This window comes from Acipenser ruthenus, chromosome 16 (genome assembly GCF_902713425.1).
Source record: "Acipenser ruthenus chromosome 16, fAciRut3.2 maternal haplotype, whole genome shotgun sequence".
Taxonomy (NCBI): Eukaryota; Metazoa; Chordata; class Actinopteri; order Acipenseriformes; family Acipenseridae; genus Acipenser; species Acipenser ruthenus.
In genome coordinates this window covers 26,803,360-26,863,460 of record NC_081204.1, presented here as the reverse complement: position 1 = coordinate 26,863,460, position 60,101 = coordinate 26,803,360, and the positions used below count along the sequence as shown (strand labels likewise).

Genomic DNA, 60,101 nt, shown 5'->3' with positions numbered 1-60,101 from the left:
TAAGATGGAGTGGAGTGGGACATTGAGCTTATAAAAAGAAAACCAAAAATAATAACATTTTAAACTTCAAATGAACTTTTCTGTAAACTTATGTGATAATTTTTAATATTAGTGTTTGCAGCCAGCTTCTACCTAACCTAGAATCATCTGGGAATGTAAATAACCTGTCAAACTTCCCCAAATAAGTCTTTCCTCACCTAACAAAATAGTTATCTCCCCAGAAATCTCCCCAATTCCGGGTGTGGTTTATCCCTGAGGGATAGAGGTTGATTAGCTAAGAGTTGGAGCTCCAATTGAGCTGGTGCTGTAATTTGTGTCTAGCGGGTGAAACAGACGAATGCAGGGTATGCATTGACATGCATTCAGCAACAAATGATGTTATTATTGTATGATTTAAATGTATTGTTTGTGTTGATTTAGAACGGGTGAATGTTTGTTAATGTAAAAAACCCATCCCCATAAACTCGTGCAAACTCGTCATCTCCAGATTGATTAAGTGTTTGCTAATCCGGAGATGACCACATCTATAAAAACCTGCAGCATTTGCTGACCTGGGTGGGTGCGCAGGAAGGAGGAGCGTGAGCGAGCTACTAAGCAAGCAAGTAAGCGAAGGAGAAAGTATCAAAAGAAAAGAGACAATTGTTACTTCTTTGGTGGAGGTATTTGTGTTTATTTGGCTCTGTGAGCAGTGTTTTTTGTTGGCTTTTTTATTTATTTGTGTAATAAATACACGCACCAGCGCTTCAACCTGCAGTACCTGTTTTTGTGTGTCAACTTCATGATCTGGGGACATCACTTATTGCACATTTAGAAACACAATCTTCTGTCAAATATAAACCACAAATGTCACTGACCTCTTCCAACCGAAAGAGCTGCTATGACACTGCCCTGGCTGCCACACGATATGACATAAAAGTTGAGTAACGTTAATAGAAATTACTGGAGGGGAAACAAATGCAATTCCCATAATGTATAAATAGACACTTCCTTCTAGATAACGTGGGTGTGGGTAAGCTGTGCCACATTAGTTTAAACACTTGAATGAATTCCAGTGAAGATAAATAGTTTCTGTTGAAATAACAGTTTCTTCCTGATTCAAGCTTATACTATTCTGTCAACTAGTCTTAAACGTGACGCACCCCCAGCAAAGACTAACAACAGCCAGGCTGTGATTTTTAAAAATATATATATATTTAACAATATCAGCAACAAACATCCCGGCTACAGCTGTAAAATCTAAATTGGATAACTGGATAAGCGGTAAGACCTAGAAGTCATTCGGCAAGAAAATGAGGTGTTAGTATCTTGGTAATGTATAATAAATTGTATGTGGAAAAACATCTTGTCTTCTCAAGATGTTAGGCAGATATACAGACAGAGAGCTCATGTTTTCAGATATATGCAGAACTGTAAATGTGATACCCATGGGCATGGACAGACAGACAGACACCCATGTATATCCCCAGTCCAATTCTCCCATACAACACACATTGATGTTTCATACCCATTTTCTTGTCATGTCAATAGAATTCCTCCCCTGTCTGAACCCCCTCTCATAAAGAAAGATTGACTTCATTTAACATTTCCACACACCTTTACCTGGTTAACCTGGGTGCAGGTGCATTGCAGAGAGATGTAATCCTACACTTCCTCATATAGGGATATATATATGTAAATGATAAGATGCATTCAGGGGAAGGACACCCACCCAGTGAAGGTATGCAGGACTCTCCATTACTCTTCCTTTACAGTATTTCCTCAAACACCCTTCTAGTATGACATACGTGCTGCCCTTCTACAATCTGTGCCTCATTTAAAAATCCCCTTTCTAGACCCTTGCCATTTCCTGAACTGGACCAACAGTGGTGCTAATTTTTTCTTAAGTAAAGAGTTTGTTAACCATTTGAAAAACAAACAAACAAAAATATCCCCAGAGACATTTCCCTTACCCCCCTTTCTCTCATTTTCACCTCTTCATTACACTGGTGTTTATTTGTCATTCTTCCTTTTCTTTCACTTTGCTTCATCAATGTGTTATTTATTTACTTATTTTAGTTTTTGTTTCCTTTAAATTTTATGCACTTCACAAACTGGACGCCCCTCTTAGATAATTTGTACACTTAGTCTGGGGAGGGCTTGTTTAAACTTCTTTTTTAAAAAGCCACCAGGATATAATGACTGAAATTATTTAATTTGCAAAGTGAATCTAAGCAACAAGGAGAATACATGATTAACGCTCTCTTTTATATTGTATTATGGGGTCTATTTTAAAAATGTAAATCTAGATTTTTCACGACTTTGTCACACTGTATTTGTAATGTTAATACTGTAAGTAAATCCCAGCTGGGTTAACACTGAGTTAAAGAGCAGGGGTATTTACATATGCCACTCTTTAGATCATTGAAATAGACTCCTGGGTGTGTTTTGTCTCATTCGTGATTGCTTTTTCTGCTTTGATCATTATGTATTTATCAGGTTTACTAACTAACGTTTCTCAAAAAGCTCAGAAAAACCTGAATTTCTGAACTGAGGTTTAACCTATGGACTAGAGAGATCTTTATTTGACTTTAATGCCCTTTTTGAATAGTTTTAAAGAAAGACCACAAAACTTCTATTTTAAATCTAACAGGCCAGCATATGTGTTGCCAGAGACCCAGATACCATCATTACATAAGCACACAATGTAACCTATATTACCAGGAAGAAAAACTGGGTTTTCTGTAACTGCATAAAGTTTCCCTTTTGTCATACAAAATATGTACATCATAATAGCATCACTAAAAAAAAAACTCAAAGCAAATTGAATTAGGTGTGAATAGGTGAAGATGATGTCATATAAACAGCATAGCTAGTGGCACACTTATTATCTCATAAGCATGTTAGTGCTTTTCTTTTGTTTTCTATTTTTAAATTTAAATGGTAGGTAGATTAAAGTAATCAGACAGGTGTTATGCAACGGATAACCATAAATCAAAATTACAAACACCAACATACTAGTTTTTTTAAAGCAGTAATACTTTAGTTTCTTGGTGAGCAACCCTCTAAGATATCCAAGTTCCTAAACCATGAGGCTTTTTTTTTTTGACTGATCGATCATACAGCTTAGTGCTAGTATTATTATTATTTATTTCTTAGCAGGTGCCCTTATCCAGGGCGACTTACAATTGTTACAAGATATCACATTATTTTTACATACAATTACCCATTTATACAGTTGGGTTTTTCACTGGAGCAATCTAGGTAAAGTACCTTGCTCAAGGGTACAGCAGCAGTGTCCCCCCACCTGGGATTGAACCCACAACCCTCCGGTCAAGAGTCCAGAGCCCTAAACACTACTCCACACTGCTGCACACTGCTGCCCTACTATGATGTTACAGAATCAAGAGGTTCTGGATGCAAGGGAAATGTTAAATCTGCAACAAAACTGCTAATGTGAATGTCCTACACATCAGATATAAAGTTGCTTTAATCGGTACACATGTAAATTCTGGTCAAATTATATAAAAACATGTAATTGTAACAGTAGCAACGTGTGCATCAAAAGAAAAAGTATTGACCGCAATAATCTATAACAATGTAATTGGCTTCCTCCACTTTCTTGACACAAGGAAGTTGACTAGCTGGAAAAAAGCACCTGTACCCAGAAGTTATAAATGAATTACTCATATGTTTAATGTAATGCAGATATTCATCTGTTAAAGCAAATTCAGGTGTTGTCTTTTTATTATCAAATAAAACACTTGTAAATAGTAAAAGGTTGTCAGTAAAATGGCATTGTGTTACATTGCCTCGGGAAGCTTATGAGTAAATGATGAGATGCATTCAGGGGAAGGACACCCACCCAGTGAAGGTATGCAGGACTCTCCATTACACTATTTCCTCAAACACCCTTCTAGTATGTCATGCGTGCTGCCCTGCTACAATCTGTGCCTGATTTAAAAAAAAAATCCCCTTTCTATAGCCTTGCCATTTCCTGATCTGGAACAACAAGTCTGACAGAGATTGTTGCATGCTGACTTATCTCATCATGCAAAGTTTTTCTTAAGTAAAGAGTCTGTTGACCATTTGGAAAACAAACACACACAAAAGAATTCCCCACAGACATTTCCCTTACCCACCCTTTCTCGCATTTTCACCACTTCTTTACACTTGTGTTTATTCATCATCCTTCTTTTTCTTTCACTTTGCTTCATCAGTGTGTCATTTACTTATTTTAGTTTTTGTTTCCTTTAAACTTTATGCCCTTCACACTTTGCTCCACAAACTAGACGCCCCTCTTAGATAATATGTGCAACTAGTTTGGAGAGCTAGGTGCACATATTATAATTTATTAGATCATCATTATAGATCAATATTTTTGCACATGGCTGACAGCTATGCCACTAACCTAGACTTAAGGGCTATACACACAGGGAGCGAAGCAAACTACACAAATACAGCACGAGTACATAAAAAAAAAAAAAAAAACACACACACACACACACACCACACACACAACTGTAACAAGTCATGAAAGGAAAATACTGTCTGCTTTTGCTCCTTTTGTGGAGATGAAATAAAATAACTAAAGAAATAGTCTGGGTACACCACACACTAAAACAAATGACATTTAACAGTTGTAACAAATAATACATTTACACATTTCTTTGTAAATACAGAGGAAATTAGTTTTTTAAATTGATTTTCAGTTTTTATAACATCTTCAGTTGTTTACTGTTTTTAAATTTAAATGGTAGATTAAACTAATCAGACAGGCGTTATGCAACAGTTAACCATAAATCAAAAATACAAACACCAACATATTCGTTTTTTTACTCCACTTTCCTGACACAAGGAAGTTGACTAGCTGGGAAAAAGCACTTTTACCCAGAATTTATAAATATTATCAATCTGCGGTACAAATGGCAGAACCTCAAAAAGACAAAGAAACAGCACTGAGGAGTCCAAGTTTCCAATAAAATAAGTAGCTGGAAAAGTAAACTCATAGCCACGAAGATAGTCTCACATACCAGAAACAGAAACCCCCAAAAAACAGCAAGGTCTGGCCACTACACATTTCAATTGGGCTCTTCAGTTCAGGGCACTCAAACTGTATGCATATGGCAATGTATTTTAGCACTTAAAACTACTTACAACAATTGAACACATCACAGTAAGTGTGCTATTGTCCATTAGTGTGAATTAAGGTCTGTGAAACCAACCAGTTTAGTATTTTTTTCATTAAAAAAATCTTTTCTATTGAATATAAACTAGTAAAATGTAATATAATGCAAATCAAATACATTGTTCATCCAATTGTTTTGCTACAACTGAGGCTTATGTTAGCTTAATCAATAAGTACATTAACAACTAGTTTAACATGTAAATTCCACATGGTACAGAAATCACTCTAGAGGAACTTATTTTATTATTTTTTTTAAATCGAAGTAATCAGATATTTCAGCAATTGTATTCTTCCTAATCAGACAAGGTATATATATATAATACAGTATGTAAATGGTGTTCCTGGCATTCAAAGTCTGATCGTTTCCATTGTTCTACTGCTGTATTCCCTAGGATTTATTTTTTGTTTTAGTTTTTTTGTTATGGCAGTGAATGTACCGAATGTACGGAATGTGGATAAAAAGATGGAGCTAATCCAAGCACATATGTTATAGCAGTAATTTCATGTAATTCATATTTTTTTTTTTTTTTTTTTTTACTGAGAAGTACCTTAGTCCTGCTTTGGTTTAATGGGATTACAAGAAATCAGATAACTCGACTGACAGTATACTCTACATAACTTCACACTATTCTGCACATAAAAAGACTGTTTTGCAATGATCTAATCCTTTACATACCTTAATACAATACATACAACTGTAATAGGTCTGCAGTATAGCAAACTGCAATTCTACCTCACATATTCAAATAAAATTATTACAATTCTGAAAAAAGTGACATTGATGCTAGATGCTAGACTTTAAATTAAACAAGAATCATTTTGTTGTCATCCACACACTATGAGTTGTACTCCACCTACAGGTCATGGTTGGGAATCCTGATTATCTACTTTCTGAAACACGAAGAAGCAATGAAGAATAGATCAGTTTCTAGGTTGTTGAAATGCCCAGTATTACATGTCTACAGCACCGAAATTACATATTCATATCTTTTTGGTTTCTTCTCAAGACACATTCTATGTTCTAAGCCCATAAATGTATACAGATTAAAATGCAAATGCAAATCCCTCACTGAAGCAAAATATACCCCAGACTGTTTTTACCATTATCTACGTTCTCTTAAGTGATTGGTATAACAGTTCAAGTTTTATTTTCCTTTCTGCAAATATGGTGTTTTTTAGTAAAGACATTTATTTATCTGGAACGTGCTTCACCTAATCTCATGGAACATCTTTCCTAAACTGTTTTCCAGAAAGATGGTATTTATAAAACTCATTGGTACATGGCGTTGACACACACCCACGCTTATCACAGGGGAAAAGCTGTTCTATTTTCTAATAGGTCATGTGTTAACGTTCATGTAAAATGTTATGATATTAAGGTTATGAATGTTGTCCATGCCTAGGTAATTATGTAACAGATCTGGAAACTCATTTCACCTGTGACCACATTTACAGATGCAGAGATTTGTTGGCAACTTCTGCAGTATTACGCCTCTGTGGCTGTCGTTTTCACACGAGTAAGCATCAGAATTTGAGAAAACAGTTCACGGGTAATTTGCACTTGGCACAGCTGTTTTGATCTTATCCTGAAAACTTTCAAACCCTTTCTTGTTCTGATGTGAAACTCCAGCCACCCCTTTCGTGACCCATCTGAGGACCATTTAGCCGAAACTCAATAACAACGGAACAGGGTTGGCCCATTTAATTAAGCACCATTTCCCTCCCTTACTGGGTCCACTGTACCAAGGCCTTCACCATCCTGTCTAAATATAATACACACACTGAAATGGGAGTAATCTCCTACCTTGCTTTAATAAGATTGTAAACCAGACAATTTCATTTTTAAATTGTTGCCATTATCGTTTTTGTTACGCTTTTATAGAAATTTCAGATTTCCTTTTTAAGTATATGTTTTGGGGGGATTTGTTTTTTAACCTTTTGCCTTGCTGTGCTTGCAATTTACTTTTAACACTATGAAAAACACAGCAATTAAATCGAAGCAAAATGACCCACAACTGTACAAAGTTAAAAGAGTAAAGACCTTCATCAATTTGGAACAATTACTGAAACTTTCCATGTGAACGTGCTTGGAAGCATCTCCTCGCAAATACCACAGCACTCCTCAAGGAAGTAAAATTGAAGTTAGGTAAGGATGTGTTACACAAGATTTCATCTTTCCAAAGAACGGCAATGGGGATGCCATTTACAGTTAAGGAAGAAAATATATGCAGCTGATAACAAAACAGAGCGCACATTAACCCTGTACACATGATTAGTTTAATATACCATGCTACTGTGTGGGCAGCAGTGTAGAGTAGTGGTTATGGCTCTGGACTCTTGACAGGAGGGTTGTGGGTTCAATCCCAGGTGGGGAACACTGCTGCTGTACCCTTGAGCAAGGTACTTTAACTAGATTACGCCAGTAAAAACGCAACTGTATAAATGGGAAATTGTATGTAAAAAAAAAAAAAATAATAATTTAAAAAAAATAATGTAATTGTATGTCAAAATAACGTAATATCTTGTAGCAATTGAAAGTCGCCCTGGATAAGGGCGTCTGCTAATAAATAATAATACTAAATGTTTAACGACTCTCTTAATTTGGGGATAGCTAATAAAATAATTCCATGAATCTTACTTCCATTCACAAGCGCTCTTATTTGAAACATGTATTTTTTAGTTTGAATTATCTTGGTTACTGTACTAGAACACTGCAGCACACTTTAAATGTTCAATAAACAACAAACACTTTATAATTAATATGAATTCCTGAGTACTCAGCCAGGACCACCAGAAGTTTCCTACCACAAAAACGTTTTTTTTCCTCTCTGCTGAGTGGTTAGATTAGATTAAAAAATAAAAATAAACTTGTGTAATTAATTACTAACATTTATAACACCATTTTCTCTCTGTATTGGTGGTGCAGTTGTGGGGAGCCGGGGGTTCTCTTTTGGGGTCAAGTGAAACTCACTTCCAAACCATAGAGGCCAACAACATTATCTCGCCCTCCGAGAAGAAGGTTGTTGAAATGCCCAGTATTACATGTCTACAGCACCGAAATTACATATTCATATCTTTTTGGTTTCTTCTCAAGACACATTCTATGTTCTAAGCCCATAAATGTATACAGATTAAAATGCAAATGCAAATCCCTCACTGAAGCAAAATATACCCCAGACTGTTTTTACCATAGAGGCCAACAACATTATCTCGCCCTCCGAGAAGAAGGTTCCCGCTGGTCAGAGGGGACCCCTGGTCAAAACGAAACTACATTTCGTTTTCCATTTTCTTGCTTAAATCAATTCATTTGCACCCGTGCCAGTCTCCTCCTTCAGACCCCTGGCCCTCTTTATGTGTTTGTTTCTTTATTCTCTTTTCCAGCACTTTTGTTCTCCCTGCATAGATCACAAGGCTCTCCATGCGGCCCCAGAGCGTCAGCCAAGTCTGACCTCTCTCAATTAGACGTCTCTTCCCGGCCCTGGAGGTCGATCAGTTCGGCCTCACCTCAGTGAGGGCAGTTCACAGAGTAGTCAAGGGGAAAACCCTATTCTGTTGCTAGTCACAAGCACTTAGTCTTAATTACAATACAGTTGCCCCCTGAAACATGGGATGTTATATTCAATACAAAATGGAGAACAGATTTAAATAGATAGGTATAGTAGAAGTGACTGAGAAAGTAAAGGACCAAAGAGCAGAAGCACAGCAAATGGTTATTCTGATTAAATGATTAATGGTTAAATAAAGCTTTCCTCCTGAAATCAATCTGGACATATTCACCAGGAAGTAAGTCTAAAACAATAGATTTAGTGCCCAGCAGCCTTTAAAATGTTCTGTGTGAATCAATCATGTCATAGATGTTTGCTAATAATCTGGCTGAATCTAAACTGACACCTATTGGCTGTAGGCCTAAATACCTGATGATCATATCCTCAGTGGATTTTCCAGCCCTATATCTTTACTGAACTCCGGGGTGTCCATGGAACCCTCATAATTAAAGCTTAGGGCATAGCTGGGGTGTACTGGAAGATTAACTGTCTAGATACTGTATGTGGATTGTTTGTGGATATTATATTGCCTAATTAAATAAAACATTCAAATGTAAAAGAACAAAGTCTCAATTTGCAGTATTTAGTTGGAAATGTTTTACCAGCAAAGACAGGTGGAGATGCAACACCAGTCAGTTCTTTTTTTAAAATGAATAAAATCAATATTTAGATTCATTAAGTTTTTCCAGACAATTGCTAAAGTAGTCAACAACAAAATGTTACATGAAAATCACACAGAAAAACAGCGGTTTCATAGATTACTGTTAACCAATGCTGTGTTAATATTTTCAATATTTTTGTCCTTGGAGGGACCTCTCTAAAAGAAGGTGGAAGGTTTGTCAGCTTTGCGTGCTAACCCCAAGATTGTTATCAGTGAGGGGGAGGCTATGTAGCCAAATGATATAAGCCAAAAATATTAACAAATGAATACAATTATAACAGTGGATGTAAAAATACAATTCAAACAATTGAACGGCAATAAAAATACATTTAGTATAGAACCTTCCTTACAAAGTGGTCAAAGACAGATTATAAAACTTTTGTTACATACAATATGCCATACCATTTAACATATAAAAACACAGAATCACAAAGCCATCATAACATGTGGCCTTTTAAAAAAACTACATATAACATGACACGTTGCATCAGTCTGATACAATCCCCTGTAGTAATTACAAAGATATAAAACTGTACTTTGGTTAAACGTCCTGTGCAAATGCATTATTCAGCAATTATTTACACAGTACAGCTGAAACATCTGAACTTATATGAGATACCTTACTAAAATTCTACATCAGAATATTTACTGTAACTTGCATTTTAGTCAGAGAGACATGTTCCATGTGTCTGTGCTCTAGCCAGGTTCTTGACTGTAATATTGGCCCGTCATGCTCTTCACTCTCCTTGTCTATCGTGGGCTGCAGCAGGTGACTGCAGAGAAGTATTGCAGCAGGTCCTCCACAGTGAACTCCAAGGATATTCCAGACCCCGGGTAGCAGCGCTCAATCAGCTCCTCAATCACGCGGTACTGACGAATGAAATCCTCCTGCATTGCTCTCCACACCACCTGCTAACACAAACCAGAACGCTGTGGGAAAGGGATCTCAACCCACCCGGCAACACAGGCCCTTATAAACTGTAACCAATTCATGGGTGATACTGTGCAGAGCAGTGGACTGGCACTGTGCCAACATCAATGGGCTGACTATAGCCCTTTATAGTGTGCCTTAATACAAAATCCACCCCAATACCCTAACCCATATATACTTCAATTCCCTCTGATGCCAGCAAGGTGGACAGAACGCTAAATATTGTGCACTTTGTACATTTAGATGCCAACTGTATTCTTCTCTCTTCCACAACCAAAATTCCCTTGCAGCTCTGCTCCTATACTGGTGATCTATGTAGCACTGTCTCCGACATACCAGATTCCCTTCCAGCTATATAAAGATTCCCTTTAGCTCTGCCCCCAGTATATACACTCCTCCAAACAGTTAAAAGATATTAAGAAATGTGTATATTAAGCATTATAAATCCCCAAATCCTGCATTGAAATCATTGTGAACACCCCTGCAAAACAAATGTAAAATGTAACTTTAGCAACATCTTATCATTACCTGCAGCAGGTTCTCCTCTGAGAGCTGCCTGTTGATCTTCCTGTACAGCATCTCCAGTGCCTTGCGCACCTCTCTTCCTGGGTATTTCTCTATCACCTTCCTCAGCTCCTGCTTGCTGTAGGCCAGCTGGAAATGTACTTCTTCCTCTTTAATCCCATGAGCCACGCAGGCCTTCACCCCATCAAAGAACTCCTGAAACAGGGAGAGTAAACAGTTTAGCTACAAGAACTAGACATAGGGCAATATGGGCAGCTAGAGGGACTGCACACCACAGGTACAACTGCACTGCCATCTGGTGTTACTTGACGACAGCAGCACAATAATGGGAAATGGAAATAGGTATCAGTTTGGTTCCATTAGGTTAGTGAGCTAAAAACTATAAAGTGTATAGTGAGGTACTTTAGAAATACAATTTGAATGTTTACACTGTCCTTGGTGAAAACAGTGCCCCCCCCAGTGCTGGAGGCCTACTAACCTGAGACAGATAGAAAATAAAGAAGCCTTACTTGCTGCTGGAGCACAGTATAGTGTTTAAAATAATGACTGTGGATATTTATATTGTGCATACTTCTACCCTGTGACAGCATAATCCTGGTGAATCTCTCAAACCTACATTGAGTTTCTCCAGGGGCAGCCCCAGGTAAGTGGTGACAAAGAGCTCCAGGTGCTGAGAGTACTTCTCTTTTGCCTCCTTCCTCGTGGTCTCCAGGCTGGGTACCTTCATTTCAAGCAGGAATGTGTAAATGTGGTGAAAGTTTACCATCATCACCACATTAAGGGGCATCTTTAAGGTCTGGAGAGCCATGTTTTCAACTACAGAAAATAGAAGGGTTTTGAGTGAGTAACTTGTCTTGATATTTTTGCAATGTATTCCTAAACTGTCTGAAATTGATAATACAAGAACGGGCAGTTACATTATTATTATGACTTGTTTCTTCTAGAAATGTGGCCATTGCACTTAACACTATCAAGACCCCTGGTCTGAGTTTGTCCTTTGATGAACTTGCATTTTTATCTTTTATCTTGAGTCTTTCCCAACTAAATCAAAACATTTGCTTATGCATCAGTGTATAAAAATTGTGGTCAAATATGTCATTCGTTTGTGTGCCAGCACTGTGCAGATGGAACGATTTAATAGCACTTTTAATATGGTGTAATTTTACCTGAGGACAGGGAGACATGAATATAATAACTGACAGAAGACCAAATTGATTTTATTCTTAAAGTAAATAGCCCTACATCACCTTCTACATTTGTTTGTATAATGTTTTTATAACTGTCTTAACTAGTTTAAACTAGTTTTCCACTACTATAAATTCAGTGCTACTCATGAACTGCCCACTGTCTTATGATTTCTTTCCAGCCATATGAAGCATGACATTTCAACTATGTTGCCTCCACATGGTCTATACTACAGTATACTGTAGAGCAAATTACTATTCATGACTTTGAGGAATCCACTTAATGAAAGATAATGGACAGTTAGCGTTACACATTATCAGTAAATTGGTGCAACTGAATCACTCAAAGATAGTAACGACAGTTGTCTTTATTTGAGCTATGTGATTCTAAAAAAAAAATTAAACAACACTCAGCCAACAATGTAGCATTGTTTAGCTCTCTGTGTACTCACTGCTGTTAAAAGCTGCATAAAACAGTTTGTTGTAGGCCTTGTCCACATCTCCACGTCCCTCAGTATTTTCAAGTACGTTTTCTGCCAGAGTGACAAAATCCTTGAGTCGAGTCACAAATGGCAATATGCCAATCTTCACTTTCTTAGGAAGCTTGGCATTCTCAATCTCTTGATATAGAATTTCCTGATAAAATAATACATATACATATTGTCTCACTAAGACAAGTTTAATTCACCTATCTGTCCTCTGCTATCCTATCTTTAAGACTGCTATAAACAGGCCCTCTCTCAAGCCAGGACTTTACCTTGCACATATTACTTAACGTGTCAATTGTGGGGAACTGATGCATAGTTCTTATAGTCTGTTAGTGTTAACCAAAGCTTAAAAGCCTTACAGTCTAGCAGTAAAAACTAGCAAGCTACGTACATGCTTTCACTGAATCTTCACCGCCAAAACTGCACGAGTGGCGCATCCAGTAAAGGCACTCCGCGTGGAGTGCAGGATGCGAACTATAGCCTGGAGATTGCAGGTTCGAATCCAGGCTATGTCATTGTCGACCATGACCGGAGGTTCCCAGGGGGCAGCACACAATTGGCTGAGGACCGCCCAGGTAGGGATGGCTTAGGATGGCAGGGCAATCCACGATTCACTGCGCACTAGCGATCCCTGTGGGTGATAGGGTTCCTGCAGGTCTGCAGTGGAGCCATTCAGGTCTGTGTTGTCCTCCGGCACTATAGATCTGATGGTTTTGTTGTGGATCCGCAGTGCTAAAAAAGAGGGCTTGGCAGGAACGTGTTTCGGAGGACGCATGTTTCATCCTCCGTTTCCTGAGTCGCTGGGGGGTTGCAGCTGTGAACCAGGATCAATAATAACTCAATTGGCGATTCCAAATTGGGGGGAAAACTGGGGTAAAAATCATTGGAAACGACTAAATTAAAAATAAATAAATAAATAAATAGCTAAACCAATTGTATAGTACTCCATATATTACTTGTATACCACATATGTGGCTAAGTAACTCAGAGAACAAATTCAGTTATTCGTATAGTCGAGATAACTTTTTTCTACACAAGCCAAAATTGCCAAAATAGACCCTGACCTGGTTCAAGTACAGCAGAAAACTCCTCAAACAATTAATTATCATCTACCTAAAACAGAAACCCAGAGAAATGGCAACACATGCTGTGTGGTCCAGTGGTTAAAGAAAAGGTGTGACCCAGAGCAAGTCACTTAACCTCCTTGTGCTCCGTCTTTCGGGTGAGACGTAATTGTAAGTGACTCTGCAGCTGATTCATAGTTCACACACCCTAGTCTCTGTAAGTCGCCTTGGATAAAGGTGTCTGCTAAATAAACAAATAATAATAATATTTTAAATCAATGCCTGTGTTTATTGAGGAAAATTTAGCTACAGTGATTAACACAGCTTGCCTGTGCTCTATCATGCTTTTACTCTGCTTGTACAATGCTAATAGATTAGGGGACCACACTTACAATGCACTGCTGAAAGTTGCGCTTGCCCAGCTGCAGGGTGTGGTTGAGAACTGCGTTGAGGAAGGAGGCGCAGGGAGTGTTTTGGTTGATGGCCAGATGCTGACTCGTTCTCTTCAGCACGTACAGACAGCTGAACAGGTACACCTTGTCACACAGGCTCACCAAACTCCGCAGCTCCAGCTCCACGCTGCCAAGGACCCCACTCACCCAGGGGTCTGACACCGCCTCCAGCCTGCGGACAGAGAAGAAGCAGATGCAACCGTCATCACCATTCATCACCAGTCAACAGAATGTAGTGCCAACAAAGTTCTAATGGCTATAATACAATTTGCCTACATTATTTTATGATACAACAATAACGAGACCAGCATTGTCAAGCGTACTTACTCATCATACATGGACTTGTAAGATCCTGGTGCTTCTGAACATCTTTTATTGAAAGTTGTCTGTAATAACACAAGCAGTGGTAACATGGTTATGTGCAACACTCATTCACCCTAACAGTAGATGGACTTACTGGTTATTTTAATAAGCGAGCACCATAAGTAAGGGCTGATAAGAGAGCTGAATCTAAGGGTACAATTTTATATTCAATGTTATATTCTTAGGAAATATTCTGTTTAAGGCTTTGGTATTGTGTTTACAACATACTTCCCTTCAAACTACTGTATAAGTGGCGCATCAAAGAAGAATCATATTTGTAAATGAGGAGCCAGATATAGAGGTTGCAAGAGAGTAATGGTAAAGTCACACATCTCTGTTGTTTTATTTAGTGCAAGTTGGGGTAACCTTGGCAGTTAGGGAGCCGTATTAGCTCAAAGTTTAACCTCTTCACTTGGAATGCCAGGGATTACACAATTGCTGTCAGTGATGTAAACAGCTGGTAAGAATGCTACAATCTATTGTCAAGGGCTTTCTCTGATCAGGTCTCAAGTACTTTAGTTATATCCTAAGAACAGACTGTACCAAAGGATCAGAATGTAACCTTCTATACGGTGGTATGTAGTCTGTCCACTTTGTAATCACAGTTCTGCATGTACTGTTCCAAACATCAGACACCAAAAAGAACCATGAAAGGAAACCCCTAAGACTCACCTCAGCAAACAGGTTTTGCTTGTTTTCTTCTTCCTCCAACCAAAAGAAAGAAGTGAGAAACTCCTGCTCTGCGATGCAAACAGGTTCTAGCTCTGTCAGTACCAATTCCAGCACCTGGGGGAAAGCATGGGTCATTTACTTATTTAATTTATTGATTGATATCTGATGATTTGTATGTTTTTGTTTTAATTTTGCTTAACCCACAAGGGCTTCCCCTCACCTCTTCCATTAATTCCTGGCCTGCAACACTGCATAATGTGTTGATTTTGTGATGGTGTGTGGACAAGTACACGTGGGTGGGCTGAGACTCCCAAAATCATTTCACTGAACCCTGAAGTGCATTTATTTGGCCATGCTGTGGCTAGTTAGACGACCCTTCCACTGACCTTATCCACCACCACCCTGCGAGCCATGTCCACTTCTGTCCGGTCAGTGGTGGAGAAGCGCAGTCGAGGCCGGGGCAGGTTGGAACTTGAGGGGGTCGCTCTGTCAAGACTGTCCTGGAAACCTGAAAAAAACTATTTTTAAACCTTGTTGAAGGGAGCAGCAGTTTCTGTAGCAGGGCTGACAACCCCATTTCAAAGATGCAGGTTAAAGTAACAGGTGAAATGTCTGTGTTACAGTGGCAGTGATTGTGAAGCTCTGTCTCACCAGTGAGCCACACCTCTTCACGGAGCTGTAAAGTGGCAGCAGATGTGAGCCTCTAATAGGGATAAGGACCTGTGTATGAGCACAGCAAATTCACAGAACCTGTTCTGTTCAATCATTTTTGAAAAGCAATTTATTTTGTGAGAACAGTTCAGTGAAAGGAAAAATACAGCCTTGACCTAAATTAATCGGTCGCCAAAGGAACTATAAACATTTGTAGCGGTTTCAATCCATTAAAAAAAATAAAAAATAATTAATAAATAAATAAATAAATAATCCTTACTGAGTATTTACTAGATTGTGACTATAAATTATGATTACCTGAAGTTACCAGCTGAAGGTTTTACCTCACAAATAAAAATCCAGTACCTACCCAATCGTTTACTGTCCTTAAATCCACACACTTTGAACCTTGCCAGGTCAAATACATCCTTCATTTGCTTTTCATAAAGTTTGCCTAAGTTATCAGCATAGACCTGCAACAAATACATGCAGTTTTATTGTTAACATCTCATGAAAAGGCCACAGTGTTATTTTACAGATCACTGATGAATACAAATATACGGCACAATTTCTAGTTTGTCGGAAAAGATGAGGAACCAGCTAACCACGTCAATTATATTGTGAAGAACACATCAAGTACGTGTGAAATGTGTTGTATAGTACAGATAATGGATTTATAGCCCTCCAGATAACAATTAGTAATTTAAAAATAACAGTGGAATGGACCAGAGAATTAGAATGGAAACACAACAACAACCACTTCACATTTTTAGAGCATATTTTGTTTCAGTTATTCCTTATAACACAGAGCACACAAAAGCTAATGTTATTAAACATAGATCTGAAACGATGCAAAGGTATGTTATAGAAATCAAGTGAAATAAAAGACTTGCACTAATAAAATATAAATTACACAGATATAAACAGCAAATAGCAAATATACTGCAGCTGATTAAAAATAATAGAGTTAAGAGACTGAGAAATAATGCCTCAGATAATGAAAAAAAAAAAAAAAACCTGCAATGCTTATAGTCCTAGGAAGTTTATAAAAATGTGATCAGGGGTTTTCATTTACAGTTATTTATCAGCAGATGGCAGCAAAACAAAAGGCTGAGTCTGTAATATAGGGTGCTGCAGTATCTAAAACCAAGAATACTTGAATTCAACAGAAACTAAAGTGGCAATGTGCTTTGCTTGTAGATAAGTTAAATATTTCCTCAACAGTAATATTGCTTAAGATTCGCTGGGTTTATGCAATTATTAAAAGCATAGCAAAATACAGTAAAAGCACACTGACAGCATGTGAGTTAATCGTGTTTTATCACATGATAAAGCAAAGTAAATACATCATGTGATGTTAAACATAGCACAAACACGAGAAAAGCATAGTACATTTCAAAATTCAATATGGGAGAGAGACAGGTTATTTTAAAAAAAGGTTGTGGTCAGCTGTTCTGAAACTTTAGTTATAATCATGAAAAATAACCTGAATGCTTGGGATAAACTGCTTTGCCCACCTTGTACAGCTCATTGAAGATGACAGGGTTGGAGTTCCTGAGCCAGCCCATGAGTGACACATAGGGCAGCAGCTGCTGGTGGAAAGCTGTGTGTTGGGGCAAAACCAAATCAGCACCGTCTTCATGTGGAGCAGCACCTTGGTCCATCCCCTTTAAAAACATGTCAATAATGTGAGTATAATGATTTGACACTGGAGTAAAACAGACCTGTGAATCAATCTTGCTTTAAATGGACCATTAAGTGCTGCTGTTGCTTTCTGGTACCTACTGCAGCCACTTCATGTGTTATTGTTGGCCAGACTTACAACAATGGTCTAACTGCAATCAGAAGTAGAGCACAGAACATGATTACGGTCTAGGAAGCCAACATCTTCAACACAGCAGTAGTATTGTTGCTAATGCTAATTAGAGGTAAGAAAAGGCCTTGATTATTTCAATGGCATTTGCAGTCTCTTTCTATGCAGTGGTGGTAGCTGCAGAGCTTTAATGAAATCAAGGTCATGTCAAGATTTTATATTGTAGCAAAGTTGAATCTTTCGATATGTTTGTATAAAATAAACGAGAGTCAGACAACAGTTGCTTATTTTGTGTGTGTTCTGATTTAACTTATTTTTGATCATTCCAGTTTGATTTTTTCCTATTCTATCAATCTCTGCCTGGCACAGAACAATTCTAGTCCACCCAAAGTAGAGTGTCTCCTACCTGTAAAACAATGATTTTGTTGAGGTGACTGACAAAGCGTTTTTCAAAGTTCTGTCGCAGGCTCTCAAACTTTATTAACTGTTCAGCCACACCTTGGAGTTTGCGGTGCTCTGCAGTAAAATAAAAGGAAAAGAAAACAAATAGAATGGATAGGAAAGGACAATCAATAGGAGGCAGCAATAAAGCTGAGCTGAATTCTGAATTGCATGATTGAAGGATCATCTAAAACTTCTGACCAACATAAGTAAACAGTGAACCTCATTAATAAATGACAGAACAGAAATAAAACCATCAAGCACTTGATCAGTTGAAGAATCACTATACCAACGTTGGACAAATTGCATCTATCTTGGATTTTAAGGGCTCATTATTATCACATTTTGGTTTAATAGATAATTGAGTTTGGAAAACAACAAATATATGAATAATATAATAAAAATGCCTGCTGCTGAATTGCTGACCAAACAAATGTGCTGTTTCATAGTGCTGTATAATGCTCAAATAGGTCAGGTACCTAGAGTAGATTAAAAAACGTAAGCCTATGCATTGATTCTATTGTTTGAAAAGCCTTGGGGGAATTACCTTTTCTACAGAAATCTAAATCAACTAGCAACAGTTATTATTATACTTCTCCGGGACAACTGTGAAAAGATGAATAGATATGCAGGTTTCTTAACCTTGGACAAGGTCAATATATGTCACAACACACTGGTCAGGTTTACAGTGTAATAATACCCACCACTATGATAAGTAAAGCATCTGAATACATCATTTGCAAGAAGCCCTCACAACCCTTAGCAACGGGTTGCTGTAATGTAATCCTTACCATTCATTGAGACATTGACATTAAAAATGTAATAAAAGTTGAATTTGTTTCCCAGGTTTAATGATTTCCTGTGTTGAAATAAGCAATTTCAGCCTTAAGGTTTTTTTTCAGAGAATTAGATTTTGGTTTTTTAATCTCACTAGTAAAACACTCAGGTGTCACTACAAAACTATTAGATACTGCCCCTGGGCGAATGGTGTTCTAGCAGCCAAACAACCTCTTCTCATTATGAAGATTTCTTTTTTTTTTTTTTTATCCCCACAACCGATCAAACAGTAACCATGTTTTAACCATGTTTTAAGAACATGTATGAAACATGCACAAAAGATAGAACTCCAGTTTTAAACGTAATATGATATATTATATTTTAATATTACTGTAAGGAAGGTCATTACCTGGTGCCAGGCTAGTGTTTGCACATCTGGATAAAGCCTGTGCAGCAATGCTGCAAGCCTCTACATGTTCAGTGGTGTCGAGGCTTCCATAATTCAAAGCCCAGACATGTTCATCATTCAGGGTCAGACTATCCTACCAACAGAACCAATAAAGAAGCATCCATCTTAAAGCAGGCAAAATAGTTCTAGTACAGTTAAAATACTGTCCATATACAGTACTAAATTGTACTACATGCAGTATATACTCTATATGGTAACACTTGAAAATAATAGCTGTACATTAATATGAATTCCATTTCCAAAAGAAATTAGACTGCTCAATGTGCTAAAACATTAATTTAGCATTTATTTTGATCTTTTCTGGTCCAACTTTGTTGTAACTAAATTGACCATGATGAATAACATTTACAGTCTCAGTTCTCACCTAGCTATGCATTGTATATTGTTTTCTATGCTCTGCATAGAAAACAAGACTGTGTGGGTGTCGGAAAATGTGACTAAAGCTGGGAGAGGGCAGAGTGTGTAGATGATGTTAAAAAGAGATTCATTTAGTTTGCTGCTTTCTCTTTTTTTATTTTTTTTGTTCAAAGGCTTGCATAACAAAGACACATACATAACCTTTCCGATGAGCCACTCCTTGCAACACCAAATGTTTAAAAGGTTTAGTGGTATGCCTGTAGGAGATCTACAGCAGAATTATTAACACCATTCACAGTCTCTTGGAAACTACTGCAGTTAATCTCCCGTAGATGTTTAGTAAATTCAAATTACAGAAGGTTTTATTGTATCAGAAGGCAATTTAGTAGAACAATTGCAAATTGTTATTTATTATTATGTAGACAAGCTGGTTCCTACCGCTAAATAAGTGACCTCTCTCTGCAGCTTCTTCTGGTTGTTGTCGATGACCTGCAGCCAGTAGTTGCTTTTGTGGATGCTGTCCATCTGCTCTTTGACGCTGCGTAGCAGCTCGTCGTGAACACGGAGAGTATTCTCCAGACACAGCACCTCCATCAGGCCCTCATCAATCAGCTGGACCAGCTGGCTAACCTGCTTCTCTGACTCCATGATCGCCATGATGTTAGCCTGGGTGGGAAGCAGTACAGCACGTCAATATAGCTTCTAAAGCTGAATTACGCTGTAGCACTTCAATACAGTCACACACAATTATTCATTTTGACATAAGCCAAAATATTTGTTGACTTCCCTTATGTTTTTACCTCATACTTACAGCTTGTGTATCAGAGAGAATGTGAGGTCTAGAATTTATCATTGATTGATCAGAGACAGGTAAAATTTGTAAAATCACAATGGGAAAACATAAGCGACTTAACTTTTTAAAAATGCATTTTCAACCTATAGTGCTTGACTCCAAAGCCCAGTTTGTATTGGGGAGGACAATAAAAGTGTCAGCAAAAGTGCTGTTACACAATAGAGATATACAAAAAATAAATAAATAAATATCATAGCTTAATTGCCCTTCCCATGTAAGATGTTTAGATTTATATTATTTAGTTGTAATATTTAACACATTTAACACATAACATGTATTTAAATAAGATATTTAATAGAGCATAATCCACACATGGCTATTTTTTTTAAAGGAAAGCTAATATTTAGCACATTAGAATCACATTGCTATTACAATCAAGGCATGTTTATTTGCTGCATTTGTTTGGGTGCATAATCTAATGATTAGCAATTTTCTGACTTTAACAGTGCTTCTAATAAACATGACCCTGTGATTAGTGAACAGAACCAGAGACTGTACTACATAATAGTCGTTTTTATATACATATAACAGAGCCTTTCTTTTTGCAATACCTAAATTGTATCTACTGTGCTACATGCAGTATGCAGTACATCCTTTTGGGTTCTCCATTACCGTGTATTGTACATACATGCTTTCAGAGCCTACTGTGGGCCTATAGGCCTATTTATCCAGCGGGAACAGCAGTTAAAAAGTAAAATGCATGAGTGAATGCTTTACCTCTGTGGTGCTAAATATCAGTCTTAAATAGTAAGGTTGTTTATTTAGCAAGATCACTAAAAAAGACCAATGACTATGAACTTAGTAGCTAGAAACCAGTTTTATTCTCAGTATTTACTAAGTATTTCAAAAATAAAATACATTACAGTGTATGAACAAAAAGCTATTTTTTCTACCTGTCTGTCTTACTACAGTATTTCAACTCTCTGTACATATTTATAAACATCCAATGTGGTATATTCAGATATAGTGCTGTGGTTTGCACTTCTGTACAAATGTCTATATCTTCATTTCCTGTTTTTCCAACAACCTGTTGGCAGGTCTAACTCACAAAAAACACCTTTAAAAAAAAAAAAAAAAAAAAAAAGATCAACTGATAAACCATGTTTTTTTGCGAGGAAGACTTAACACATGCGGCTCGGTGAATTCTGACATATGCTGTTAGACGCTTGTGTCAGCAGTATTGCCAACCACACCTCTGCAGAAATCATGAGACAAACTCTTAGAAATCAAGCGATTTGGTGTTCGATTTGCGAGATTTTATTTTTCAAAACATACTCCAATATTTCAATGCTAAGAGACAACCAATATTTTCAGTTGTTTTTTAAACCTCGTTAACAACAGCTTATATTGAGTCTATAACACCTCACATCTCTTACAAACCTCTATTAGTGCTTCTCAATATGCATAACAAAACCAGACAATCCAGATCACCATTCAACACTACAAACAACATTATCTATTATCATGACTGTTACTGCTGCGCAGACAGCTACTGCAAGGACAGCTCCTGGAGTGTTGCATGTTTAGCAGTATGAAGGAGCTGGTAAGCAACTGCTCCAGTCTGGGTTGAATTTGCATCTACAGTGTTTGCGCTTCTTTGAGTTTTCCGCCATGACTAACGTATATCTTTCGAAAAGCGAAAAATCCCATGATCCAGTAGTACTGTCGCAAGATCGCGAGCAGGTCTTAATTTAACTTAGAAATCGCGTGTCTTGCGATGAATTCGCAAAAGTTGGCAATTCTGTGTCAGTAAAGACGCACAGTAGAGGTACAGTAGGAAATAATACTGCTCCTCCACCGCAGGTGTGAGAGAAGCTTACATACCCAACACAGAGGCAAAGATAATTTACATAATGTATGTACTGTGATTCTTTGCAATTTACAATTGGCATGAAAATAAAAAACACACATGTAAAAGGAGAAGTCACAATGTTAGTAAAGATAATGAAATGGAGGAAACTTGATTAGCAGGTGTCCTGTATCTGCTACAGCGTATGTCCAATTAAAATAAATGTTTCAGCACAAAAAAATACATATTGAAAAAAATATCTTCAGATACACTGCTGTGCAAAAGTCTTAGACATGTTGCATTTTCTACTCTGATGCATTATAAGCATCATCAATTCATTCAAAGCCTCCACTAGTGTATTCTACTATTATAACAACCTTGACTTGCATAAAGAAGGAAAAACACCATTGAGTAAATTGTTGATGCTCATAATGCATCAGAGTAGAAAATGCAACATGTCTAAGACTTTTGCATAGCAGTGTAGATAGATGGAGAAGACAGATAGACACTATTATTTTTATTTAGCAGACACCTTTATCCACGACTTACAGAGACTAGGGTGTGAACTATGCATCAACTGCAGAGTCACTTATAACAACATCTCACCTGAAAGACGGAGCACAAGGAGGTTAAGTAACTTGCTCAAGGTCACACAGTGAGTCAGTGGTTGAGCTGGGATTTGAACCGGGGACCTCCTGGTTACAAGCCCTTTTCTTTAACCACTGGACCACACTGCCTCCTATTAGCCATCTATCACAGCATGAACTCCAGCTCCCCTTTGGTAACCCTTCACAAAAGTGGGTACTATAAATGTTTCTAAAGTGTTTCTAATTGTAGATTGAAAAAAGGTCCTTAAATTAAATTCAGAAAGTCAGATTCTATCCAGTGACAGCTCCTGTTACTCCTCATCCAATCTCCTACCTTGTCAAGCACCTGCAGGTCAGTGCTGAGTGTCTGTGCAAAGACCTGAGCATCAGACACAGCCAGCTCACTCCGCTCCATCAGCAGCTCAATGTCTGCTGCTTCCTTGACCGTCAGCTGCTGGTACCCTTCTCCAGCGGGTTCACCTGTCCCCACTTCGGCCTCCAGAACCTGGGTCTCTGCAGAGAAACAGCAGGGCAACTCCCAAAATCAACATAGAACAGATTAAAATACAACCTATTTCACAGGTGGTTAAGGGTTTTATCAGAATCATATTCCTTTGGTGTTCTTTGTAAACACAGAAGAACACTTTGTCAGAAATTGGTTTCTGTAGCTGAAGATGTTATGAGTGAGTGTTTAATGAAGTATTGGGTGATTATCAGGTACATACAATCCTGCTAGTACTGTAAGCTCACAATACATCCGATTAAATGACAATTCAAGCTGACCCTCACAACACAATAATGGCATATGCCTTTCAGGTGAACAAATAATTGTGGATGAAAGAAGAAATAAAAACTGTTTTTGTGCCTAACCATTACTGCATATTAAATAGCTTAGTGAGGGGGCGGCAGGATATCACTGCTGATTTATGTTAATCTCAGCCAGCCAAGCTGCTAACGCTACAGAACAATCCCCCGATCTGCAAAAATAAAACTGCATGCAGACTTAACATAAGCGGCAAGCTGTATCACCAAGCTGCGTTCTTCCGTTTTACAGGAAACACTGACGGTTTTATGTCTGTTACATGAATATCTCATTTAAAGAATGTCTTTGAAAGTTGGATAAATAATGTTTGCCAATCGAGAAATTAATCTGTTGTTAGCATAAAACTTTTTTTTGTTTAAATTAACCCTGGTAATCTGTACAAATGCACTGTATATCCGTGGTATTTATATTTGTATTTATATTTAAAAAAAAAAAAAAATGGTTCTGAATGAAATGGTGTCCTTGTTTTTTTGGGTTTTTTTTTTTTGTAAATTACAAGTAAATACCCTGATTAACAACTTTTGCACAATAATTTGCTGTTGATCAGTTTTCCCCAGCAGTAATCTGTACACATTTTTTGTGTGGTTGTAGGATAAATTGGTTCATTCTGGTCAAACTGACTTAAGACAAGGTTCTGTTGCTATTGAGAGGCATTTAATATTGTTTTAAGCCATGTTTATATACACTTTATTACAAAAAAATATTTCCATTACTTTTCCAATTCCAGATAAAACCACCTCTGCTAGCATAATCCAGACTCCAGGCCAAAACAGATAAAAAAGGTCAAAAGAAGAAATATTGAAGGTGAAGCAATTGTAATTCTTCAGGAATAATTTAGGACTAAAGGGCCACGTAAAGCTACAATGCAGGCCGCAATGTCGCATCTCATCATCCTTATTTTGTCAGTTGAGCTCTTTTGTCTCCATGCAACTGTTATTTCGCTCTAAAGGTGACGAGAGATTTCACCTTAGTGTTGGGAAGCAATTTTGAGGACATAAATATTTGATGTCACTAAAATGTATCTTATCAGCTCTGGGGTTATTGCTCAGAACTGTTTTGTAACCTTTAACCATGCTCATATTCATTTATGTGTTGCTGGCAGTTATAAAACTGTGTTCTGTGTACAGTCTGTGTTTTTTAAGGGAACTACGTGACACTTAAGTCATTATTCCAAATAGTTTTATGAAAAATAAGGCTATAAAACACAAAGTAACTGCAGCGTATTCAAAAATGAAGAAACAAAGTATGTAATGATATCATATAAGTAGTAAGGCAAATTTCAGCAGTAGAATACAAAAATAAATTTGTTCTCAGCTGTTTTAAGAAAAAGGTTTGGTATAACATACAGTGGTAATATCGTAATGAGCCTAAATAAGTTACATAGTAAAAAGACAAGACCATATGGTTCAAGTCCTTCTATCGTTTTAATTCTCTACAAAAACATTCCTGCATAAAAAAAACAACATGTTTTTTCAATTGGCCAAAATGTATGTTAACCTGGATAACATGATTACAGCTTAAAATAAACACTGCAAAAAGGGTATCAGATCCAACAGAGTATAATCCTCTGACAAATGCACCTGAATTGTCCACTTTTTGTTACAATACAGATCTTGAAGTGCTCCAATTTACTGCTCCAGGTATCTGTGCAACATACAGTACAACCCTTCACTGCCTGCACAAGGGTACCAGGAAGGAAAGGCTCAAGGAGATGTCTGTCTCACCCGCACATGGTATGAGGTAGCGAAAGGTTACAATGAACAGGAAGCAGAGAAGGGTGTTGTCTGCTGTAGGTTTCCTGCCTGAGTGCTGATGATACACACTGATGCTCAACCTGGCATGAATCATGTGGTTACAGCCTGTTCCTCTCGCTTCCTGAATCCTGTCCTTGACATCAGTTTTAGTATCATAAGACAGCACTCTTTTTGTCTCCCCATTTTACTACTATTATTCTTAAAATATGTTTTGTATTATTAAACTACACAGGAAAGGATATATATATATATATATATATATATATATATATATATATATATATATATATATATATATATATATATATATAATGTTTTTTTTAATTTTGCATAGGAGTAAAGAAAGAAAGCTTGACATTGTTAGATGTAGTAGCTGCAGTATTGGATGGTTCACGCAGACCCCCTCTGGCAATAATCTGGGACTACCTTACCCAAGGTAAGTCCTAGATTAGTACTCATCAGGGTCTGTGAAACAAGCTGTATAAGAATGTATAAGAAATTAGCTAAGAATTATGAGCTTTGGCAAAAGGAAAATGAGATCATATCTTAAACACAAGCGGCTATTCCCCCAAGCACCAAAGAGAACGTGTCTCTACATTTCAGGAGACAGCTTTACCTTGCAGGATGTCAGGGCTGATGTTGATGAACTTGACTTTGTTCTGCAGGTATCGCTGGTTGAGTTTCCACATGCAGGTCATAAATGCAATCTTCTCTGAAGGGCTACTGGCTACCCACTTATAAACCTTGTCCAAGTGGAAATCAAACTCAGCCGTATCCTGCGGAGCAAGCACAACTGTTATTTTCAATACCAGCCTATTAAAAGCAGGAGTGTCACAGAGCTGACTAATGGTCTGGACTCACACTGTCTAAAAAATAATTACCCATCGGGTCAATCACTTTCAGACCTTCGAGACAGACTGATGACACCCTACAGTGAAAGAGAGGTTGGGGTCTATAAGGGCATCTTGCCATGGTGAGCTTGCCATGGTCACATTGACCACTGGTGCATAATGAGAAGCACAGCCAGAAATACCTGGTGTATCTAATATTGTTTTTGTTAATGACTTTTCAGCTTGTAACAGGGATTGCACAGAAGCTTGATGATAGTAATTATACAGTCAATACAAGATGAACGGTGTCTGTCTGTTTAGCCCATAATGCTCCCCGTATTGCCTGTGTAGTCACGAACACTGATTGACTACTGAGTCCCACTACTGTGTATTTAAGGCAGATTACTGGTTGCATTCAACATTCAGCCTTGAATAAACTAAATGCAGAATCAATTTTGTTTAAGCAGTGATGTGAAAGTAAATTTCAATCCTCCTGTTTAATATTCCTGTTGGAAAGATGAATTTCTACCAAAAAAAAGGAGTTTAAAGAGTGTTAAAAAAATAATTCTGCCTTGCGTTTCTAAATCCTATTTTCTTTTTACTTACGTTTGAGATTGTCCCTATGCAACTCTGAAATACCATACAAAAATACAAAAGCTATTTCACTTTATGTATTTTGCTTTCTACCATTCATAAAAAGGTAAGCTTGTGCCTGTCTATAACAAGCTAATTTTTTTTTTCAATTTTTCAAGTTACAGGAAAACATGTGAAGCATAACGTTAATGACAGCTAGCAGACATCCAAGGTATCACATCCTATCACACGGGAAGTCAAGCAGACAAAAGTGTTATGAAGTCACAATGAAGGCAGTTGCTGAAACATCTATTTACTTGATATTCTACAACAACGGGGAAAATCCAATTTGCAGAACCCTAATAAAATATTTATTATGCCAACTAGGTTTGAAAATAAAAGGATTTGTCTTCTTCTTATTTATTTTGTACTTTCCAATAAGACAGTTCCATACATTTACAACAGTAACAGTAAATATCTTTTTTTTCAAGCTGTGTTAATGTGAGATATCTTTCTGACCTTGACTGCATCCTTCCCATCTACCAGCATCAGGTCCTCCATTGCCCAGCATGTAGACTGCTTATACTGCCCGCGGTCTGACTTCACTTTCACTAGGGAGATCTGCACAGGGAGCTCAGAAGTCACTGCCCAGGAAGAAAACAGAAAGAAACGTAATGATTCTGAAACTCATAGTTGGATTAAGTAATGTATATATACCGATTGTAAAAATAAAAAAAATTAAATTTGCACATATGCGTTTTGTTAATGCACCCCACGTGTGGGCCATCAGGAAAATAGGTTTTTATAATCAATAGGTTTTTATAATCAGATCCATACTGTTTAGGAGGTTACTGATTTAATTCAAACCAGGGATGCATCAAGTATGCCTTCTGGGTTTAACTACCGTCGTCCCATAATAAATCTAGCCAAAATCAATATCCACCCTAACAAGTGGGTAAGTGCTGACACAAATGACGCATACATCAGGGCTAAGAGTGCTTTTGTAACTGTATGCCCTGAGACATAAATCACTGCATCTGTGGAATGCTGGTTCAGCATGAAATCATACTCTGCTTGCATGACAAGATCTCTCCGGGTGATTAAACTACAATGTTAGATGGGAAATGATACCAGCAAATGGAAACATGCAACTCGAGATGCATGCTAAGCACTACAGTAAAATAACCTTGTCATTAGGCAGGATCATCTGTACATATTAACCTATTGTAAATCATCTTAAGTTAGAAGAATGACCGGACATTGTGCATCAAACTTATAAAAGTCATACATTTAGCCATTTAAGTGAGTGTTTTTAGTGTATTTCTCTCGGTACAGTAAAAAATGGTGCCCATTATAGATTATTTTTATGTGTTGATGGTCTTACATTTTATGAACTTGATTTAGATCCTTATTTCTGAAGACGGAAGATTCTTAAGAGGATCAAAGGAAAGCTAACATGTTGCCACCCACTTACTTTATCTCTGCTTAACTGTCTTGGCTGGTATTGTGATAAATATTTCAATGCAAATCACAACACCTCACTGTACTGGTCAGATCCATTTTATTAGCCGTCTGCAACAAGGATGATATCTACACTCTTCAGAATGTCACAGTGGATAATAGCACCTGTAAATCCAGAATGACAACATTCCCCTCCAGCAGTCCCCAGAGACAGGGTAACAATTGCTAACCTCACAATCAACAGAACACAATTAAAGTTCATTATGTCTCACAATCTTTAAAGACAGAATAACAGTACAATAATAAAACTGGGAATATGTCAGTAGACAATTCTTAAAGCACTAAGGTGCCAAAAAACAACCACAAGTGGGGTCAACAATAAACTTCCACATTTTTGCTCTTGCTCTCCAGTCACCCAATACAGTTCTTATGTTTACATGCACAAGAAATCAATCCTCTTGTAACTATAATTTATTTTATTTTTTATCAAATGCATAGAGTAAAAAACATAATTGCGTTTGGAGGAATCAATGCTTCTGAACCTTTGTAATTGAATTCGATTAAAATCCCAACCTGATTCCAGCAACTACAGAGTGTTTTAGATTCCTCAAATAAGTATCTTCAATCTGATTAGATTGGGCATGTACTGTAAACTTAGCAAATTACTGCTAGCTACACTGGGCCTTTACTGGCCTATTCAGACCTGAACAAATCTGACACTTTAGAAATTGTTACTGTGTGGTGTAACTAGCCGTTCACCTCAAAATCAAGCTCAGGTCAAGTGTACCAAAGCACAAAATCACCACACAATCCAGCACCATTGTCTGTCTTTGATTATGAGAGGCCTAGGTCCTAATAAAGAGATATTCAGGTCTGGACAGAGGTGCGCACAAAGAGCTGTGAGGGGAAGCCTTCATGCCTCTTCATGCCATTAAAGCTCTTGACATGAGCCCGGACAATAAATAAATAAATGCAGTTTCTCAAATTCTTTATTAGATGTGGGTAGAAAAAAAATATTGTGAAATGTCGTAGCAAGTTTAGAGCAACATGACTTAACTACAACTCTAGATTGCCGGTGGGGAGGAACATTGCTAAACATACTGCTTTGAGAAAGCTGGATTTACAGTGTGAAGCATAAAAAACCCTCCCGTGCTCCAAACAGGTTTATTTTAGAATGTGTTGGTAACCCTGCTGGGCTGCAGTCTTTCACACCAAAAGAAAAAAAACAACGCTAGCTCTCATGATCCATCACCCAGCCTGGCTGAGCCATACTTCGTTTATATTTTACATTATCAGTGGTTTCACAATTTAAACACGACTCATGTTGTATATTATGTGTATGCTCAGCAGCTGAGCAAGGCAGTCAAAGAAAATACACCTATTTAAATAACCTTTTTAAGATTCTAAAAAAAGTCATGTTAGCTTTAGAGGCATCTACCAAGTTGATACTAAATGCTCAACTATTTACTAAGTTACTATTTTAACTGATTGCATTATATCATTAAATCAAATGACACCATCTTCCTCTGATAACAGTTAGTCCTTTAATGTATACCACAGCATGGCTGGGCCATGTCCTTCCCAATGTTGTTCTAACTCTGCGTTAAAAGCGGAACGCTCACCTGCTGCACACAAAATTGAGTTTTTCTTTTTCTTGCCCCCCTTCCAGACATGAACGATCCCCAGCAGCCTCTCCTCTTTAGGGGTGAAAATCTCCCGCTGCAGCAGGTTCCGGATGGAGGTCATGACGATCTTGCTGGGAAGGAAACCCACCAATCAAAAACTAAAATGCTTTGATACTTCAGTGTGTCAGGTCAACCACACAAAATCCATGTAACCTCTGATCTAATCACTGGATTGATTTAAACTCTTCAGGATACAACCCCTTTCATGAAAACCCTCCTGCATTATGAAGTGCAGTCTGATTAGAAGAAATGTATGTCATTATTAGATGTCTGAGGTTTTCTATATGAGTCAGCAATGCACTAGCTGGAAGTGGTTTCAAACAGTCCTGTGCAGCGCTATGTCCTGATTGGTTATAAAAAGGGCCAAGTCTCAAGCTTCATGATCACAACATTTTTAATGCTGGTTTCAGTGTTTGTTATAGTGACAGCTGCTGGAAAACTAACTGCAGAGTTGGGTCAATACAATAACAAATGAAGAGGATTCAAAACCTATTCTGAGATCCCATGGGTATACTTTTTATTTCTTGGTCCCCTCTAGTTTTAGGTTGATGTTTCACTTGTTTTATTTATTTATTTATTTATTTATTTATTTATTTACAGCTATGGCCATGTTTTGCATCACTTGAAATTAAAATAAATAAATAAACATAATTTAGATGTTTTATTTAACATCATGTAATCAAAGAAATTCCAAAATTATATCGCAAAAGTTTACCGGAAGCCATAATAATAGTACAGTGTTTCACATTTAATTTCAAAATGTCACATGTTTCAATTGTTGTCAATGTTTTCGTTAAATATATGGAAACCTTCAAAAGCAGTATGTAATTCAATGTTGATGTAACATTATTCAGCCAGTTTCATTCGACTTTATGAAGCAACATTTATTAATTCGGACACTGCTGTGTGTTGAACTATAAAAATAATAAATTAATAAATTATCTGCTTACTGAACTATATGTAATTAGGTCACTTCCTTACACATTCTTCAAAGTAAAAATGAATTCCCCTATTTCCTAATTTGAAATCAATATGTATGTCTGAAAGAAAAAATGCTCTTTTGCTTACCTTTTTTTTTAATAACTTTATATTAATCTTCCATAGAAACGATTAAAGTCTGGATATTCTGGAACAATGATTATTTCACTTATTAAGTACAATAATTCACGTTAAATGTTCAACAAAAGTATGTACAGTATTTATTTATGTACTCTGAATGCCACGTTCCGACATGCTCCTGTCTCTATGGATACACAGGAAGCAAAGTTCTCAAAAGCGGCTGGTACAGGTGTTTCCATGGAGACACAGGAAGTGTGATGTTCAGGCTCTCACCCAGTGTAGCATTGTTTCGATGGAGACAACATCCTCAAATATAAAACTTAAATGCATCTTGTTTTGCAATGTTAAACGTTTAACAAAGTAGGAAATCTAGAAACCAGTTTCCTAGTTTCCTGCTATATGTGGTGTTTCCATGAAGACATAGGGAGTATGAACTCAAGGACTGAAGGTTTCGTATTTATAAAGGTGCAGTCGTTTTTTTTTTGTTTTTTTTTTTTTTAAAAAGAAATGACAGCAGCATGCTATGTTAATGGTAAAGTGTAGTAAAACATACTAAACATAAAAGAACTGGAATTGAGAAAAAGTGAGTTTGGTGAAGTGTAAAATGAGCATGCACTTTAATAGATAAGCTAGCTATGGGAAAATATGTGTGTTATCCGTTTGTGGAATGTTGAAGTCAACATATTCCATAAGAATACAGTAGTATCTTTGGCGAAGTTTCGTGTTTCCATGGAAACACGTGTATGCCAGTATGACAGCTAGAACTTCTTTAGAGAAAAAACAGGCCAAATATTTCAAACACAAATACAGTATTTGGATCTGCAGTGAAAGGACATCACGTTATTTGCAACAAAATATCTCGAAGTAACGTTTTGTATCCACTGGGGGTCACTGTGTTAACATGCAAAAAAGTTCTTTTTTTCCATTCAACAGAGAATGGGGACGTCAAAACTAATATTTTTTAATACCTTGTCTCCTTTAAGGTTTAGTATCTGTCCCACAATCATGCAAATTAAACTATATTTAAAAACGTATTGGTATCTCTTTTTTAATTTTTTACTACATGTCAGTAGTTTAGCCTTTTCTGTGTACTTTTATCTCAAACAGATTCTTGCCTCGATTTGTTTAGTTGAATGCTGTTTGTAATAAGTTCAAATAGTAACCCTAAAGCTCTCTGTTCAGGGATTTAGCTGCAGCAGTTCTCAGACAGTATGGGCTTAGTTTAAACCATACTTACAGTGCTAAATATTATGTGACGTTCTCATATGATGTGTGTGGGTGTGGGTGTCATTCCCAACCATATAGTGTCCTTACTATATGTGCCACATAACTACACAAATCTGCACGTCACACACACACACACACACACACAGGACACACAGCATTTGTCTAATGCAGTATCTATCTAAACACATTCACTGTGCTACTGAAGCTCATGCTGTATGTCTGTATTTCTGTGGATCGTGTGATTTACCGATATATGTGTGTGTGTGTGTGTGTGTGTGTGTGTGTGTGTGTGTGTGTGTGCAATAGTTATGCAAGCCTCTGAATCTGGCAGGAACAGAGCCAACGTGACATCAACACAGAGAGGTGGAGTTAATAATGAGAAGTGTATAATCTGGAGAGCACAGTGTTTAGACGGAGGAAACAGCCTGAAGACACGAGCATCGGGGATAGAGGAGGCAACCATCTCATCTGACTGGTTTCCCCATCAAAGCAGGACCGGGTTTCATTTTTCTTAGTGTGGCTTTGTTTGTTTGACGTGATTTTGCCTTTTTCGCGAGAGGCAGTTAACGGTGCTTTTTTTCCCCGAAAAGGATTTATACATTTATATCAAAAAAATTAAAAAAAAGAAGAAAACAGCAGGACTGAGGAGGGAGTATCGTTATATGTTCAAATTGCTTCTTGTGTGTGCTGGATTGGATTGATTTCACAGACATCAGACTATGCTCCTAAAATCGAAAAAAAATTCTCCGGTGGTAAAATAAATAAATAATATATATATATGTATTTTTTATTTCGATGCATTGCCCTGAAATGATTATATTTATAGATACTGTGTTTTGTGAAGGAATATTTACACCAGCGTGAAGGACAGTTTTTTCTTAACCTACCTCTTTTTTTTTTTTACCCACCAGTGACGGCAGTTTTCCTTGCAATTTAAAAGTTTAGGCTAAGAAGGAACATACTTTGATAATGAAGAGAACAATCATGAGACCAGTATGAATACAGCTTTTGTTGTTAAATATTTGGATATGACTACATTTTGAATATTGTCAATTTTTCTTTTTGAAATCTGATACAGGCTATTTTCTTTTTTGTTAGTTTATGCACAAACCGTTTTGGACCTTCCAGTGATTATCCCTTTTCAGCTTCTACATCTTTAGGCAGTTATCCTGTGTTAAGATTGTGTAGCTGGAGGGTTGGCTAGCCCACCTCTAACATATTTGAAAATAATCTGTAATCCAAGAAGTGGGATATCAATTAAAGCAATCATGGCCCTGCCAGATAATGCCAGTTGTACCCTGCCAGGAGAGGAGCCCCCTTTTCCAGAAATCATTGAGCTCAATGTGGGTGGACAGGTGTACATCACCCGTTACGCCACTGTCACCAGTGTTCCTGACTCCCTACTCTGGGAGATGTTTAGCCGGAAAAACATCAAGACTCTGGCCAGGGACACCAAGGGCCGTTTTTTCGTGGACAGAGACGGGTTCTTGTTCCGCTACATTTTGGATTACATGCGAGACCAGCAGCTGGTGCTCCCAGATCATTTCCCTGAGCGCAGCCGGCTGCAGAGGGAGGCAGAGTACTTTAACCTGCCTGAGCTGGTCAAACTGCTCACCCCAAAGATAAGCAAACAAAACTCCATCGGTGATGACGCATGCCAGAGTGACCCAGAAGAGTCATCACCCAATGCAGACACAGCCAGGAACATCGCCTCACTAGGTGCCATAGCATGCGCTAGCATCACCCAAGGTCCCGGCTCTGAATCGCGCCGCGCTGGCTTTATCACCATCGGTTACCGTGGCTCCTACACCCTGGGCCGTGACAGCCAAACTGATGCCAAATTCAGAAGGGTGGCCCGAATTATGGTCTGCGGCAAGACCTCCCTGGCTAAAGAAGTGTTTGGTGACACCCTGAATGAAAGTCGGGACCCAGACCGCCCCCCTGAGAGGTACACTTCCCGCTACTACCTGAAGTTCACCTTCCTTGAACAAGCCTTCGATAAGCTTGCAGATTCCGGTTTCCACATGGTGGCCTGCAATTCCACAGGCACCTGCGCTTTCGCCCATGACCAAACAGATGACAAAATCTGGACCAGTTACACCGAATATGTTTTCTACCGTGAGTGAGCACAGATACTGTATATCCCACCCTTCATTTGATTCTTGTACTGTTGTGGTTCCATTGCTTTAGAGGTAGAACTTCCGTCCCAATGTATCCCAGACTCCCATCCGCTGCCCTTCCGCTTAATCTCAGCTTTTCCTGCAGTCAACTGACCCACCACCTGCCAACCACTGCTTCCTCCACCCTGCGGAGAGACTAGACCTTTTGTTGTGTCTTTTGTATATATATAATAGATTCTCAGTGACTTTGATGCCAAGTCTTTAAATCAAACAGCAATGTCTGACGAGTGGGAAAGGAGATAATCCATCTCACTTGCTGATCACTGGTTGAGTTCTGATGGGCTGGTAAAGTTGTTTTAATGGAGAAAAGTAAAGAAGATGAAATGGAGGACCATGTGGCAATATTTTGAAACATGATCCCTCATTCATTCTTTACAGGAGACAAATTTATTAGTTGAAAATGTATAAAAGGTACCTTGAAATGGATCCTAATGTAAGCAACATAATAGACTTCAGATACAGAGTGTCATATTCACAAAGAATTTACCATTGTGCTAAGTTAACACTTTTTTTTCTAACAAGGAAAAGCAAAAATAGTAACTATGCGGGTTAATTTATTAGTCACATGCACCTTACTTGTTTATTGCTAGTTCTGTAACCCACGCACTTTGTTTTTTGTTTTACAAAAAAATTGTAAAAACTTAGCCTGGTTGTAAGGGATTTGTGGATATGGCACAGTATGTGGGCCTATATGTTTTTAATTTTTAACTAAAGGTAACTGCTTTTGAGCTGGAAATAGACAAACTGTTTCACCTCAGTGGGTAAGGTAATCGCATGAAAAAAATTACAAAATGATTCATTGTTGTTTTGTTCATAATATTTCAGAATATAAGTCTTCTAACAAATAGTGATGTTTTCAACCCCAGATTTCCACATTTCCACTTTTTAAGAAAATAATGCAATTTCATTGCTAGACAGGACAGCAAAGGTTCGCTCAGACAATGTACCCCAAGGTGTGTCTGGTACAAGTCAATACGTGTCTATTGAATTCTAAAATAAAATGTAAAATATAATAACAAGAAGCCATTCCAATGGTCAGCTGTGTCAGACAGCATTCAGCCTTTGTGTCAAACTGTGCTACATTTAAAGGAAATTCTCCAAAAAATGTGAAGAAAAAATGGGTAGAGTAGGACTACAATGTGACTTTTCTTATTAGAAAAAAAAACATTGTAAATTAAGTATTGCGACTGCCTAATAACAAATAATTATATTGCACTATAAACATATTGCATTATGTCCAGCATGGACTGTGAATGGCCAGAAATAACTGTTTGGGATAGATGCCGTACATGTGGACCTATTTATTCAAGGGGATGTACTGTACACTGTGCTATGTTCGAGAAAACTGTGTAATTATAAGATAGAAATAGATCTAATTATTTTTTTTTTACATGGTAACTGCTTCATGTAATTTTCTTAATGTTTGTGTTTCAAACTGAAAATGTTCCAATTGCCATTGGTTACGTTGCTCTCTATCTCTGCCAGCTCAAAAGTTTTCTCTCTCATATTGAATTAGAATAACCGTTCCGTATGTGATTTTTAAAAATGTGTTTTATCATATATTCATAAGAATTTAATTTTAAAAATCAGAGGATACAGTTAACTATAAACTGTGTTACCTTTCGTCTTGGGGTTTATGAAGCCTCTAAAACCCCTCACTTTTTCTTTCTTCTATAATGGCTTCCATTCCTTCAACTAATATCCTTCTATGTATTAAACTTTTTTTCAGAATAAATGCTTTATTTCATGATTCTATTCTTGCAGTCACTGTTCCGACATGAATAATGTAATGTACGTAATAAAAACAAATGTATCTGCGTTTTTTGTGAAACTAAAAATAACATTTTTACTGAATATCTTGTGGTTGAGTGTTTAAAGTTAAAGATGAAAGTCCACTTTTTATCTGATGAACGAGCATGAGTAAATTCTGTGACACTTATGTTGGTCCCGTAAAAAAAAATCTGTAAACAGTACTAAAAATTCTTTACAAATAAAAGATAATCTTAGATATGAGTTCACTGTGAGTAGTATTTAAATTTAGGGCATCTGTGGATAGTGTAGCATGCCACATAATAAATCCTAAAGCCACAAATCTTAAAAACACTGAGTTCTTGACATATCTTTAGTGTAATAATCACTTTGGACCTGTTTACATAGATTCATTGTACTCTTAACTGTACATTTTGTTGCACTGTTTTCTAAATAGCGTAGGTATTGTACAGTTTACAGTGTACGGGTAATCTTACGATCAGGAGGCAACGTCGTGCTGTATAGAGATAGAAACTGCAAAACCATGATGTTATGTCAGTGCTGGCCTTCCTAGTGTAGCAGATTGGTGATGACCTCTAGACCAGTCGCTTTCATGTTGTAAGCAGGCAGAATAAAGACTAGGCACTTTCTTTACAGGGTAGAGTTTCCTTCCTAGTGCAGCCTACCCAGGAATGAGAGAGTTTGTCCGACAGTGCTCTTTAGCTGAGGGTACACCCGCTAAAAACGAGCAATTCTTTCATTGCCAAGCCTGTAGCGGGTGACACAACTCAATGGCAGCTCTCCCCTGAGTAGCAGCAAGGGAGCTCGGCAGGGAACTATGACAGGGGTCATTAAACCTGCATCATCTGGAGTAGATGGTTTCTTTCATGACTGTTTTTCCACTTGGTTTCTTCAAGTCACGTGAAATACCGTATTGTCTGAGGCCCTCTGCAGCTTGAATTGCTAAATGGTAATGCATAGCACAGCACTGGAAACATTTATATATATATATATATATATATATATATATATATATATATATATATATATATATATATATATATATATATATAATGCAGAGAAAATGCTCTATTACAATATCAGGCCGTTAGCTATAACAAACCACCCATAACTTTTAACACTCAACTGTTTTAATCATTTTTCAATGTATTTTATTGTTTGAAAATATATATATTTTTTTTTTCTATAAACATTAACATATCTATTACCTGTTCATATATAGGAAGATCAGTACCTGGAATAAATCTAAATTATAGCTCCACTATAGTCTATAAGGTATCATATAACAAGCCATGCTATTTAATGTTCTTTAAAATAGCTCTGTAATCTAAGATTTAATTTAAATCCAAGTGTTTCTTTTTTTGGTTCTTTGAAAGTATGAATGTTATTGATGTGTGGCTTACATGTTTGCTGCAGTACTTTTTAATTTTGGTCTGTATATACAGTACTACTCTGGGGCTTTAGGAAGGTGTAGGCTGTGGTTCAAAGATTTGCTGACTAGGCTGCCCTTATATTGTTACAGAACTTGAATCAAAACCTACAATCCTGAGGCAGTACTGATGACCCACCAGAGAGCACAATGTTTTGTTTTTTTGAAAATTGAGACTACAGCTTCACTGCTAGACGATTATCAGCCTGTCGCTGTTTTGTGTCTGTAGTGTAATAAAAAGCACAGCTAACCCTCTATAGAGAAATCCAAGTCTGTGTTGTTCTATTAGGTTTCTGCTATTCAGCAAAGTATGAAGGACTTTTCATGGATCAGTCTTATGATATCTTTTTAAAAGGGTTTTAAATACAGAATTGCCAATGTCTTTAAATATATATTGGCTACAGTGAAAACCGATAACAATAATGGTGTTTATTAGTATTTTTTGTATATATCTGTATTGATTTCCAGAACAATTTGACAGTTTTTTTTTTAGTGCAGCATCCTCTTCAAAACAAGGATGTCCTCTCAGTCTGTCAAAATTTTGTTTAAACCTCTGCCAAAAACCCAAGTAATTCATGCCTGTTTTAGGAATTACTGCAGGCTCCTGTCGTAACTCTCTGTTGTTAAAATCTTGGCTGAAAGTTTGACGTGCATGAATGTGTGCCAAATAGTGAGCAAATCCACTTTTGATGTTTTGAAATAGTATGCCTAATGTGACCCAATTGAGAAAATAAAGCTATTTTGTGACGACCGAAGTGTTGTGGGGATTTGGTTTCTACGTAAATATGAATGTGTTTTTTGTGTGTATATTTTTGTTATTAGAAACAGTAACTGGAGCGAGAGGATGGAGGTCAGGATATGGGTACTGATGATCAGTTGCTCAGTGTAGTAGCTACAGTTCTGTATTCATAACAGTGATCTCTGTGTCAAATTAATTCCCTCGGCACATATTTGTCTCTGTGCTATTACAGATTGTACCAAAATAAGCAGATAAACCCCTTGTCCCATTACTCTCCTAGTCCAGATGGTGCCTTGTGTGTCCTGTCAGATCAGGGTGCTTGCCTTTCATGCAGGTCTCTGTCCAGACTAAAATGTCTTTCATTCCTCAGCACAATAGCAAGAAGGAAAACTTCCAGCACTGTTGTCTGGCACTCCAGTAAGCGCTACACCAGCGTCCTATTGTGAAAAAGAAAACAAAAACAACATGTTATAGTGGAATTTAATATAATCTACTTTTGTGATTGTCTCCTCTTTCTTGTAGCCTGCCAGTTTCTACTTCTCTGTGCTAATTATAGTACTCTGGTAATCTTCCTCCCTGTGAAATACCCTGTTCAGCTCACTCCAAACATTCACCTTTATCGCATCTCTCACATGATGATGAAATTCCTTCCCACTCCCTCTCACCCATGTTGCAGGCCAAGACACTCTGTATGCCAGGACACAGGGAATAATAAATAACCTCAGTCTCTTTACAATAAGTGAATGAGCCTTAGGAAACAATTACCTTGGAAAGCATAGTAAACAGCCACATACATTTACCATGGTAAACTTTAAAAGAGAATAGGGATTCTCATGTCTTGGTTGGTACAAGTACCTGAGCTATTAGAAAGGACTGGTCCAGAATGGGACATGAGGACTTGACTCTTGCGTTTAGGATAGGCTGCAGCTCTAAACCAGCCTGTGAGAAATGTTAAAGAAAATGTAATATATATATATAGAGAGAGAGAGAGAGAGAGAGAGAGAGAGAGAGAGAGAGAGAGAGAGAGAGAGAGAGAGAGATAGATAGATATTTTGCTTTACTATGATCATTCTTTATATATTTATAGGCCCTTTTTATGTATTAACATTTAATAACTGGCTTAATAATATGTTAACAAATGTGTTTCATTCTTAGGGTTAGGTTAGCTAATAGTGATTTATTTGTCAGCTAAGAAGTGCAATCTTGAACATTGCCTTCATCTTCTGCTGGATATTATAAATCATGTATACAAAATCAACCACAGTTACAGATCTTATCCTGTTTACTTACTAATGTCAATTAACAATAAAATGTCACCCTGTGCATAGAAATTAACAGTTCCTCAGTAACACTCCTTTTTGTGATTTCTGATAAGTTAATATATTGTACATTGGGGTGTAATTTTGCACTGCAGGCAATGCACAGTGCTACCTTATAGTATTAAGTAGGAACGGTTTAGTTCAAATTACAGTGAATGGTGAAACATGAACATGCTGGCTAAAAGGTTTGATTTACAAAACCTGGCAAGTAAATACAGTATGTCTTAGACTGAAGATAATGCTGAGTATTGTTTTCAAAAATATAACGCTACTTTTAAAACAGATTCATGCCACCTGTTTAGTTGTTCAGTGGTATGGACAGAGAATAGCATAATCATATTTTCACCAGTTAAGAATGATACTGAATATAAAATACAAATAGCCTTCAGCTATTCTAAGCTTAAACCAAACCTATAGCATTTAGAAATGGTGAATGTTTTGCTTTTGTGAGAATGTAGCTGTCATGAGCTTGTTTTCTTTGAACAGGTAAAGATGCTTCTTGGCAAGATCTGGAGTACAGCAACCAACCACTCAAGCTGACAGGTAACACAGTATTTAATATAAACACAAACTGTTCTTTTTAGAGGGAGGCTGGTCGCCTTCAAGAGCTCTGTATGTTATCAGCGTAATATTTTGCAGTTAGTCAAAATAAACCTCAACTACCCCTCTGGAGGAATGCAGAAATCACAATCAGAAATTTCTATCTAAATGTCAATGACCTTTTGTCTCATTGCTATTCATTTGTATTACAATATCCAATTCTTCTCTGAGTGAGAGGCCGGATTCCCATGTATGCTGATACTTACAGTATTTTGTTAATGAGCAACTAAAATGAACATTTCAGGAGCAAGAAAGGAAATCAACACTGTATGTTATGTTAACCGTGAGGCTTAATGTTATACATTTGTACTTCAGATACTGTAAGTGTACAATACTTTCTCTAAGCCTATTGCAGTACACTAAGTTAAAGGCTTTCCTTGAACCCTTAACATTTCACTCAGGATGTTTTGTTTTATTTCACCTTGCTGCTAAGCAACTCCTTCCATTGGGTAAGGTTTCTTCTTTAGGGAAGCTAGACTGCATGAGGCAGGTAAGCCCCAGCTAGGGAAATACTTCTGACTGAATCCCTGTTACTCAGCCTGAGGGAACGGCTGCCAAAACTGTCCCCAGAAGAGGTTAAGGTGTTAACAGTGCCAATGAGGTAGAGAGATCAAAGGGACCTAATTCAATGTAATAATTATAAGGGTGGATGGGTAGTAAACAATGGTTCCATTTAATTTTTTTTGAATAAAACAAGAGGTATTTGTAAATTCATTTTGTCTGACACACTGGTGGCATTCTTTAAATGCATCAAGACCTGCAATATTTATTCAGAAATATGTTGCTATTGTTGGTATGCAGATGGTTCTGCTTCTCTTCTTCAAGGTAATACACTATTTTTATAAAGGTTTCCCATTAGTGTTTGTCCAATGTTTCTGCAAGAGTAAATACTGAAAGAGCTGACTAGTAAAAAGACATACAGTACAAACTGAAATTCATGGCTGATTTGTAAAGAATCAGAAGTAGCAACATTTTTCAAATACACCAGAGAGGGGAGGTTACTGCTTTATATGTACTCGATAAAGACATTACTCAAAACGTTTGTCTTAACGTATTACTAGTTTCATTACAATATAATTACAACCTATAGCCACTAAGTGATAGATTCCATCAAAGAAGCACTGTATGACCTGCATTATTCCTTGTTATAAAGTTGTATATCTTCAAAACATGGCTAAAATTGCTAAACTCTTCTTATCTGATAATCTCCAAACTGAAAACACATGTATACTGTCCCTCTGGAAAATGTGTTTAACTCTGTATCAGGAGAATCACATGGAATATTATCAGTGAATCCCCCTGACTGAACGTGCCAACTCATCCACATTTAGAGGGGAACATTCACCAGCTGCCTCCCCAAACTAGGTGACTATTCTCCCATATTGCCAGCTTTACAACTGAAGATATGCTATAGCCTTTTTCTTCTCATTTCTTTAACACTACACTGTTCATAACAAGGGTGTCATTTTATCAAGGTTGGCTGATGACATTTATAAAGTACTTCATCTCAGAACACCTATATGAACTTGGAAACCAAACTTTGTAAAATTAATCCGAAAGCCCAACTGAGAGGTTGAACACTAAAATATTTACTTCACCATCCCATTGTGAGGAAAACATGAAAGATGCTTTGTAACCTTGCATGCATGCTCAAAATCAAAGGGATACCATGTTAAAATAACTTCAAATGATTTCCAGTTCTCTGCAGACTTCAAACTGCTCTCATGAGCGACTCTTTCAGAGGCCCTGTGTGCAGCTTGGATCACACGGCCTCAACCTTTGAGAGGGAGGCACAGTGTGTGGGTGGATCCAAGCAGGCAGGCAGGAAACACAGGCCATAATAACAGACCTGATACTGACTAACTGGCAGTGAGTGTTAGATGTATTTGCTCCATCTTTTAATACTATACTGTATAGATAACCTGTCTTATTGTATTTAGGGATTGTGGACCATATTCTATAGTCTAAAATAGTATATTTAGAATGGTGTGACATCATTATATAAGTTACAACTGGATGAGGTGTTCTCAAAGTATAAAACAAAAAGAGGCATGCACATACAACAACTGATCTTCATCAGGACAATTTAATTATTGTTTCAATCTCTTAAAAGATTTTATCACAACTGAAATCTCTGGTCATTTATTAATTGAAGCAAGGAACAGAATTGGTGGTAAAATGTCAATATATTGAAACAATAATTAAATTGTCTTGATGAACATCAGTTGAGGTATGTGCATGGCTTTTTTTGTTTTACACTTTAAGCAATATCTATGGGCTATGGGCATAAGGATGTCATAGAATTCGAAATCTGTACATATAAGTATTATACCCAATGATGTCATTGAGACCTAATTGTGGCACAGTCCTTACCCCTGATAGGCTGAGATATTGAAGGCTAGATTTTCAGAATTGTCATTGTCATTTATAAAAATCCAGATGTTAGTTTGGCGATAGCTAAAGAAAGCTATACTTGTATGATGTTGATAGGAATTTGCTCTGAGATTCAATCGAACATGTGGTAGATCATAGTGACCACATTTTCAAGATAATTATACCATGTGTTTTTATATCCTTTGCAAGGACTATGTATGCTACTGATGTATTTTGTTTAATTTGCTATATTTCACTAAGGATTGTGTTTCCATTTAAAAAAAAAAATCTTTATTTAGATAAAGGAAAGAAATTTTATTGTGCGTCGACTGTGTAATTACAACACTTTGTTTTGTATTAGTTCAGATGAGAACATGATCAGCCAACCTGCCAAATAAAGGCATGTTAGCTCAGTGTCACCTCAGCCATCTGGAAGCTTGGAAGCCTAATCCACTAATTATCTTTAATCCCTTGGGGACTTTGTCTTCAATGTCTTATCGGAGGCTGTTCATATTTGGGAAATAGCTGTGAACTGGCTTTGGTTTTGCCTATAGGTGCCCAATAAATGTTGCCTGGTGTGAGTGATACAGGAACAGTGCCCCCTAAGGGAAGAATAATCACAATATAAAAAATAAATCAAAATGTAGTACAATGTTTTTTGTTTGTTTTGTTTTCTAGTATGCTATTCAGTACTGCTATGAAACAGCATCCCCTCACCTCACTATTACCCTGAAGAATCCCATAGCAGAACCATTAGCAGGCCACAACATTACCCTCATATTATCAAAATGTGCTATTAAATATGCTACTAATTTACCAATGTCTCGTACCTTTTCAGCTTTCTTAGATGTCAAATTATTTACTTATTATTTATGAAAATAGTAACCTTAATTATAAGCCCAGTTATCAAAATCTGAATTTGATAAACAGGCTTATAATTAAGGTTACTGCTTTCATAAATATGTTACAATTATTTTTAAAAGCACTACTACTTTAGAAAGCTGCTATAATATATGCAGCTTCCTAACAAATCATACCAATCCACATCAGGACCCATACAAATTGACAAACTAGGGTTCTCCATTACAACAGTGCACAAAGACCATAGAAGCAAAGTGCAAGCCTTACTAAGCCTTTGTGTTTCCTGCCCTTGTGCAAAAGATAATAAAAAATATGTGCTTAAATCTGCATTACATTTGCAAGGCCTGTAAGCTTTTAATTTCCTGCAGTGCTTTTCTCCCAACATGTCTGGAAATAAACAAGCCTACTCAAAAGGCTACGCTGTGTAAATATATTTGAAGTAAAGATGATTTTTAAATTTTTTTTTCTAGATGACTGGGCTTGACTGTTTTGTTAGTACAGCTGTTGGGAAAGGGATTTATTAAGTTTGGGTGCACACTGACTCATTTGAGAGATGTTTTGGCAGTATATGAAGCACGAGGAGGCTGTGTGGTCCAGTGGTTAAAGAAAAAGGGCTTGTAACCAGGAGGTCCCCAGTTCAAATCCCACCTCAGCCACTGACTCATTGTGTGACCCTGAGCAAGTCACTTAACCTCCTTGTGCTCCGTCTTTCGGATGAGACGTAGTTGTAAGTGACTCTGCATAGTTCACACACCCTAGTCTCTGTAAGTCACCTTGGATAAAGGCGTCTGCTAAATAAACAAATAATAATAATAATAATAACCTCATTTTCCAATGCGCCATTAATTTCTGCTAGCACCTTGCATATAGCTTCATCTGCACTTAATGCTAGTGGTCCAGTAGAGGGAAAGGATTATCTGTAGTGCTGAATGGATCATAACAAGTCAATAGAAAACACTAGCAAGTCTGGGATGTGTTGGGTTATTTGAATGTCATGCAATTGCCTTAAAATATTGAGGTTTAATCTTTAAGGCAATTTAAAGTCACCCATATTGTCGATGTAATTTCTGCATTTCACTGAACATCCACATTACTAAGGTCAACCCTTTAAACTGTATTGTTGCTTTGCAATGCTGGTGTGGCTGTATGTCAGGATGTGAGTGGTGTGAGGAAGAGTAGAAGGTCCAAACTGAGGGAATATTTACAAATGTTGTTTTTTTTATTATTTACAAGTGATTCCCCGCTACCAACAATGGTATTGGGGAACTGCAATCCCAAACAATAAGTAACAAATAGGAAATACAGTGTCCAGGGTGCCAGTGCTCGTGCTCCGTGGTGCTGTAATCCTTGGTAATGTTATGGGGCCGTACTCACGTAGCTGCATCCCCTTTGTACTGCTAAACTCTTCCCTGTGATCACTGCGGGGCCACGCTCTCTCCAATTGCCGCACACAACACAGCTGATCAAAACAGAGTCGTTCAGCAGTCTTACAGCTATGTCCTTTCTCCAAGATGCCTGACTTACGATTCCGTCCCACCATTGAGTCGGCCCATCCCAGTAAAGGCACACCACCAACCTTACTTCGTGCCCTTCTTGGTCGGGAGGTAGATTTGCAGCTCAGATTCCTTCTCTCCCGTTCACACCATATTATTAAGCAGTGATTCATTAACACAGAGTCAGATATACTATAGTGCCTTTCATGGCCTTTACTGGTGGTACTAAATCATTTGATGTTTCCACTTGCCAAGTTGTATTGCTTAGAGTTTCATTTTTCTTTCCATAACAGCAGTGTAAAGTGAGCAGCTGCATTTATTATCACTGTGTATGCACTGCAACTGTATTATAGGATTTTTAGAAGTCTGCATTGAGTTTGTTGTCATTGTATTTTATTACATATCTCATTTACAAAGAGGCTAAGGAACAGCAGTTTCAGTATACAGCACATATAAAATATCATTCAAACTATTTAATTGTACTACAACATCAACAAAATAAATCATCATGCGATACCTAACTACCAATCTATATACACAGCCTGGATATGAGTTCAGATCCTAATACAGTGTGTTGAATAAGAGAAGTAAAACAAACCTACACGGCCTGTTGTATCACTAGTCTAATGATTGAATCTGCAGTATTAAATCTGCTCTTTTTAGACAACGCTACAGATCTCACGCATTGAATTTGCTGCCTTTCAGAACCCAGTACTGAGCAATGTGTTATGGATTTTCTGGCTGTTAGATCCTAATGGTTGAATTCTCTGTATTGACTTTTCAGCTGGCTCTAGGACAGTTGGACAGAGTTTGCTGAATCTGTTTCACAGCATGGTGCAAAGAGAACTCTTATGTTTCCAAATACAGTAGTGCTAAACAAATGTTTGGAAATGTGTAACATGGTCTATAAGTTGTAGGACCAGCATGGTAAGCCAGTGACTCCGCATGACACAAGATGATGAAATTGTTCGGGATGGATTCGTGACCATTCCTCAATGATTACTGCCTTTAATTCCTTTAGGAGATTGAGAATGTAACCCGCAACTGAGCTCCTATTATCAGTCTTCTAGTTAAGTCAGTCAGATCTGTTGTCTTGCCCATCATGACTGAAACTGATTTGTAACAGGAAGTTTTAATTTAAATACACATTCTAACAAATTAATCAGCAATGTAAGGGCAATTTACATAAGTGTATGCTACATATATAAGCCAGTCCACTGCATTGCATTTCCTAGCAGCCTTTGAGTTAAGCTATAGATTTGGTAAAAGGTTTCTTTTGGGAAACATTAGCTGCTATGATGAACCAGAGGATGCAGTGGGCTGACACATGCCACCCAGGCACATTAAACCTGTAAGTAGATTAGTCCTTTCGCTATCCCAGGCATTCAGTTCTACTCTACTGAAGTTAACCCCTCGCCAGATGACTGGCAAGCAATTCCTACTGACATTCAGTTTCATTAATTCAAAAGAAATGTTAGAAAGGAAATATCCTGTTGAGATGTGCGAAAGTTTGATTTAATTTTATAGATATTGTATGAGAAATCAAAATTCCAATACACTGCATGACAGAATTCAAAAGTAAAAAAAGCAATATATATTACAAGCAACAAATGCTCAGAACAGTAAATGAATGGCATTCTGCAACTTTGATATTTCCTATTTTATTCCTCTCAGAAAATGTGTCTGTGCCTTTGCATTTCAAAATAAGGCCCTAAATCACCTATATCGCTTTCTCCCCCATCCTCCCCAGTATCTTAAATAATCCCCCCCCCCCCCCCCCCCAAAAAAAACACCCTTCCTGAAGGAGGACCAATAAAATGTAACCAGTACTGTTGTGTCATGTCCCCCCTCAAGGCAAACACAACACTGACTTTCAAATCAGCAAACAATACTATGAGTCTCATCAAGAGGAATTTGTCACGAGGAGTCATGTCTGTCAGTGGAGATGTTATATTGTAGGCAGTCAGATTTAAGTTCAGAGTTCTTACAAACAGCTCCAAATAAAGCTGTTAATGGGCAGTATGTTACATTAAACATATCTAGTTCATGGCAGTGTTTTACTCTCTATAGCATCAATTAATATGACCAAACAAAAAGGTTAGTTGTTACCATAGGTACCTGTGGATTAACTTACCTGCACACTGAGAATGTGACGACTTGGTCTGTTTGTTTGTTGGGCAAGGTTATCAAGAAGTGGTTGTCATGGTGACCAAAGTGTTGTTCTGTTGCTGCCTAGAGAACTGTGTAGCAGTATACAGTAAAGGGTTACTAACAGACCTGAGAAATAAAAAAATCATATTGGAATTTTCATCCAAGCAAGAATGATAATCGGTCGGACTACAATGGTATCCCAATGCTATTTTGTAAAGGTGACAAACACCATGGTTACCTACTTAGATGTTGCTAACACCAATATTAACCCATGAAAATGCATCTTAAAAAGTCACACAGATCCTAACTTTCCCAAGCAGTATAAGTAGTATTCTTCATTTCTGGTGTTTATTTTGAGAAGCACACAAAAATACTGTAACAAATCACACCTTTGGAGTGAAATATTTGTTTTGCGCAGACTCTTCACTGCAACATTGTGAAACCTGTTCATTGGCAGGTTTTGCCACGCAATGCAATAACAGGGAGACATATACAGTTAAACAAATGGAGATTGGATGCAGTGAGTCGGGTGTAAAATGTATAATCAAAACAGTCTAGGTATAAGCAATCTTGTACTTTCCCAGCAACAGAGTCTATTAACAACTCCTGTTATTCTGTTTTTTTGGTGCAGGAGGGAAACTGGGTGTCAGGGAGCAGCAGGACCAACTGGGTGACATGCAGAAGTGCTTAGACACCGGCACAGCCAGCTGTAACGACCTGACTGCCTCCAGCCCGGGTAGCCAAGCAGAGACCAACACAGTGCTGGATATTCGGAATGGCTTCTTAGTGGTTACACCACCACCTCCAGAGCCTGAGGACATGGGGACCTTGGTAAGCTATGACATGAAGGACAGCCAGGAGCTGCCACACCCTCCCCTGCCTACACCACATCCTACCCAGGATGCCTCACTAGCAGGTCCAACACACCAGCCTGGGAACCTAAAGCAAGAGCCGTCTTGCCATGGCACCCCAACACGACCCACAACTCTCCGGCTTGACCAGCCGCCCAGAAAGGTGGAGGCAGTGGAAATGCCCTGCCAGCAGTTACCCAGCCAGCAGACACCCAGCGGGCAGTCACAGGCCTGTGAAAATAGGGCTGCTCCCAAGGACCCTGAGGCTGAGGAGAAGAAGGAAATGGAGGAGCAGCTGAAAAAGTGCATCGAGGATTTCAGGAGGATCAAAATTCCTCCAATCTTCCCAGACCGCAAACGCCACTGGCAGAACGATCTTCTTAAGAAATACAATGCATAGGGAAACAGGATACTCACTGGCAACAGTGTTAAAAGCAATCTGTAACTACAACCATATAAACTGAAATAGAGCTTCATTTAAAGTTTGCAGATGAAACATGGGGTGATGTTTAAGGAGACACAAGGGATGAACTGCAAAATTAGAAATATCAGCCATTTGTGACACACACTTTGTGTAAAAAAATGGACCGCTCCTTCTATCACTGATGAATTTGTTATGCAAATAGAATCCCTGACATTATATATACAACAGTGTGGCAAAGTGGCTAGTGAAGGGGAAGAGGTGTAGCGGTGATGCGATGCAGGAGTGACAGGCAGACAACGGTATCCAGTGGAAAAGGTGCTTTATTTATAAACCAGTTCTGGCGACCGAAAAATAATAAATCCCCGGCTATACACAACAATGTGTAAAGCGCGGGGATAACAAAACAGGGCACCGTCCCGAACAAAAACGAACACGTGCTGGTGCTGAGTGCAAACACAGGTATTTTCGTGACGGTAGTGCAGTGGTGCTCCGGGTTGTGCTGACCCTCGGCGACAGCTCCGGAGGTGTGCTTTAACTGTCTGGTGATGCAAAAACACGAACAATTACAATACAGACAAACACAACACAAAAACACGTAACACGTCTTCCTTTTATTATTGAGATCACCGTTACCCTGGCCCCTATATGTAGTCCCGCATGATATCTAGGTAAACGGTTGCAGCTGCCTTATTACTTGCAGCTGCCCCTCGTTTACCTTTCAAGTCAATACAGTCTTACAACAGAGTCTCGCTTCTTTCCAGGCTGGCCCACTTCCCGGTCCCGGAAACGAACTGTCAGGCCAGCCCTTCCAGATACTTCTCCTCCCGTTCTTTAGCGCCCTCACAGATCGGGAGGAAGATTTATCACCAGAACTCATTGTATTTCTGTCACAAACAGTCTCGTTTGAAATTAGTTTTAGTCACCATGAGCAAGACAGCAGGTCTGACAGACTTTGACAGAGGGCAGGCAGGTGCTTCTGTGTCCAAGATTGCACAAATGACTGATGTTTCACAAAGAACAGTCTCAAATGTGATGACTGTAGGACGTTTTGAAGACCAGACTTTGCTACAAATTGAGGAATTACTGAGTAATGGTAACTTTTCCTTCCAGGAGCATTTAAACACCTTACAGACTCATCACTTCAAATCTGTCCAGTCCTTATTTTAATTTGTTTTCATTAATATCTGAAAATATGAAACTAGACTTATTTGCTTACCTGTACCTGTGCACCTTATTTTGTTATTGCAGTATTTTCAATAATCTGGTATGGTAGGGAATGCCTTGCAATAAAGTAGGACTGAGTACAGTGTAGGATATTTGTTTTTGTATTTATTTTTAGATTTGTGTCATTTGTAAAATTAAAATTGTATACAAAAGCACATTTTTGGCTTGTCTTTATCTTAGATTGCTGCAGTTCTGTCTCCCTCGGGGGGTTGGTTGGGTGCTTGAATGATTCTGCCTTCTCTTCCTATAGGCCAGGGGTCGTTTGTTTGGCGGGCCTGATCCGATACCCTGGCTGCTTGGAGCGGGGCGTGTGACAGTTAAAAAAATACAAAGATAAACCCAAAACCTCAGAAATAATGCAACATTAAAAGACACTATGAAGCAAACCATGGCAAGAAATATGATAATGATATGATACAGGAATGTTACGTTAAGATAAATTCTCTGAATTAACAGTCATTTAAAAGCAGCTATCAATGTTTACTAATGCTTGTAGCATAAGTGATGCTGCTGTTAAGGCAAGCTATGTGATTGCTCACAAAATAGGTGTTTCTTCAAAATCCTTTTCTGATGTAGTTTTTTAAGAAATGCTGCTAAAAGCTGCTGAAATAGTGTGTCAAGCAGCAAGTTTTCTTCGTCATGAATATCAACAAAGCAAAATGTCATTCTCAACTAAATGACACACAGTTTAACTCGATACTCAAGATATCCTCAGCCCAGTCATTTGCTACAGATGTTGATGTGCTGGTTCAAGCAAAGGTGCCAGGTAAGGAAGCAGCATTAGCAGTCACTAACATTCTTTGTCTTTATCTTTTGGTGAGTGTTAAAAAAAGATGGATTTATATTTTGTGATTTTTTTTTTACTTGTATCCTATTGAATAAAAAAATGATATTCTGCGATTTGACACATTAGATGGTCAAGCAGAACTTCAGCCAGCACCTCAACATCAAAGGGAAAGACCAGTCTCCCTAGACTGAGACAAAAATCTCTTGAGCTCTGTTCTAATCCAAATCTTTTTTATTTTATTATTATTTTTTTTAATCTCACAGTGGTTTCAGTAGTGTAGTTACAATGCAACAACGTGCTTAATTACAAAATACAATCCAGTATCAGTTTCTAGCGTTTTATGCAACTAGACTATATTGATAATTGGGGTTTTACTAAAATAAATATTGAATAAACTTCAACTGTTTTTTTTTTTGGTAAGGGAATGTATCTTTTGTTTTTTTTGTTTTCATGTCCTTACCAGAGGCTTGTTTTTTTGCATGTAAAGAACTTGTAATTTAAAACATCTCAAACTCACTGGGAAAATGTTTAGAACTGCCCTCTTTTCTTCACTCAAGAAAGCTAACATTTAATACATGTTTGAGAGACTTTAGGTAAATATTTGCATGGCCCAGCTTTATGAACGTATTATTCGAGAGCTGCTGTGTGATAAGCGATCGTCAAAACAAACCCAGGCTTGACAGTCATATAATCTTGGTCTTTAAGCAGCTATTCGATAAATAAATGAAGGAACAGATTGTTCCATGGATCCTAGTTACTCATATCTGAGTCTCTGAACAAAGGAGACATGTATGAAAGCACAGCTGGTTCTGAGCAGCTTCGTTTGGCTTCGGTCCCACTAAAATCAAAATTTGAAGTGCTGTGGATGCCACTCATTTATTCATAGCATAGTCATTTCTGTTTGATTAACCAAGTACTTTTCATATCTCTACACTCCTGAGTACAGATACTTGACTCTTCACCGGAGCTCTGTATACAACAGTCCAATGCGCTTAACGAATAGAACGGCCCCCAATGAAGTGCTTTTTAAGCCAAAAAAAAAAATTTTTTTGCAAGGTTGTTATATAATTTTTTTGTCTTCATTGAAGACTACACTATAACATTTTGAACCGACAAAGACCTTGTTGTGGTTGGCATATTACAAATTAATACAGTTGCTTTGGGAATAGGACTTGATATCCTGATACATGATTATACACAGTATGTATCACTGCTCAGTCCAGAAATAAACGTACTGTAAGCAAGGATGGCAGTTTGTTTATGGATGCAAACAGGCCTCAGGCCACAAGTCTCAGGTGGCCAAGGCAAAGCCAACAAACCTGGGCAACTGGGGTGGATTCACCCTGATTTCCTAAATCAGCTTATTGCATCAATACGGCCCAATTTGAATCAGTTATGAAGTGATGTGAACTAAAGAGTCTTTTGCATTAGGAGTTCACTGCCATTTGTCTTATTACTAATGTTGCTGCAGGATTGAGACTTTTTCATGTGTGTTTGTAATATCTAATGGTATTTTATTTATTTATGTTTATTTTTTGTGCTTTTTGATACCTAAAAATACCAACATTTATATGGCCCGGCCACCAACTGCAAAGGTGTATTTTGAACTTTGTAACCCCTTACCACTGACTTGTTCTAGTTTCACCCCTTCAAAAGGTTTTAACTTTTTTTGATAATCCTAGATAATCTGGATTATCTGTCCAGTCTGACCCTGGCTCACACATTACAAAAGAGATTGCTATTATTATGACCACTATACTGCTGTACAGCAGCTATAAAGCCAACAATTATGGTAAAATAGTTATTTTTACTAACAGTCTGTAGTTATGTGCATTTCTTACTTCACAGTAGTACAGAACAGTAGAATCTCTCTAAATGGCTCTGAATGACTAACATGGACTTAATAATAGAGGGATGTCTTCAGAATGTCTCCTAATAGTTATGGATTGACAGGGAGTCGTTTTGATGATGAGCAAGGCTTTATACATGACTGGAAAGAGTTTACTAGTCATTAAAGATGTACCGTAAAATTGATTTCCAGCAACTGTAATAGCAGTAATTAGGTAGTACTTTTTGGGATTGTTTTGTTACCCCTGGGTTGGCAAAATCAGAGACAGTCTGTATTACAGTTTACTGGGGTATATTGCAAAAGCATAGCGCAGTGAAATAAATCATTCATAACCTCAAACACCATCAAATGTTTATGTGCTAGTCACTTTCTTTGGGATTCCAAATCCTGTTATCCTACAATAAGATAATTCAATCAGTAACACATTTGGTTAGGCCATGTTGTCAGAAAATTGTACCAGTTTTGTCCCCCTAATTCACTGTTTTTAATAATGTAATGCAGATAGCAAGATTGGAGTACTGTACAGCACGCTATGGTGTTTTTAATAGGGTGCTCATAAAACAACAGCTTTGCGTTATATATGGAATGCAATGTATCTCCAGCTGCTCATACGTGTTACACACAGGGTGCTTGTTATACATAGTCAAGTGATCTAAACATCCTCTAAATCAATGAACACGACCCTCACTGGCATGTATGCAGTATATTCTTACAGACAGAAATGCAGTAAAAATAATCAAATCCTTTGTTTCTAAAAATACCTTTATCTCAGTAGTAGGACAGTCAATCTGCCACTATTTAGAAGATTTAATAGATCTATTTTTCTTCAGTTGTATTAATATACAGGTCTACTATGTATGCTTCAACACATCCTCAGAGAGTTATTACAGTTGTCAAGCATTCCACTATAGAGTACAATGAAAAATGAAAAAAATTAATAAAAAGCTCAAGAACCTGATATTACATTCAGAAGTAACAAGACTCTAGACAATCATTTCACTGCAGTTGTTTTGGTAGGGTGCAGAAAACCTTGTAATTGCAAAGCTAGTGGTTAGTGGTTCGATTGCTATTGGAAGTAGGCGGGGGGCTGCTCGCTATTTCAGCAGTTTGGTACAGCATGAAAGCTCTGATTCACTGTTATACAGCTTCTCTTGATTTGATTTAATGGCACACCATGGAAAATTCCAAGAATAGCAAGAACAGTATGTTGTGATACGAAAATGTTGATAGGTTTGCTTTTCTTGTAGAAGAGCATTGATGGGTCCCTGTGCAAAGTGGTTAACAGTGTGCAGGTGATCAATAATCAGACAGACGACGATAATCCAGGTGCAATGGTGTTTAACTGTTTGCAATCCAATTGCCTGATGGCGTAACAGCAGTAAATAATAAACAATGTTAACAGGCAATACAGCGCGGTGTATTGCTCTGTTTAAATCGACGATTGGTTCTTATTCACCCACACATAACACACACACAAACACAAACACAAGTCCACAGTGCGTGCTCTAGTGCTCATTGTGAATATACAGTCCTTGATGAAACAAAGTGCAGTGATGTTGATCCAGGTTTAGTGCTGGCCTTTGGCAACAGCTCCGGATCGTGTTAGCAGTCTAAATACCAACAAACAGTATTTAATAACACTCACGGTTATCACAGCACAGTTCTCCTTTTAGTTACCAGTTTTTAACCATTCACAAAAGAACAGATCACATCACTACATCCCCTTAAATACCTTCAACCATGACCCCTTGGTTATCGAGTGCACCCGCTCCTCCAATCTGCGGATGCCACATTGCTTCTCGTCCAGGTTAATGATTTAGTGTACCGTAGCTCCGTTCCCTTTCTAGATGGCCGACTTCCACTTAACCCTGGGAATGAACTGTCAAGCCATCCAGTCCAGGGTACTCTTTTCCCTTTACACAGCAATCTCGCAGGTCGGGAGGGAGATCTAACACCAAGAATCATTCGATCTCTGTTACAGTCCCAAATAAATAATAAATAAATATGATATGATACACAAAGAAACATATTCAGAAAGAGATCTGCATCTGTCTCTACTCATACAGAATGCATCAATACTCCAACGCTCCTTTGAAAGGTGCAGTCCCAGAGGTTTTGAAATATATTTCATAACTTTGATTTACTGGCCTTATCTTTGGGTAGTTAAACTTTCCACATTTATTATTTTTTTAACAATTGTGCCATTATTGTCGTCTTTTGGTCATAAAAATATGTGCAGCACATTGGTTAAAAGAGACCTTGAAAGCAGAAACACTGACCACAAAGGGAATGGCATGCGTATGTTTTATTTATTTTAACACTGGACTTGCTCTGGATTATTTTTTCAGGGTGAGTAACCTGTGCCAAATGATCTTTTGAAAGAATCATAACTGCACGTCAGTACATTTGCACAGTCATTTTGAACTTCTGCTGTGCACTACCATGTCTTTGCAAATGCTTTGTCAGCTGTGTCATTCACTGTGATTGCCAGTGCTTTCATATGCTTTCCGTTTGATTTCACTATACTGTGCTTTTACCATGGTCTACCATAGTAGACTTTTATAAGGGGTATTTACTTGACTCCCATAACCTGGGTGTAAATCATGGTAGTGTTAGGGTTTTAATGACCCAGCTGTTGTATGCAATTGTATACAGATACCGCACTGCATGCAAACACAGTTGTAATCAAACACAAAATAACACCAGCTCCTATGTACATTTCAGGGATATTAAACCCAGTAAATCATATTCAAATATGCACTGTGGGAAACAATAAGCTGTCTAACACAGCTCTGTTTTTCTCATTAGTGTTGTAGCAAGGAGCCCACAATGCCATTTTATCTTGCTCTGTATTCTGAATCTGACATCAGCGAGTAATGGAGAAGGAGATGGGAGCGCTGCTCTGTGATTATACAGTGGAACCTAGATTTGTAATGTACTCTCATTTTCTAAAGTGCCTCCCGACTGTGTTCTACAACTCATAGACAAAGCAATCATGCCTTGAATGTAAGTTCAAAATAATTTCTTTTTTAAAAAAAATCTTATCTATAGTGTTTAGGCGCTAGCTTAATGTGTGCAGGGTCGTCGATTCTTGCCCAGCCTCTGCCCTGCCATATTGGTTCAGTGACTTGGATGTTATAGATTGGCTACAGCCATTACCCGATCTTAAAGGGGGGAAGTGTGTAACGGGCAAGGTAGTGTGACGCACAACTTAGTCTGTCCCGTTCGTGAGATTAGATGAGGTTAAAAGCCCTGAAACCATGAATGCAAACAACCCTCCATCCGTTGCATAGTGGTTAAGATGCTCGGTTGCATGTGCAAGGTTGTCAGTTCACTCCCAGCCTCGGCTCTGTTGCATTGGTGCAGCAACACCAATCCTACCACTTTCTCTTTATTTTTATTATTTTAATAAATATAATTTAAACACAGTGGATTTTTAATGTATACCGAAATGTATTGCTAAGATGTAGGCTGAGGTACAGCTTGACTAACGACAGGATGGTGGATAAGTGCCAGCCTCCCCCTGGAATTAGCTGCATGGTGGTGGAGATAGTGTGGAGGGGGAGGTTGCATGAAACCAAAACACAGGTACAGGTGAGTACAGGACAGTATTTACAGTACAGGCTGAGGAACACGGTTATCATACCTTTACCAAATGGGCTTCAATGGCTTCCCACTTACATATCTGTTCAAAAATAAGAGTGCCAAATCTTGGACTTTGAGTGATCTTTACCCTTATATTATGACCTAATCACGAATTCTAAAAAATAAAGTTTTGTCACATTGAGTTCTTCGGAAGACATTCTTACTAAAGAATTCCAATCCGTAGCTGCAGTCTTCTAATGGTTCTGCTTGGGTTTATTTAGTGTAATACACTGGTATTATAACACTATGTCAAACCAAGGCAAGTTAGCCCAACACAGCCCAACACATTCTCCTTTCTTTCCTCCACCTGGAGTGTTGACCTTCACAGCTCCAGACTGACTGCTGCTTTCCACACTTGTTTAACTGGACTCATTTGTGGCTTTCCATGACTCTCCACCTCCTGCCACACTAATTATCCTCTGGGAGCCAAAGCACAGTGCACAGGAGGCTTTGGCAGGGCAGTGTCCCAGCAGGACAGAGCAGTCACTGGGAGGCAGTCTGTAGGAACTAGGAGGGCAAATCTGCAGCACAAACTCACAAACACACACCAGGCAGTTGACATTTTAGTCACTAAATGTATTGATCCATAAAAAAATCAATGATCTAAATAAAGTTTTAAAGAAGAAATAGCTTCAAATGTCTTTTAATGTTTTTTTAATGTTCCCCTGTGGTTTTTTTTTAATCATGTGACAAACTGCTATTTATATAAACACCATGGATCGAGTCCATCAAAATTCAATAATTTTAACTCTATGAAAACACCTAGAAACTTCACAGCACAGTTTTGGGAGAAAGTGTAAACAAATAAAAAATAATTGAAAAAAAAAGAAACCTGGTCAGCAAGGCCTGCTTTCTTCTGATAAAAGAGTTGGACCAGGGAAGAATGTATGGTAAAACCTTTTTAATCCAGCCCATCTCCTTCCAGTATAGTGTATAATTTGGCAGTATTTTTTAGCCCATTGTCATGGTTTGCTTAAAATCAATGCAAACTTGCCTGTGAAGTCTGGCATTGAGCCCAGTGATTTTTTATTTATGTTTTCTTAAAATGATAATCCAGGTTATGTAATCGACCATGATACATTTTTGGTACTGATATAGTTTGATATGGTATTGCAATGTATTACTTGTGTATTGGTTTACCATTGTGATACCATTGCGACGTCAACATATAAAAACATGACCACTGTGGTACTACCAATGGCTCATTCCATGCTCTTGTACTACCATTGTCCCTAAAGAACCGCTGCATTGCCAGTGAAGATCAGTAGGTAAGAAAGATTGAGGTGAATGGGTTAACACTTCTCAGATGCAGATCTATGATAGCTGCAGTGTTTTAGAGATTGTTTTTTTAATAATTCAGAGCTCAAACTCTTCTTGGTGTGTTGGAATCTCTAGGCTGTTATTGGGTTGCTATAGAAACTATTGCATGCAGTGGATGGGGATTAATATAGATCAACTTTCAAATAATGTTTAGTTTAGTTTTTTTTGTTTTTTTTTCTAGCAGTCTAATACAAACAAAATTTAATGATAGTGAGCCAACCAATAATTATTTTATCCTTTTCACTGTTAAGTACCCATGGCCACCTGAGCAGAGATGTGGTCTCTTAGGGTTCTGCTAAGATTGTAATAATATTATATTCTTAAGACTTTTCTGTGAGGATGCACCTTTATAGGGTTAAGACGCAGCAAGTTCTACACTGCACTTTTATTTTTAACTGTATTCCAAAGTTCAAAACCAATGGCATCTATGTATTCTCATTGTGCAGTACCTTGCTAAATGAAACATTTGAACTTCAGTCTTTTCTAAAGGAGTCAAATTCTTGTAACAGAACAAAAAACAGGATTAATGAGACAGAAAGTGTCCAGGCGTTTCCAGGGCTTTAGAAGATAATGCACCAGGAGCCTTGTATGATGTTTTTGCTGAACCCCATCCAGATGTTTAGTTGTAGGATTCTTGCAGGCAAAGCTATGGTGTACCTGATGCTCTCCTATTTCTTTCACTCAAACACTCAATCAAAAAATTCTGAGGGAAAACTACAGTATAAGAAACTCAAGCCTGTGATTTAGACTCCCATTTTTAAGTTAAATAGCTCAGTTTATGTTGCTGTATGAAAATATAAATTGCTTTTTTTATAAGGAAAATGAAAAAAATTGAGCAGTTGTAATTATAGAAAGTCTAATTACAGTGTTCTTTTTTGACCTTATTAAATAAGTAATGCTGCATATTAAACCACTAATCAACATTTGGCCCCAGTCAGTCCTTACAAATATAGTATTTCTAATATCTACTAGAGGCAGAATATAGCAGGGGGAAAGGTAAATGGTTACAAAGGGAATATAAACAACAAAAATGAATATTTGTAAAGATCACTCTTTTCACTCATTCCCATATCAAGTTGTCTTGGTTAGCCCCTTGGTTTGCAAGTACTAGAGTTCCAGTCCTTGATCTCAGTTTCCACACTGTCTCGGCTTTCAAAAGCATTTTCTAAATTAGGGAAAGGTTTATGAAATCAGGAACAGATGGACACTATGCAAACAAACTGAAAGAAGTATCCAGCCAGTCAGATCACCAAAGGGAATACATTCACACTAATCTTGTGAATGGGTTAGAGAACAGCAGTCTGGGGATTAAGAAAAGCAAAGGCTTGCATTGTACTTAGAAAACTAAAAAAGAATGGAAGAGAGTAGGCTGCAGTTGCATTCTGACATTATTAAAATGTAGCTTTAGTTTCTTGATTTCAGTGTGCCTGTTGTCTTTGCTATCAACATTGACATGTTGGCATGTCATAGGGAAATCCATCTGATCAGATGGCAATTTATTGACTTTTCTGAATTAATTATTGTGAAAATATGTCATAAGGCTGTACAGGAGTGTATTTCCAGACTTTCTATAGCAAAAGTGTGTGTGTTGTTGATTTGATCAACCTTACCAATCATACTAGCTATTTCAGGGTTATTCCCATGATAAACGTTGTCAGGTGGTTGATGCCATTCAGGGTCGCTCCTTGATGCTGTAACATTCTCAAAAAATATCCAGCTTGTATAGGGTGTACGGTGTCGATCAAGCCAATCAAAGCCAGAGAAGATGAGTGGTGAAAAGTTTTTTCAGCAGGAATAAACAAGCATGACCCAAAACAAGGGGCTTCCAGATGCAATAGATAGGTAACATCCACCATGTGTGCTCAACTAAAGGACAATCGTAGTAGTGCTTATATCACTGTAAACAATATAAACAGACAAGATAGAAGCAACAGAAATCGCTTTCAGATCAATATTATTTTTTTTATAAAAAAAGACACTTTGAATTCCAGGGCATGCAGTACTGTGGCACTGTAGACTCTGTCCCTATTGGATTCCATTAGCTGAAATATGCTCTATAGAAGAATCCGGTATAGAAGACTCTGCTAGATGAATGCTGTTGCACTAGCTGTCCACAGAATGCTATTATTTCTGGAAGGGTGATAAGAAGCTACACAGTTTATTAATGAAATGTAATTTATCCCATGGCAAAAAGGAGCTGGAGAGGTTACTTCATTAATTGAAAAATCATTTAAGGCCTGGTGCTATTTTACAGATGTAGCAACTGCAGCTAGATTTATAAAAGGCCACAATATGCTGCTTTGTAATTATAAATCCATAGTTTTTTAGTGGAGAGTGAGGAGGCAGGCTAATTAAAGTGTAATTCTTATTAAATTATTATGAGCTGCTAGCTTGTTATTAGACTGGTTTATGTTATAAAATTAGATGAATGTTCACAGATTATAACTTTGCATATGAGCAATTCAGCATCTCAATAAAACTGCCTCTCTACAAAATAAACTGTAGGGTATATGTACTAATACTGTTAGATTGAATAACCATATTATAGCTGACTAAATCCAAGACAACATTTAAGTTTTTGAAAATACAAACAAAGAGGGTAGGATGAGAGGGCACAGATTGAAGCTACAGAACAAATACACTTTTTATGCACAGTGCAATAAATGCAAAATAAAAAGATAAGATACTGCCTTATTTAATTAAATTGCTTTCAAGCTAACAAGGGACAATCAGCCTCTTCTTGTACCTAGCAGTTCTAATGCTCTTTTAGTTTTTCAACAGATCCATAAAAGATTTAGAAACCTGTTATAGCAGCAGTAGGGTTCACTGTAGTGTGATAAGGAGAAACAGTCCCTGCCGGTTTTGCCTCCCTACCCTCAGGAGCACAA

At 37.7% G+C, this 60,101-nt stretch overlaps 2 protein-coding genes across 5 annotated transcripts; one reads left to right on the top strand and one right to left on the bottom strand.

Annotated features, from left to right (window-relative positions):
- Positions 1 to 9,683: 9,683 nt before the first annotated feature.
- On the bottom strand, positions 9,684 to 31,224 carry LOC117411820 (exocyst complex component 1-like). 3 transcript variants are annotated; one of them, XM_058989204.1, is made up of 18 exons: positions 30,981 to 31,224; positions 29,850 to 29,983; positions 27,286 to 27,410; positions 25,980 to 26,139; positions 23,121 to 23,299; positions 19,996 to 20,223; positions 19,141 to 19,273; positions 17,920 to 18,029; positions 17,218 to 17,367; positions 16,071 to 16,173; positions 15,436 to 15,557; positions 15,050 to 15,163; positions 14,342 to 14,400; positions 13,955 to 14,186; positions 12,463 to 12,646; positions 11,443 to 11,642; positions 10,830 to 11,021; positions 9,684 to 10,282 (listed from the first exon to the last, which is right to left on the bottom strand). In XM_058989204.1, the coding sequence occupies exons 2-18, from the start codon at positions 29,971 to 29,973 to the stop codon at positions 10,121 to 10,123; spliced, it is 2,577 nt and encodes an 858-aa protein (XP_058845187.1). In that variant the 5' UTR covers positions 29,974 to 29,983; positions 30,981 to 31,224; the 3' UTR covers positions 9,684 to 10,120. The 3 variants fall into 3 exon arrangements, with proteins under 3 accessions (XP_058845187.1, XP_058845185.1, XP_058845188.1); XM_058989202.1 differs by lacking the exon at positions 30,981 to 31,224 and having other exon boundaries at positions 29,850 to 30,179; XM_058989205.1 differs by lacking the exon at positions 30,981 to 31,224 and having other exon boundaries at positions 9,684 to 10,279; positions 29,850 to 30,179.
- Positions 31,225 to 32,529: 1,305 nt separating this feature from the next.
- LOC131697793 (BTB/POZ domain-containing protein KCTD12-like) lies at positions 32,530 to 49,864 on the top strand. 2 transcript variants are annotated; one of them, XM_058989200.1, is made up of 3 exons: positions 32,530 to 34,316; positions 40,122 to 40,178; positions 47,745 to 49,864. In XM_058989200.1, exons 1-3 carry the CDS (start codon positions 33,467 to 33,469, stop codon positions 48,362 to 48,364), a joined length of 1,527 nt encoding a protein of 508 aa, XP_058845183.1. In that variant the 5' UTR covers positions 32,530 to 33,466; the 3' UTR covers positions 48,365 to 49,864. The 2 variants fall into 2 exon arrangements, with proteins under 2 accessions (XP_058845183.1, XP_058845184.1); XM_058989201.1 differs by lacking the exon at positions 40,122 to 40,178 and having other exon boundaries at positions 32,531 to 34,316.
- The last annotated feature ends 10,237 nt before the right edge of the window (positions 49,865 to 60,101 follow it).

Bases quoted from the DNA above. Each gene is read 5' to 3' on its own strand.
- LOC131697793 (XM_058989200.1), top strand. From the start codon at position 33,467: ATGGCCCTGCCAGATAATGCCAGTTGTACCCTGCCAGGAGAGGAGCCC. The intron at 34,317-40,121 runs GTGAGTGAGCAC...TTCTTTGAACAG, and splicing joins CACCGAATATGTTTTCTACC to GTAAAGATGCTTCTTGGCAA. The intron at 40,179-47,744 runs GTAACACAGTAT...TTTTTGGTGCAG, and splicing joins CCAACCACTCAAGCTGACAG to GAGGGAAACTGGGTGTCAGG.
- LOC117411820 (XM_058989204.1), bottom strand. From the start codon at position 29,973: ATGACCTCCATCCGGAACCTGCTGCAGCGGGAGATTTTCACCCCTAAA. The intron at 27,411-29,849 runs GTGAGCGTTCCG...CTTCCTGGGCAG, and splicing joins CTCAATTTTGTGTGCAGCAG to TGACTTCTGAGCTCCCTGTG. The intron at 19,274-19,995 runs GTAGGAACCAGC...TTCTGTTGGTAG, and splicing joins GAGAGGTCACTTATTTAGCG to GATAGTCTGACCCTGAATGA.